General features: G+C 37.1%; 1 protein-coding gene across 1 annotated transcript; it reads right to left on the bottom strand.

Annotated features, from left to right (window-relative positions):
• Window positions 1–28,081: 28,081 nt before the first annotated feature.
• On the bottom strand, window positions 28,082–61,085 carry LOC140235903 (uncharacterized). The gene is made up of 13 exons (XM_072315894.1): window positions 60,981–61,085; window positions 59,295–60,379; window positions 57,003–57,149; window positions 55,506–55,701; window positions 54,187–54,372; window positions 42,011–42,177; window positions 37,811–37,973; window positions 36,495–36,643; window positions 35,299–35,437; window positions 32,055–32,282; window positions 30,189–30,349; window positions 29,282–29,564; window positions 28,082–28,558 (listed from the first exon to the last, which is right to left on the bottom strand). Exons 1-13 carry the CDS (start codon window positions 61,083–61,085, stop codon window positions 28,457–28,459), a joined length of 3,111 nt encoding a protein of 1,036 aa, XP_072171995.1. The 3' UTR covers window positions 28,082–28,456.
• Window positions 61,086–72,089: the final 11,004 nt, after the last annotated feature.

Here is a 72,089-nt window from a genome sequence, read left to right as displayed (position 1 = left end):
GAGGGAATTGATTTATTTTAGCGTCAAGCGCCTTATTAAAAGTCAATGAATTAAACGCATCTGCCGATTCAGAATGTGTTTGCCCGTCATCTTCAACGCCAGATCTCACCCGAGCCTGGCAAACAAAATCCCCGTTTCGTCTTGCCTTTTTTTTTCGCGCCATTTCGGTGTAAACAAAATGAGTGATGCAGATCTAGATGATGTAAAAGAAATCCTCGAAAGAACTGCCGAAGGCACACTCTGAACTGTAATCGGACCGAAGTCGCCAGTGTTAATTCTCTACATTTTTTTTTTTATCACGCGTGGGAAAATAAGAATGACATTTCGTGTAAATATGACAATACTCCATTTTATTTTCTTATCATATTTTTTTTTTTACAATACACAGATATCAGCTTTTCTTGTAAAAATGATTTTTTTTATTGGCCTTTAAGCGGGCCTTTCCTTTACTTCATAGCGAAATGATGCGTGTAAATTATGGTACTATAGTTAAGCAACAGATGCTGAAACGAGGAAGTTACTGTATTGTACGAGGTGAGTTGGAAATAAATAGATAACGTACATTGTGTTATGAAAATTAACTCAAGGCTTAACTATTGATGTTTATTTTGTTTTCAAGGCATAGTGGAGACAATCAGAATTCGTAATTTGTACATGGCAAGGATGTTAATGTTTGTGTCCTTGTCCGCATGTCATGGGCATCGTTTAATATTCATCTTTTTATCGCTACCATATATCATCAATCATATTTTCACGCGTTCAGAGAGGTGGAATGTTCTCCAGGGCTCTCTGTGCATGCTGCATGTCTGCATAGCCACGAACATAATGCTACACTGAAGATAAACACGACTTCTTTAAGGTAGATAATGATCCCTTTATAAGGCTACCCATATCATAGCTGGATAAGTGAATGTGTGTATGTGGGAAGGGTGGGGGTTGGGTGGGGGCGGGTAGGTTTGATGGGGTTGGGTAGGTTTGATGGGGTTGGACGACTGAAGAGCGATGCAATCATGCTAGACACGCATTCGATTCGACATCTCCGCGGCGCTCTGGGACAATCACAAGGACATACAGCATTGTGTCTATGATAATTTTCTCGTCATATTCATGAATCCTTCTGTTTACCACACCTTTTACTACATTTGTTTTGCCACAATAAGAAATAATCATGGTTTGAGGTTTGTTTTGTGTTTCATATCTGGACATCTTCAGTTTATTTCAAATTGACAAATTGACTGACCTCTATTATGTTCATATAGTAATCTTATATCATATGTCTATCAAATATCACTGTGTCCATATACAAACGCTCCGCATACACTTGAAATATGTTGGCGCAATATTCAGTGGGGTCCTTGATATTTGAACTACAAACGAATATTGTTCATACTGAAAACATTATTGTTGCAAGTTGATAAAAAGTATAGAGTCATTGTCATAAAGAACAGTAATGTTGCTTTATTCTCATTTTATTTCATTTATTCGTTTCCATATCCAAATAATACAAAATAATTGCAAAGTAGCATCATCGATTTGTACAAGAAGGTGAAATGTCATGAAGCAAATACAAATGCAAACAATGATATTACAAAAGTATAATGCATATTATAGAGCATAGCTTTCTCCGTAGACCTTGTGTAGGTGAAATCATTGCCTTCTCGTAATTTTAAAGACGAGAAAAGTTGAAATTCTGATGACAGACCATGCCAATTAGCATTGTAATTTAAGGATACTTCAAGACGACATTTCCATGCAAATAACGGAATCAGAAGTGACGAGCAATGAAATTATTTACAACAAAATTAAAGAGATTTGCTGCTCCAGAGGCGGCGAGGTCCGCTCTGACGGAAATCCCAGCTAAATTCGGTGCATTTTAAAACTTTCTTAAAACATGTCAAAGCATTTACTTCTCAAAGTTGATAAGCCTTGATTTGATTTACATCAGAGAGGTTCAAAACAAGACATAACTAGTGTCAACTGCCCACACACTGAATGGCTGAATCAAATTAAAAACAGAAATAATAATACTTTATACTTAATCATACTTCATAACCATGTGTAGATATCTGGTCAGATTGTCATCTTACACGGTTAGTTTGAATTGAAGAAAAATAAAATATACAATTTGACTGCGGTAAACCCTAAGAACCTGATTTTGTACGTTATTGGTTCAATATATTGTAAGATGTTGTTCCATAACAGATCTCTCTTTCTTTTTTTTTTTTTTTGGATATACATGTATGTCGTTAGAATACTTTAGAGATCTAAATGCATTTGTATAGAAATCACCAATAACGACACCCAACTTGCTTTTATTTATAATCCTGTATTGCATTCTTAGATATCAAACTTCAGTACACTTGGCTTTCTTTGTGTTTCGTACAAGTGCATATCATGCCGTTAGCAACACAAACAAAGAATGGACAAATATTACATAAAACAAGCCCAAATAAAGTATAAGCATTCTTCCCTTTGCAAAATCTGGTAAAATTTCTCTCTGTCATGTAATGATCTTTGCATTCGAGCTGCATCTTACACTAGATGTACTTAAAACATTTTTTTTCTTTTGAGATTTCTCCTTTGATACAAATTTGATAAACCGAAAAGGGGGAGTGGAGACGGAATGCTTTTTTTGTGATTTTTTTAATATGTTTAGTCTCGAAATATACAACTTCTTACTAGTGCGGAACGCCAGCCCAAAAGCCTTGTAAAGTAGAGAAAATCGACACCAGTCCTCGTCATTTCAAACTCCCCAGACACATCTTTGCAAACTGATACGTAACTTGTATTGTCCGATCCATTTCAAACAAATACTGGCGCTGGAACGCTAAGAATATTATAGAGGATAGAATAATATTTCTAGTGTCATGGGCGTTGATATTTTTCAAGTTACGTAAGTAGAGGATGAGGATGATTTAAACGAAATAAGTAAATACAAGGCAATATGGCATATTCAACAAAAGCAGAACAATGTCGGTTTTCCAAAACAGTTACAGACTATGAAATTCGGTCAAGAAGCACTTCATATTATTTAGATTTCGAATCTTGAACAACAGCACTTTCCCATCCTGATTATTTTCACCAACGTCATCTTGTTTGACATATTTCCTCCCCTCCTAAAGGGATGGCGATGTTATTGGAATAAGGTGTTGGCGGGTCGTATTATTCACAACGTGTTGTATAGAAGATGGATGACAAGAAAATACATGTACTTTGATCTGAATTCTATAATGCCCCTCAAGGGGTTGAAATTCATGGATTGATAGGTTTTTGCCAGCTGCAGTTGTATCTTCCTTACACATTCTTGTCCATTTCAGAATGTCCCCTGTCTATGACAATTTGGAAACACGACCAAAATTGAATACAAGATCTTCTTCAACGAACAGGAATGGTGATTGATTATAATCTGATTCATCCCTCTTTCTCTTTACATTCATTCTCTGTTTTTTTAATGATCTTTCGTGTTGTTTTGTGTTGTTTGCGTTTGGATTTCTACTGATTTTCTACCCTTCAGTCCAACGGCAATCTTGTGGACTTTGTGAACGTTTCTGACCCTCATGAAAACACAATTTATATCGCCTTTGCAATAAAAGGAGAAGGCATATGCAGGCGCTGTGGTCTATTCGTTTTCCCCTGAATTCGATCTGCATGCTCATCCCTCAACTCGCCTCGAGGTTGGGCGGGTCATGCCCGCGCTGTCGGGCAGTGGTCGGGCCCAAGCCTATACTTAACATCCGCTCGCAGGGGAAGAGGAGGTGTGATGCAAGAGGCATGACAAATGGTTTGATACTCCGTGAATCTCCTTTTGTATGACTACCCCACTACAACTATGCATTCACCACGGGGTGAAAAAAAAAGAAAGAAAAAAAAATAGAGCGAATACTATGTCTTGCAACCGCATTACATGGTCGATAGGTTGGTCTCACCCGCGTTCACTCACATTTCTAAAATAGGAAACGCAGTCACAGCCTAACACCGTTCCCTTTCTACCATTTCTGGGTCAGAAAACATACATGATCGAGATTTCTTTCTATAATATTATGTGTGTTTGTGAGTGTGTATAGGGGGGGGGGTGGGGATGGGGGTTCATTGGGTGTTTTGTTTGAATTTGAGGGAATAAGAAGTCCATACATGAAACTGGAAACCGTCTCGCGAGTAGGAAATACAAATATCCCGCACTAATAGGTGCAAACGTGACAAGTGGGAGCCATTGGTGTGCATTATAGGACGCATTTTGACTATTCATTGAAATGTCATTGCACTGTCTCGCAAATCTGTTTGTGGCAACATGCGCGGGAAACTAATATGACTGCTAGTGGAATTTCGCTGATTTGTTTTACTTCCTTCTTAACCCCCCTGAGCCAGTTAAAGGCAAAATATATTTCGGTTTCCTTTTTCATTTTAATTCAAGGCGGACTGAAACTACATTTTTGGATGTAACACATGTCTATAGTGGGTTGTATTGCATAACTGTAGTGCAAAGCTTAAATTTTGCAATCGCTTGGACATTTCAAAGGAAATTCCGTCCTGACACTACAATGCTTTGTATGAAAAAGTCAAATCAGACAAGTAAATTGGGGACATTTATGAAAACACCAGACTGTTATAAAATGCTAAATCTTATAATAGTTTAGAGAGTAAGGTTAAATTGGCAAGTCTGGCGTGATTTAGGTGTTGGGCTGCTCTTTATTTGTTCTGCATACACAATTTCACTAATGCCGTTTTATCTTAAAAATGGCTCAGAAAGAACATATCCATGTTACACTTATTAGAATAGGTCTAAAGAAATGATTTCTGAGGGATGAGGTGAAAGTTAGAAAATAATAATATTATTGTATACCAAAAAAAAAAAAAAAATCAATTTTTCTTGTAGCATACACTGCTGATCTTGTTGAATGTCTCGCTGGATAGCATTTTAACTTCATAAACTTTACAAATGACTTTTTAAAAACTTCTATATTATCGGATTACAAGGCATTTCTTGGTTCTTCCGTATATTGTTTGCCATAAAGTGGCACGTATCAAATTTCAGTAAAAAGCATACGGAGTAGAGTTCGCGAACAGAAATTTACTGACATTTACATTAACATTTACACACAGCGATAGAATGCATTTATTTGAGAATGATTAATCGAGCAAACCTATTTATGGTTGAATGAATACATCACAAGATTCATGGAACTGTATTTTTTGTTTCAATTCCCGTTAGGTACAGTGCATTTTTTATAAGAATTTTGTCCTACGAAAAGCTATTGCTGATGGCCGTTGTTCATTACAAGCATTTGCAACAGTGTTACAACAAATATAGCAATTGATATGCGCTTGGACGTTTACCTTAACTTCCATCGTTCATAAATATATTTATTTTTCATTTCACCTTGTCATCTTCACATTCGCATTCACACATCTTCATCAAAACAATCTGCATATGTAAAATTGGAACCACCTTTAAGATAATCTTGTTACAACAATAGCGAATCGTCGCATCGAATAGCCCTCTCTGGCAGTGTGTGATTCAGTTATAACGAAGGCCTTAAAAAGCTCTAAGCCGAGATGCGGAAGTGCAAGGTATATCAGGCGATGTCGCGTAATACTAATGATACATATAAGTAACCTCTACACCTGCGTCTTCAAGGACAACGGAAAGGCGGAAGAGCTTTATAACACGTCCGAATATGTAGGTTGCCCCAGGCAAGTCCCGTTTCCCCCTATTTGCCATGCAGTCGATGCAGTTTAATCCATTGCGAGCTTCAGATCCGTGACGCGAACGTGAATACTGCGCTAATTAGGCCAAAATGGTGTTCTGCACATGCGCGAGACAGCTGTTTCCATTGTGAAGAGGGAAACAACGTTGTCTTAGCGTTCGCTTTTATTCGACGGACATCTCCTACGATACAGATATAAGTCCTTATCTGACAAGACTTTTTATAATAATCAAGTACACACAATAATTAAAATTCATTTAAATTTAATTTCAGTCCAAGTATTCAAACAAAAGATAATATGATTATTTTCGATATTATCAATACTGTGACTGCCCTCAAAAGACAAAGGACGGAAAAAGAAAATTATGTTGTAAGAGCTTAAAGCCGCTTTTTTTTTTGGCATTAACATAAGCTTTCATTATGAACTTTCATGGATTATTTTTTTAAATCTTTAATCTCATCTTTCAATACTGAATCACTATTGTATACACCTCTTGCAAAATTTATGACACATAAAATTGTTCACATAATTATACACTATCATATCGCACTTTTTCCTCTAAAATTAGCAAGCTCTCCCCAAGACAATGGGAAAAATGCTTCTGATGCACCGTTATCATCAATCTGTCTTGTAAAATTATCCCCATGTAAAGAATGACGTCATCGATTCCAAAACAGCTGCAGTGTCCCAATGGACAAAAGGTAAATGACGTCATGACATATGTTCGCATTGTGACGTAACTTTAAAACGTCTGTGAAAACAAAAGATTCGAGTGGCGCGGAGGTGGCTTGCGTGAAGATGCATTCATTTTCACTGCCAACATTAGCGGAAGCAGATGTAACTCCTTGTAACTGTTCTTTTGTTGAACTAAATAAACGTATATCTATGCAATTCACTTCAGTTCTATTCAAATTAATCAAGCTTTTATTTCGATTCAACAGAAAAGAAATACAAACACGAAGTATACATTGATAAGTCATTGCTGACTGATATCATTTGTTAACATTCATAATTAATGATTAGTTCATACAATATATGGTAATCATCAGCGTTACCTTTAAACGAGTCACCTTTGTTTCCTACAAATTAAAAAAACACCAACGATAGCATCAGGAACGATTCGTGTCTGCATTTCTTGCACTCTTTCTTTTACATAAGAAAAATATAATCCTCATAGAAAGAAAGAAAGAAGTGGAAATCACAATAAGTTGAACAACCCCACATCAACCGTAATGAGAGCTTTTGTTTGCGTGTTTAAATTCTGAAGTGACTATACTCTGATTCTGATCTTTGGATCATTCTGAATCCGAAATGATAAATTCCCGTGTGTAAAAATCAAAGATTACATTTTATATATTGCTAAAACAGTCAAGAAAAAAAAAACAACAACAACAAAGAAGTGACTGATAGTACCCTTTTTTTTTCTTTTTTTTATAGATGGAATTGAATAATCAAATGGTTCCCGAGTGCCTTCTTTTGGATTTTCTTCGGAGCCTCGAATCGTTTTTTTTTTTTTTTCTTCTAATTAATGACCTCTCTCCAAAGCTTGCTGCTGTACAATGAAATTGTCACATCCTGGAAATAATATGTAAGGAATTCCGAAATATGCATTGAGAAAATGATTCATCCACAGCAGAGAAAGAGAAAATGTTGTCATAACATAAATTGAAATGATGACATAATACAATGATAATTAAAAGCAAAAATTGATAGATAGAGCACAGACCGGCATTAGCAATGTGCATGTAAGTTGTTATTCTATTCTTTTATATGCTGTCTGTAATTAAAGGTTTTGATGATGGCATCCTATCTTGAAATAGTTCAATTCAATCAATTTGATATCTTACATTTTGTCAGAATTCAAAGGGTGTATCAATATATTTATGTGTTGTGTAATGTAAGATTATATAGATTGTCTGGAATGTCACTTTAAGTCCGGATAGTCAATCTTATCAATGGTGTGCTTTGTTTTTGTTTTCTATCTGTTCACCTAGAAAGGTAACATACTTATCTAATAACAACATTCACATACATATAGTTAATTTTCTGAGTCCGAATTGAATACAGATATCATTTTCATAAAATGAGACAGCTATCTGATTGACGGGGAAAATCCAATTGTTATAAATCGTGCATAAAATGGTTGCATAGAATTCGAAATGTTATAAGCCAGTCTCAAATTCACTATTCAAATTCTCCAACTGCATGCATCCAGAATGCTTTAAAGGGATCGTACAGTTTTGGTTGAGACCTAATTTTGGGTTTCTAACATTTTTTTGGCGAAATAATGAGAAACCTCTTATGAAATATGAAAGAGAATGTAATTCTATGAGGAGTTCAACGTTTATTTGATGAAAATTGGTTTTGAGATGGCTGAGATATCCAGGAAAGAGCGATTCTAATAAAGTGTGGGACCCACACTTTATTACGATCACTTTGTTTTACTTTGTTTTTGGATGTCTTGGTCATTCCAAACCCGATTTTAATAAAATAAACTTTGAATTCCTCTTAAAATGGTGTGATCTGTACTATATCACAAGTGGTTTTTTTTTTTGTATCTCACAAAAAGTTAAAAGCCCAATTCTCATCTCCACCAATACTGTACCATCCCTTTAAATCATTCGTGAAAGACAGTGCAAGGATTTGGTGACTGATTAAACGTGTCAAACGGACTGTCTTGCGCCTCACTGAAGTAATTTACAAAACAACTGGTGAATATTTGGATGAATATTTATAGAGAGCTACGGGCTTTGCTGTAAGATATTATGAAAATCTTTCATTCCCATGCACGTTGTTGGGTAAGAGTTTGACTATTGTAATCTCAGGAGATCAAAAACATATGAATAAATCACCTTCGGGTATGCAGAGTAGTATTAAAATTTCAATACTTTTTCTAGCAAGCATTGATATGTTTAGCATTCAGTAAACCGGTGAATCCGAGATGTTTTAAATACCTGTAAAGCAAAGTCCCCCAGCTCCGAAAAATGTAGTGCAAGAACATTCGCTAGAATTATATGCGAATCTATATAGAAAAGTCCAAACTGTGTTTAATATCCTGTAATGTCAACAGCTGAAGTAAATATTCCCTTAGTACCATAATGAAATGCTTGGCGGGCTTTTTTTATACTCAGTTTTTGATCGATATATTTTCCCCTTATTTCTCTACAGCCTCAAGTGTTTGCATTATAAAGTATTTCAAACAAACAATATAATGAAAGATTCATGGCTCCCACCCTTTGGAAGTCTTTACCAATCTCTGGTCGTAGCGCACCTTGCCCTCCAGAATTCTTCAAGACAAGACTAAAAGCTTGTCTAAATTATCTGAACAATAATCATAATTTTGATAAGTTAATATAATCGTTTCATGGCGCCGGTCATGTGCATAGTGTTAGTTATAATCTTTCATTTTATGTGGTACATTCATTTTGTAACTATACATGCATGTATTGTTGTAGTTCTACATAACTATGTATGTGTGTGCGTGTGTTTGTGTGTGTGTGTGTGTGTGTGCGTGGTGTGCGCGTGTGTATGTGTATTAATGGTGTGGAACTGCGGTATAATATATTTAATGTCGTAAACTAAGGGTGGAATCTTCTCGGGCAAAAGTGAAATATAGGAAGGGAACATATAGAATTGGTGTCAAGGTATCAGCCGAAAATACCTGAGTGAATGGCTCCCATGATAAGCGCCTGGATTTCGGACTTGTCTATTTTTCCTGTTCTTTTTCCGCGGAATGCCTTTTGACAAGACACCTGTACAGGTTGGGAGAAGTAATCTAATATGCGACAAACAACTCCTTATCTTAGAGGGTATTTAGCTCCTACCCGTGCACTGCTTTCTATATTCCATCCTCTCTCGACACTCTATTTCATCTGGTTACGCGGGTCTCTACTAGCGAGTTATAACATCCATTTGTACCGTATATAATGGCAACTTTTGACTGTTTGAAGAGTTTGATTGCAGAACGACTTAACTCAATTCTCATCAATAATTGAGATATTTGCAATTAAACATGAAATAAACAAACGAACAAGTGATAAGAAATATGATTTTTTTAATCACAAAATGAAGAATGATTCTCGCTGTTGGAAAAGTGAGCCATCATTTCAGAACTTTTATTTTGCGATCTTATAATGACTTTATTGAAAATGTTTAAAACTTATGCTTAAGCTGCTTTGCAATCAATCTCTTCATTTTTTGTTTTTACTTAAAAAATATCCGGTGTTATATGAAAGAATTTGTAATTGATGCATTATGCATTTCTATACATGTTTTATTACGATAATCAGGCTAGCTTAGAATACAGTATATCATGTAGATGTAGCAATATTAAAATTAAATGTTCAGGGGGTATAACTAATGGAAAACGAGAAAGATTATTTAGAATTAACGTCCAGAGAATATAATACGTACCTTACAATGAGTCCCGCCGGTTAACGTATGTAGCTGCAGTTCCTCATGTTAACAAAGAAGGCATCTACTAGGAAGCGTGTGATCTTACATTTCAGGACTTAGAAAAGACACTAAACATACAAGATAGAAAATGATTAAAAAGAGAGGGGATAGAAGAATTTAGGGAAAAAAATGTGGATTTGAATCACATGCTTGTACACGTAACCCTAAAAAAATAAAGATCTGTTGTTTTAACTAATGCTGCACTCCAGTGATAAGAGCAACTTCTAAAAATATCATCACAGAAAACACAATTATTTGTAACATAAATTCAAAGAAAAGGAAATAGTGGGGAAAAATCAGTGTTACTTAAGTGTTGAGGTCCTCAGTTTGAGTCAACTGCCAGAATCTGTGGCGCCAATTGGAGAGGCCACTCACTTCGTTTCTTAGTTACACCGCAAAATAAATGCAAACGTTCGTAGATCCGTGATATCATTACGGGATAGTTAGCGAAGCATGGAATTATGTGTAACCCCCAAAGATAGAACCCTTCGGAAAAACACAACTATAATTCCTTAAAATTCAAAGAAATAAAGGAAATAAAAACAATTAAAGGATAGGCTTTTACGAAGGGGGGGGGGGGGATTTGACCGGACAATCTTTCTTCGAAACTTCCCACAAAATTCAATAACAACTTCGTAACTAGATTTGGCACGTTCGTAGAGATCTCTTTCGGATGGTACACGAAGGCAAAATGTTTATAATCTTTTTTTCTTTTTGCCGAGTAGTGCCTAAAAGATTTTAATATTGTTTGTCAAAGTCTATCTTCTTCTTCTTCTTCTTTTTTTCTTTTTTTGCAGTCATTTCGGAAATTACTTCCAAACTGTCCTTGATGATACGTAGACAATCACTACTGGTAGCGTTCTTGACGAATTCATCACAAAATTGGGGGATATTCCTTTATTTTCTTTCCATCACGCCAGGGCGATGGAATTTCCCCAAGTTGGATTATACTCGCAATCCTCGCGTGGATTAGACGAGCGGGTTGGGTTGCGTTCGATTCAATTCGGTTACGACGTCACGCGATCCGTACGCCGTGACCTTTCTCCGCACGACGAAATCCGCGTCGGGTTCGGATAGGTGGAGTGAATGGCGTGATATTCCTTGATGTGAGCAAACCAGATGGCGGGGTGTGTAAGAGCTTCGGTCCTTAAGATGAATTCTGGTGGAGAACGACAGATCAGCAAAAACATGAACAGAAGGAGAATAAAACGGCTTAATAAGTGACAAGTTCGTGCGGAACGGGAGACCGAAAACGGTTTGGGTAACCGGTACCGCAGCACGTCCTTGCACCAGGTAGACGACAATCTTGATCTGTGGATCACCCCTGTACGCTCGCACCATCAAGACAATTGTCATATCACATGGATACACGACGTCACGTAGAGCATTACGAAAAATAAAAGAGGGAAATATCCTGTCTTGACTCGGTTCTGCCAAGACCAACACGCTCCTTGCAGCTCATGTTGCACTTGACAAACCTTTTCGGTATACCGAGGCGGGGTATCCCAAAGTTAGTAGGTCTACTCCTCTTGGGGTAACGATGAACGTACGTAACGAACATTACTAGGTTGAATCAACACTGTTTCAAAGGCGGAAAATTTGAATTGAATTGATTTGATTTGACTTGCTTTCATTTCAATAGATTTTATCTTTATTTGTTCCTGCATTATCATTCTGCGTGTATACAATTTGTTGATAGCATAGACATCAATTGCGTACAAAATACGGTGTCTCAAACAATGTGTATGAAAAGTATATAAGCAATGCAATGAATAATGCTACATAAATGCAATCCGTTTTTTATTCACATACGGTATGATACATCTTCACTATTATATAACAGGTGCAATTCAAAATCTTCCTAAAAGCAAAATTCAATATTGATCCATTTTCAACTGCTTTTCTTGCGCGCATGTTTTTGACCTGAAAAAATTACGTATTATTTTTCTTCCTGTATAATCTATGTTTCTTTTGCTTCATGTCCCCATATCATGTTACATACATTTTTTTTTTCGTGTTTGCTATACCTGATATTAGGATATACCTACGTTCTAAAGTTCCAGGCAAGAAGAAAGATACAGGTTTTTCCTCAGCCCCGTATATATTTATCATGTCCCTGATAAGCGCGGTGCAGACTACTGGTTTTGCCGATTGAAAGAAGATAGATCATAAATAAACGTCTGTATAAAAAGGTCTTGAATAAATGTAAAACGATCAATCATTTCATTCGCATTGCTATCAATGCATTCACAATGTTTCACGGCTTAACTCAATCAGTATTCCGACAAGAGTAATACCAATTGACATCGTGCGCTCAAAGATTGGTTCTTGCTATCTCCCTTATAGGCAAATGAGCTGAAGTATGATTTTGGTAATTTTGGTAATTTACTAACATGAAGCAAGGGGTCATCCCACGAGCTAAGCACTGAAAAAAAGGTCCACGAGTCATACAGCCCACGAGCTAGATATAAAGTAAAACAGGCCCATGAACCAGACTTTAGGTAAATAAGACCCATGAGCTCTACACCATGTAAATAAAGCCCCGTGATGTAATGTCGAGCTTTTTTTTTTTTTTTTTTTTTTTGCTTAAGCCCCTTTTACACTTTCACGGATCGCATCACGGATGACCACGGATCGTCGATCCGGGGTCATCCGTACTGTTTCCGGCATGACCGTGGTAACTCCGTGAAGTCATCCGGCATTATTCTTGATCACCCGTCATGTCCGCGAGAAAAATTAAGCTTACTTAATTTTTCATCCCGGACATCACGGATGAAAATCAATATGAACTCTTCCTTGTTGGCACCGTCTACTTCGTGTTGCCGCCGTATTCCTTCCTTGTAGGCACCGGCTATTCCGTGTTGCCTCCGTACTCATTTCGGGACAATCCGTGAAGACATCGGGACGTCCGTATTAGCATCGGCTCCATCCGGGATGAATTTGTAGTATTTTGCCAATACATACTAATAAAGTCCATGAAATTTGATCACATCTTCCCCCATCAGTACAGCCAGCAACCCCTCAAACTGCTCGAATAATGGTAGCCTGAGAAGCTTTAGTAACTCACACACATTTCCTTGATATTTGTGTGTATGTGTGTATGTGTGTATGTGTGTGTGTCTTGATTTGTTTTGTTTTGTTTTGCTTTGTTTATGTCTGATGTTGCCACAAAATGAGAGTTTGCAACGAGAGATTTGCCTGATGTCGACAAGCCCATGAGTATGTACGCTGCTGTAGACTTTCTGGTGTGCTTGTTATTTGTTCGGTTATATGGAGGCATGTTGCCCGAGAATGATAAAGTATCAAAAGCAAAGGTTAATGTCATCTATCAACATTTTAGGGACATCCGTGTAAAGACCGCGAAGGGACCCAGTTCAAGCATCCGTGCTCTTCCTTGATATCCGTGTTAGCCCCGTATCGTTTCCGCTGTGGTCCGCGTTCGTGCCTAGTCTGTCCGTGCAGGCACCGTACTTGTCCTTGTAGCCTCCGTACTTGTCCGTGTAGACACCCAGTTGGGATCGTATTCACACCGGCATTGAGAGGAAAATCGATATTTTGCATGCCGGAACACCACGGATGACGATCCGTGGTCATCCGTGAAGCAATCCGTGAAAGTGTAAAAGGGGCTTAAGTGTCGAACTCATGAGCCTTATTTGCCTCGTGCCCAGCTCGTGTGCCTTTTTTTTTTTTTTTTTTGCTCAGTGTCTAGCTCGTGGGTCGTAAAGCTCGTGAGCCCATTCTACTTGATCTTGAGCTCGTGGATCTTCTTTGTCTAATGTCCATCTCGCTTACGGTATAGCTCGTGGCCCTATTTTGCTTATTGTCGAGTTCATGGGCGTTGTTTACATAGTGTCCAGCTCTTGGGATTAATGGCTCATGAGTTGTATAACTCGTGGGTGGTATGTCTCGTGGATAGTATGACTCCTGGGCTCTGTGATCCGTTGGTTGTATACTTCGTGGGTGTCGAGCTTGATATGTGTACCAACCAAATTCCTGAGTAGTACGAAGAATTGTACCACAGGGCAGGTCATTGCGAAGCATGTGACAGCCTAAAATTGGGTTGAAGCGTTCCACCGTTTCTCTAGGCGTGATGTTCATTGTCAATATTATTGCTTGCTTTACAATATTCCCACTACACTATATATTCTGGGACTCCACAATTCATAATCATTATCATAAGCATCAGGACAGCTTCGCTGACTGTCATTGATCACTGTAATTATTTTAACCGCGGGGTCTCAACCCTGAGGGTAAATGCTGGAGCAACCCGGACTTGCATCAGCGAAAAATAAACGCCGACAACGAGCGTTTGACACATGCACATCTTCATAATATCATCATTAATTTGCACAACTTGGCCCCCTGGGAGCAATAGAACGTAGACGAAATGTCCCTCGTTTCCAATCTGCCGAAATGTGGTGAAATGCGGTGAAATGCCAAATGTGGACTCCCCTCTGGTACTCCTCAAGGGACACGAGATATTTCCAAACTCTACCCTGTTCAAACGAGGAGTCATCTCTTTCGTTAATTATGCATTCTACAGTTCGACGTTGCCGAACATTATTCAGCCATCAAACTGCCTTTTCTCTCTGCATCTCTTTATTTTGAAAATCTACTAATTTACAACTGCATGAATCAGACTATCTTCTTATTCAAAGGAGGGTTGTATTTGATGCTAAGCTAGCAGATGAAATAGTGTGTGTTCGTGCTTGTGCTCGTGTGTGTGTGCATGTGCGTGCGGGAGAGTGGGTGGAGAGCAGGTGGCTGTAAGTTGTTGTGGGTGTATACCTGACAGGTGGTTGCATGGGTTTTAGGACGATTATTCTTTCTTCTCGCCTTTCCATTAAATAGAACGGCTTTTCACGAAGAAAACAACCACAACACTATTTCCGTTCTTTGGCACAATAAACTTGCTCCTCAACTCTAATGTTCCTGGTTCGGGAACTGACACTTCTCTAGAAACTGATAATTATTGAAATCATGTCAGTCAAAATTTCATACGTGTTGAGAGACAGTTTTGGTGAAATTAACGATTGACTATCAAAGTGATTGTCGATCACACTGCAGTCTAACCACTATGCACATAAGACATTTTCGAAATGAAAACATAATCATTTTAAACAGACGAATAAAACATTTGTATTGATACTGCGGCTGTGTCTCAACATGCTCAGTTCAGATTACAAACCTAATTTCAATTTCTGATGCAGGAATCTTCGGAATAACCAACCTTATTTCATTTTCTGATTATTGAACCTTCGGAATAACGAACCTTAACCACAATAGCATCGGGATATTAGTTGGTCTCAGTTTTGATAAGACGTTCAAGAGGCTCTGCAAAATATCGTGTCTTGAGGTTTTGATGCCATTCTTGTTTCCATGATATCTGTGTTGTTCAGGATGCCCATGTCGCGGGAGTTCCAACGGAGCACCGCGGCGGAGATGCCTACTGGTTTGCGGGTCGGTACCGACGAGCAACGGCCGTGTCCTGACTCTTCCGGTCAAACGGTTACCCGGTCAGGTAGGTACAAAATGTGACCCTGCATCATAAAATCAACAAAACGTCGCCGAATATACATTTGTTTGTTAAGAACAGATTCTGAAAGAGCAGACTCTAAGCTTTAATATGAAGTATAACTCAATTCACATTGACTCTCCTAACCTATCTCAGTGTTGGAAAGAAAGCACACACTCTGGAAATGGTTGAACCCAGAAACGAGGCTCTGAAATATACCGGATGTATTCAAGTGCTTAATCTTTACCAAACCGTGTAAGCTGTGCGATAAATGGGACAAAAAGCAGGATGTAAACCACCGGAGCAACAGCAATGAAGGAATTACCAGATTAAGCTTAGACTGATCATGTTCTATCAACACATTCTGTCCAAAATTAATTAATGTCAACTTTCAAAGAAGTAGCATTGTCCCTTCAAATATGATTACAGTTGAAAGTGAAGTGTGCAAGGATCTTGAAATGAAAAAGGACATCTAAGACGTACTTGATCTTACTACTCTACAAAGAAAAAAAGGTCGTAGACAAAAAAAAAAAAAACCTACTGAAAACATACTTTTACATTCCTTTTATGATTCCTAACTTCGGAATGATATAGAAGAAGAATAGTTCTTTCAGAAATTTTAATATGAAAAACCCAAGACTGACTTGGTTGACCCATTTCACTTTCTTGGGTCCTCATGAAAAATCAGGCATCAAAGGGTGCGACTTTTTGTTGGTTTTGTGATGCACAGTCACAAGTATTATTCACTCGACTCCCCGAGACCCGTCTCACTCCGCCCCCGCCTTACTTTCTGCCAATTCCATCTCCCCTAAAGTCAACAACAACAACAACAACAGCACATAAATCTTCCCTTTTTAAGCAGGTGATTTTATAATCTAATACCCCTCTGTCACTCTACGCCCACTCGGATTACGTTAGTTTTACGCTAATATTGATATTCTGATTTTTTTCTCTCTCTCTTGCAATTTACAATGAGAATAAGTCAAAGTTGGAAATAGAGTTGGAGAAGTTGATACTGTAGGAACCAATAACAATCAACGCAAAATGCAAAAACATAAAAATAGCAAAGTTCTACCAGCTCTATAAATATCCCCTCAGTCGTCTGGTTTCTGTGCGATTTTACTTGAGAACAAGTGAAATCACTATTTTCGCATTTTTTAGTCGTTTAGGGACCACTTTCAGAATTTTTCCTCCAAGTAGAATTGCATCATTTTATGCACATATGTGAGTTGACAGTGTTTAAAACATGACTATGAAAAACATGGTCATATTTGCCCGTAAGTATACACGACTGTCCGCATATTTTGTGCCGAAATATACACTCGGCATACTCTACGGAGACAATGAATCAATGACCTCATTGTCTATGATAGGGAACCTTGTGTATTGTGTGCATAGTCGAGAAAGCTATAGCGTGTCAAAGGTAATCTGAAGGGTTTGATTGCAAAACGACTTAAGTCCATTCTTGTAAACTTGAGATGTTTGTGATGACAGCTTTTAAAAAGCAAAAAAAAAAATACTAAGAAGATGGGATATCTTTAAAGGGATGGTACAGTATTGGTGGAGATGAAAATTGGGCTTTTAACTTTTTGTGAGATACCAAGAAAACACATGGTATAGTACAAAGCATAAGATTTTAAGAGGAATTCAAAGTTTATTAGATGAAAATCGGGTTTGGAATGACTGAATCATCAAAAAACAATTAACTGTACCTCCAGGAATATTCCTTGCAATGGTACAGACAAGGTATAACTGGAAAGGTTTTGCCTTGCTCTGTCAGCTGATGGATTTACTTTAGAATGTCTAAACATAGTGCTTAGTATTTTGCGATCACACGTTTTACTTGTTTATAAATACGTCAACAACAAAAAATTTAAATAAACCATTTAATAAGCAAAATGTTTATGCTTAACACTTCCGTGCGTATACGTGAAGCGATAATATAATCATGATTGTTTTCTATGTTTTAATATCCAGGAACAAATCAGCGAGGACTTATTAAATTCAGACAGAAACGACTTTGACATTTTGAGATATGTTCTCGATGCCGCTCTACACAGAAGAGGATCGACGAACACAGGTAGGTTATATTCATTGAATCCTTTTGAGCAGGATACAAACATCAAATAAAAAAAAAAAACAACTGTCAAGGGTCGTTTCCCTCATATCTTGACGTTTCCATTTCAAATAGATATTACAAAGATGCATTTATCACTACCAAGTTGACATATTTTAGTGTCAACACGTTTGCCAAAAAAGATGTCAGACATCAACATTGCAAGAATCGCGTTCAAGGTAATTTGATGGCAGATAAAGTTCTTATATTTATAATCAAAATTTCTACTCGTTAATAACTTCCTTCAAAATGTGACTCTGCAATATAACAATTTAAATATTCCGCAGGGGTTAAATTGCATCAACCTATATTCATTTTGGTGTAGGCAAGTCTAATTACTTTATTGATTGGAGCTTTGAATTCCCTGTTTGTTCAACACACGTTCACTAATGGGTAATGGATTGTAACAGACTCTTAATTACAAAATTCATTTCGAAAAAGTAGAGTTTTTCCGGACCTAAATTCCACTTTCTTACCTCTTCCGTGATAGATTTCAGTAGCAAAAATAAACAGATAAAAAATGGGACATTATCATACACACTTGTACATCATTCGAAGATTAGAGTCTAGGCAACTAATAGCCCCACTTTCAAAAGAGTAAAAAATAATACATTCGGGGATTGCGAAGAAGGACTTTTACTTTTTGTATCCGAAAGTGGAAAGGAATTAAGTTTAAAGACATTTCAGGGAGTTTCATTTTGAGCACTATTGAGATCAGCAAAGGATTTACAGGAGGATGAACAGCTGCCGACAAATACCGCTATTTTTTTTTTCCCCGGAGTGAATTCTGGTGACATAATGCCCAGATTGGTTACCGTTCAATTATAATACTGACTGAGAACTGAGAAGCATGTCGAGTCAAAATATCGAATCTCAAGAAGGTCATTAAGAAAGTTCACAGAAGGAGGGGAATGACTTAAAAAAAAAATCGATTAAAATCAAATCGTATTCTCCCTCTCGCACTTCATCTTGGCAGCGAGAGAATAAAAATGAAAATGACATATCTAAATCCCCTCATCTCACTTTTAAGAAACTAAAAAAAAACAACCCAGCAATTCAATTCTTTCAGTCATCAATTATTGTAGCTATACTTTCTCTTTTGTTTGGTCTAGACTCATGTGACTGAGGGTATCAATAATTTTGAAAATGTCTTTTGATGTGTTTTTATAAAGCTCTTACCAAACTTTTATTTTCTGAATTGCCAGTTCTTACGATTATGGTTACGGGAAACTACAACAACAGGAGATAAGTAACGTTAGGTGAATCACAAAAAAAAAAGTAAAGGGACCCTGCGACATAGTTTTAGTGAACCGATTTGGCCTCGAAACCACAGTTAATGTAGACGGATACTTTTGTCCCAATTCAGCTTTTAACTGTATTCATGTTTCAAATAATTTGGGCTTGAGTCATTTTGGCGAGAATGTATTTGCATGTAATTCCAAAGGTAGACATGGGCTTTAGGTTTGACTTGAAATCGACCACATCTATTGTTGCCAGTTTGAGAACCTGTTGAGTAAAAAACAAATCATCGATATGTGCTCGTAATTAATTCTAACAACATAAAATAACCTTCAAATACACCGACTGGTACACAATATTACATTTGGGGGATATTCAATGAAATAAGTGCTGAGAATATTGAATATTAAATCCCTCCCCCCCCCCCCCCCCGCGAAAAGAGAAAAGAGAAAAAAAGATATAATGAAATAGCATTTTATTGGGTTTAATCATAGGATATTGATGGAAATGAACGATTTTCACTCTCCGAGAGAAAAAAAAAATGGTCCAGGATAATCCAACATCCCTACATACTCTAAAGGTTTTACTTCGATCATAACATAAAAAAGAAAGAAAAAATCCACACGTTTGCATCTTCTATAATTCGCGAGTTAACACTGTTAATGTTTTCATTTCTTTTTGTAATATACAATCAAGTCGTAATTAACTTTTAACGATTTTAAATCAATACACAGCATGTTATATCTGTTCTCATCTTTTTCTCTCTCCATATCACAATACATTATAATGTTTTTAAAGCGCCATTACTGATGAAAACGAAATGGTGCCTTTCATCTTCTTTACTCTCTACTAACAGATCGGATGTCGGGCATGGATGTCCAGCCTAATGACATCGACGAGCGATTTTTCATCGACCAGTACTCCGCGTGATCGACAAAGGCGGGGTCCCGCCATCGCTATGGAGCTCAGTGATGTCGGACGTGTCATTTTTGTTAAAACTCATCAATGTCAGATACTAATGATCTTAATTATACAAACCCTTGTCTCACGTCGAGAAATTTGATAACTTTTTTCCAACCCATTTTTGTTTTGGTCATAAAATGTTTCAGATTTAATTCAAATCGAGCGATGCTTGAAGAAGGCGGTTGTTGTAATCCACAGTTAAGCTGAAGAACGACTTCACTTTGGAATCGTTACCGATACAAATGTCAACACTTACCACTTGTGTTACACCATCAGTGTAGCGTTCTGATTTAAGATATTGCGACATATTGTTAAAAAAAGATGGACAATTAATTTGTCAGGCTTTTAGTTGTGAGCTTTAAGTAACATGCCAAGTATACTTTTCGAGTTGTTGGGAAAAGCCGCTAACAGCCCTTTCGTACTTTTTTTTTTATTTGTTGTTTGTTTTTCTTTTGATTAGTATCTTTTAATGCCCACCTCGTCACCAGGGCAACTGCGAGACGTTCTATTAAAACGTGAACCCGTACCTCCTTGATAGGTTTGCAGGGTCACTTGGCGGATGACTCGGTGTCAATAAAGTCTTAAACCCCACCTCACCCGACCGTGATATGGTGACATGTGTGTCGTATTATTTTGCCCCCTTGGCGTTTTCGGAGACTAATGAATGTATTGTTTCCAAACTTTGAAGATGACTACACATCGCTCTGTCTTGTATACTGTTGGGTTGGTGCCTTTATTTTTGTTTTCCAAGAAAATGATGATATCCTTTAATAGACAGCAATTTCATAGAACAACAACTGAAAGATTTTCCCCATGGGTAATCAGTGAAGATCAATAAGGAGAATTTTAAGCAGTACAGAGAAGGCTACCTATGGGGGGGGGGGGTGGTCTTTCGGAGTAGGTGGCCGCTTGGGAGGTATAATGAAATCACACATATCGCATATTATCGACGTGCAACTACACCAGTCCTGCACACAAACACAATCAAAGGAAATAAAAGAAACATCAGAGCATCAGACATCTCTCCTCACTGAATCTTTTTTTAAGCCCATCCCAACGGGAATCTGGTTACCTGTGTATTAAGTTTATGGGGATTTAAGAGTTCAGTATGGAACGGGTTAAATTAATTTTATTACACTCATAATGAACGACCTCTCCCATGTATAGGTTTCACACTTTCACTCACGATCTTGTGAAGATGTTTGAGAGAGTAGCAGAGTTAGGAATGATTATATTATAAATATTTGAACAAAAATACCACAGACCTATTCAAAAAGTAATGACACCATTCAAATACTTACAAGTAAAGCATTAAAAGGAAATATAAATAAGAAATGTAATTAAATCATGTTTACATTAACGTCAGACTAACTCGCTGTTTTTTTAGCATTTCCCTCCTCAAGTTATAGCCAATGAATTTAGAAAAAAAAAAGAGATGCAAACGTATTGGAGTAGAAGGTTGAAATTACACAGTTATAAAAAAGCGAATGAATATTCGAAAAAAATTGCTGTCAAGAGTCACGAATTTGGTCTTGGTTGTCATGAATTATTCATTTGTTGTTTAGTCCATACACTATCAGGGATATTGAGGATATTTCATCAGCTATATACTTTCACGTATTTTGATGATTTCTGATGCCCGTTCCATTAAAGTGTCAATTTCTATCAAAATTGGGTATAATTTCAGGCTGTGGTCTCAGAGAAGTCTGTATTTATGCAAAAAAGTGTTTTTGAGATGATTCTATTGAAGAATAAACGGTGACATAATTCGATAAAATATATATTTGGTTGGAAATAAATCTGCTTCTGTGTCGAGTACTACCAATTCACTTGGCATTTGATGGTGATACTATGCATTTGATAAGGAGTGGGTGGTGTGTTTGTCTGTGTTGTATGCCTGCGTTTATCTAAACATTTTTTCCAAAGAAAAGGAGATTTTTATAGAATGAGCTGTATAAAGTTATTTGATTAAAGAACTAAATCATTATGTAATCTACCTTTGAAACAACATACATGAAATTGTCACATATTCATAAGACATTTATTCCGCTCCATTGGTTTATATCTCCCTTTTGAAGGAGCTTTCGACATTAATGTCTTCTCTTACATTTCTCTTTAATTTCTTTAGAAACTGATAAAAGAGCTAAAAAATAAGCGGAGATGGAGTTATGCAGGATCGAAATAAGAAAACTTGAGACAAAATAATCATTAAGGCAATACATATCATTTAAATACGTATAATAATTGGGGTGGATATTATCTTAACATAATATATTTCAATTGTGACATGGTCAACAAATACATCGCATATAAAAGGATGGAGGCATATATTAGCAGAATGAACTAGTAAACATATTCAAAGACTGATATACTAGACCGATTCATAAACACACAGAATACAGTTACCCTGCATCACATTGCCACAAAAAGTCTCTAAATATGGTTTTCAAGTTATGGACAGATTCTGAAATAGCAGCCTATACTCTCTAAAACGTTTTGAGTAACTCAGAGACCTTCTTTACCTGTTTACATTAATATTTAAAAGAAAGTACACACTCTGGAAAAGTTTTTACTGGATATTGAGGCTTTGAAGTTTAGCGTGTATTCGATGACAGCTGTGTTCTGTGCAATGTATGTCACAAAAAATACGTAAATCTCTATGATCAACATAATGGATTATCACATTATAGCTGAAAGTTTCCCACACTCATTCAACAAATTCTATTCATTATTTGTACTAACTTTAAATGCAGTAGCGCTATCTTTTCAAAAGCTATCAGAGTTGAAAGTGAAAAAGGTATACAGGAAATGAAAAGATATACCTAATTACACTATTCCAAAAATGCTGTTCAATAAAAACTGCTGAAAAATCGATTTATGAATCCGAACTTTATAATGATAATAATAATAATAGTGATAATAATAATAATAATAATAATAATAATAATAATAATAATAATAAATATAATTAAACACAGAATATTAACTACGTTCACCCATTTTACTATTTCATCAGGTAAAGTCAGGGTGTGCAATTTTTTGTTGGTTTTGTAATGCATGGTCACAATACATTGGATGAAATCAGAAATTAATAAACACAAATATGGTGGAGCGTGTTTGTGATGACCTGCTCGAAAGATGTTTGTATCGCATTGGGTGGTGTGAGTGACTGCGCCATCACCAGATACTACAAGTGTATCACACTTACAATACAAACAAATTTCTGTAAAGGCAAACGATGAATATCTAACTAGAATGTTGCATGTTGAATATCATAATACATTGAATTAATTAAGCCAGCAGATAAGACAGCAGTATTTCACTGGTCCAGAGCTAGCTCTTGCTCTCTCTTTCCTTTATTTTATAGCTCACTAGCTTTCGGCCTTATAGGCCTTCATCGGGATATAAAACAAAGACACATAATGACATATGTGCAATTGCCATCAGTATTGTAAGTAATGACATGGGTTCAGAAAAACACACATTCGAGAATGATAACGATAATGCAGTATAAAAGTATACGTACATCTTGCGACGAGCAGCAGCTGTATGTTTAGTAACACCTGGCGTTCGGTGGCGTGTGTTTTGTTTTGTTTTTTTTCAAGTGTGTTGTTTGTGTCTTGTCGGCATGTAGAGAGCGTGTTTGTGTGTGTTTTTTGGTTTGGGTGTGTGGGGAATGTATATAATATGTATATATATATATATATATATATATATATATATATATATGAAGAGTTTGTTTGCAAAAACCGATAAGTCCATATTTGCCAAATGGAGATATTTGCGATTAAAGGTCATGAAAAATAAAGAGAATAATAAGAAATTTTTGCTTCTTTTGACCATAACTCAAAAAATATACTTTTATATGTAGTGACCAATATATCATTTAAAAGGTATTATTTTGTACTTTATGACAGAGGTCGTACTTCAAAATCTTCAAAAATGGACTTATCGGTTTTTGCAAACAAACCCTTCATATATACATATATATGCATAGTGACAGCAATGGACTTTTGTTGCCAATATATATATATATATATATATATATATATATATATATATGAATATAGATTATGGACATGCTTATTAGGTGTCTTCCTTATCATTTTACAGCTGCAGCTTACAAGAGTAAGTATTTAACGTTGCAACGTATTTACTATGTAACACTCCTATCGTGAGATGAGCTTTGTATCCAAATGAAAGCTAATCATTATTGAAGGTCGAGGGCATATCGTCTTGAAAGACGTCATCGGGTAATACCATTGGACATCGCCCGAGGCCATTTCCCCCTATCATCCTATCTTCCTATCTTTTTCTCCTCCTCTCTCACAGCGTCTGTCCCTCTTTTATCTGATACTCCGGCGTAAGATGCAGTGATGCGGATACTCAACTCAAATTACTCAATGGGTGGTGGAATGAAGTCAATTACTCAAAGCAATATAGGTGATGATCAACACATCTATATAAAAAAAGAAAAACAAAAAGAAGAAAACAATCCTGTGAGAGGAGCATTTCTGTTTTGCTTTGTTTTTTATTTTGGTTTTGTCATTGCAATAACTTATATGGTCACATCTTGAATAACCTAACGATAAGGGTGTCGAATATTTATTTGTTTAGTTACAGGCCTTTGTTAGACATCTAAACATAAAAATAACTACATGTCCTTTCATTCTTTTTCTTCCAATTACTTAATTCTGAAGTATTGTATCCAAGTGCTAAACCTGGAGAACAATTTTATTATCATGCGCAAAATACAGTGCGCGCAAGATAGTTAAACATGTGCATGTTAACTCTTTATGAGGTAGGCCTATTGATGGTCCTTTTTCAGTCCGGGGTTATAAATACAGTAAAAAGGAGATTTGAAGAAAAGTTTAAAGTAATTGTTTCGTTCAAGATTACCTTCAAGGTCTATACAGGATTTCAACGTTTCCTCTTCATGGTTAAAATCAGGAACATCTTCTCAGGTCTCCATATCCAAACTCTATGCAAGAGAGACTTTGAGAATGGAATATCAAAGCCAGTGTGTTGCTAGGCATTCAATTGTCATGCTACAATATAGAACCTACCCATAGATTTCCATAAATTGGAAAGAGATTGGACTTCTTGTATCCCTGGTTAAATATACAAGAAATGTGAAATAAATGTGAAATGAAACTCGTAGCCTGTACGCCTACAAGCAGAGAAACCCAAGGAAAGCAATGATCCGCCCCCATCATGATATAGTATAATTTAGATTTTATATTCATATACTTATATATATTTTATATCATTTAATATAGTATGTCAGAAAATTATCAACTAATAATTGCATGGTCATCGAACGTAAATGTATTTTAGATCGACTCCGCTGACTTGTAATTTTCGGTGTTTCTTGAGAGTTTTGTTATGCATATCAACGTATATATGCGTATGTATATACCCCAAAAATGAATGTATGTTGTTATGTTGAGAGTTGATTATAGTCTCCTTTCTGTTTCGATTTTTAGCAAATATAACATTATTAACCAGTTCTGCTGAACTCCCTTTAGTTTTGTCTCAAGTTAGTTTTTTTTTTTTCCAGCTGCCCACGCGTGCTTTCATGCAAGTGTAGTTACTATGATGTGAGCAATTGTAACATTCAGTTTTAGGTGGAGATAAAAGCGTAATGATATGAATTCCATTGGCATAGCCCTGGATATTGTTTTTGTCATTAATATGTAAACGTCGGAGCAGGGAAGGATTTATCCTTCCATATTTAAGTGTAATTTCTCATTTGCACACTTAAAATGTTCATTTCCGTTTACTTTCAACACTGACTTTGTTCTTAATGGAAAGGAATTACCTATAACACTTAGAGCAAATAAGACATTATGGTTAAAGGGGATGGCTAGTAACCGATCAGTGGGAATCAGTGGGAATGCTGAGGGATAATTGTTCCAATCCTTGTGGGATTCATTTAAGAGTACATTACATATCTACTGTTGTGTGAAAATTATTTGCTTCAGAACGGTCTCATATTCAAGTAATGTGCAGATTAATGCCCCATCACTGTCAAGGCACGCTAACCTGGAAACATTAAACTGCACTTGAATATGAGACCATTCTGAAGCAAATAATTTTCACACAACAATAGATATATAATGTACTCTTAAATGAATCACGCAAGAATTGGAACAATCATCCTCCAGCATTCCCAATGATTCCCACTGATCAGTTACTAGCCATCCCCTTTAACGCCTTATTTTATCTTAAATGGAGGTCTACCAGCTATCATCATTTCTCCTTCGTGTAATGTTGTCGTCTGGAGCCTTGTATACCCGATTTGGCAAAACTGCAGTATAAATCTGTGATATTACTTCCAATCTGGTTTGATCTCAATGATAGTTTATGTAATATGATACTAAACCAACAAACGAAAAGGTTGTGAATTTGAAAGATGCGAATGCGTATAGGTCCTATTAACTATTAGAGAAGAGCGAACAATGAATACTGAATAAATGAAGAGCTTGCTTCCAAAAGGCGCTAAATTCGTCATTTTTCAATGGATTTAGCGCCTTTCGGAAGCAAGCTCTCAAATAAATAAATGAAAAAATAAAAGAAGACATGTGTTATATGAAATGAGTTTGATCGAAAACTGGTTAAGCGATATCTTTAAACATTATAAAGTAAAACCCTCATAAGATGGGAAAACATAAAAGTTCTCCAAAGACATCTCACATGTTGTATAACAAGAAATGTTCTTGAAGTTATATTAAAAAAAAATCACAAATTTTTGACAATGATGGAGGTAAATTGTTTTGTGATCAAAACCCTTCATATCTCCCTCCTCTCATTTTGAGAAGCTTGTAATGAACGCATTATGCACTTGGAAGTAGCATTATGCTATTTGTTTGATATTAAAGGGGATGTCTAGTAACTGATCAGTGGGAATCAGTGGGAATGCTGGTGGATAATTGTTCCAATCATTGTGGGATTCATTAAGAGTACATTATATATCTATTGTTGTGTGAAAATTGTTTGCTTCAGAATGGTCCCATATTCAAGTAATGTGCAGTCTAATGTTTCTAGGTTAGCATGCCTGTACAGTGACGAGGCATTAAACTGCACATTACTTGAATATGAGACTGTCCTGAAGCAAATAATTTTCACACAATAGATGTACTCTTAAATGAATCCCACAAGAATTGGAACAATCATCCCCCAGCATTCCACTGATTCACACTGATCAGTTACTAGCCATCCCCTTTAAACCTTAGTATATATACCCTGTTTCCTGCTATTCTGAAACAATTGTTTTTGTTTTTTTTTTTCATGAGGTTCGCCTGCCTATAAGACTCGTTGGACGTGAACATACGTCATTAGGTGTCGAGATGTTGATTAGAACTAGCAACAGAAAAAAACAAGTTTTTCAGCTCCTTCCTGTGGTTTTTTTTTTTTATAAACTGAAACATGCAAATACACAGCCCACACATACACACAGACACAGACACACACACGCTCCCTTCTGCAGAAAAAAAAAATAGCTTATATAATATACAGTAATCTGTTTTATTTCCTCGGATACACAACATTTGACATTAAAATTTGAGCAAATATAATGGAACATGCAACACATAAAATACGTCACAGTGGTTTAACAATACAGACGTAGCCTACATCACAAAGAACATGGGGCCCATTCTACAATGCGCTACCACTCATTGTTAATCACCCGATGAAGACTGTAATTATATCCAACAACTTGGACGGGTGTCTACATTTAAGGAGTATGTGTTATAGGAAAAATCTACTTATTCTCAACGGGTTAACACAATTTGAATAGCTTAGAAGAGCAGAATTCACACGCTCGATTCCCGAGGTTTCAAAATTAGCAAGGAGAAGAAAAATACTTTGATTTCATACAAGCGCGGACCGTGGTAACAATTTGAATATACAGATTACTAAATCTAAATGTTGCAAAAATTCGGCCACATTTAAATGACGCCACTGGGCCCTATGTAATAGCTACAGAAGTCAGAAAAAATATATGTTTTAATTCCTTTCATACAAAAGAAACATGCTAAAGATGTGGCATACTTGTGGCTGCTAACGTTTATTCAGAGGGAAAACGAAGATATACTGAGATATATTCTTTCATTACTGGTTGCATTTTCTTGGAGTTCGACGCAGTTCATGCATTGATAATGGAATAGTTAATGCTCTTTCTACGTAAAGGGGAAATTCTTTGTTGCATTGATTTGCTGACATCCAGCTCCCACGAGAGGGAAGAATCAATCGCAAGGCACATTATCTGCCTGCACCTCTTCCGAGATTTCTCGCGCAGGACCATCCGAGGTTGTCACACCATCCCGCTGATGCATATTCATGAGTACTGTTCAACCATACAAGGTGTCATGTGACAAGCCAGTAGGTCGACGTAATAATACTAATAATAATGTGAATGATGACGTAATTTTGTCCCGCCCACAAAAACCAAGACTCGGCTAGAGCACGAACGTGTCCTCAATTCGACTGAAAGATGACGGGAGCGTGCCCTTCTTGAGTTTCGTCAGATAGATTTTCCTGTGCTGGTCTTGTTCTGACTCCTAAAGAAAAGAACATGAGGGAAAATAACAACAATTACAACACTGGTATGACAGACAAATAGACAGACATACAAATCGATCAATATTTGACGTGTGTGCCCACATCAAACACAACGTTTCAGTTTAATAAAATAAAACCAAACAAAACAGAAAACAAACAAGGGAATACAATCTCGCTAAATATATGTCGATATTCTGCAGATATCATAGTGTCACAGAATAAGTGGCAAGTGAAAAGTGACATACCTCCCTAAAAAAAAAATAAAAAAAATATATATATATATAATCAGCTGATAAAGAGAAGGATGAAATTGCGTTCTAAGATATGAGATACAAATGAAAATAATAAAAAATTGACGCCATAATGTGGAGGACATTGAGCACAACAACATAATATCAGTAACTCAATACTTCCCCCTTGAAAAAAAAAAACACACACCAAAAAAACACACAAACAAACAATAGATTGCGATAACCCCCTACTTGTTCTCAGCCGACAGTGTTTCGGTTTCCTTTCTTTGACGAATTAATCTTTCAAATAGCCCCTGATCCATCATGTTGGTCCCAATAGTTCCAAATGGAATCTCAATAGATCTTGTACAATGTCTACGTCGGTACGCGAATCGCGTAGCAAACAGTACTCATATCCACCATCTTTTTAATCAAACAAGATGGACCTTCACTAACAAAGCAGTGATAAATGACGTTATCTTTAGTACATACTTCTTCTTCTTCATCGTCATCATGATCCTCCTCCTCGTGGACCTGGGTCCTCTTCCGGTGTTTTTCCATGATTTCTCGCATCCTTTCCTTCTCTGCCAAACTTCGCCTCTTTTCTTTCAGCAGCGACGAAGTCGCGAGGTATCTGGAGAGTCCGGCTGATTCCCCGGCCGGTGATTGGTCAACCAGCCTGGTCACGTGACTGAGTCGGTTGGCGTAGGAGCGAAAGTGGCGCCACGCGGTGTCCGCGAGGAAGCGTTCAAAGAGTTCCTCGTTTGACGGGATCCTGAAGAGTGCGGGGTGAATCATTCACGTTATACTCCAAGTGGGAAATACAAAGATCAATTTCGCCTCAAAGCAGTCATTATCTTGTTTATTCCATATCCATTCGGATTTTTTTTTTTGTTCTATATGAGGTGATACAGAAAAAAAAAAACATTTGTATTGCAGTGTACATACGAGAGTAGATATTGGTTCGCCTTTCGAAAACATTCTCAGCACATATTTACCCGTTGAAGACAGGGATAATAACTCCGTCTAGGAACAGCAGACGTATCAGTTTGAGCCTTGAATTTGGCTATGCTAATAATCAGCGCCGACTATCAGAGAGAATAAGAAAAGAAAGAAAACCCTTCCAGAGTTGAACAGGAACCTTCTCCTAGTTTACAGGCACAAACCCTTGTCGGTCGCAAAGGAGCCTTTGCCCAAGCATCTCCTTCACATTCCTTACACTGAAGTTGTCCCAACAATCATGGCAAAAGAGCAGCTACAGTTCACGACCTATGGGACAGCGCCAGTGTTTTTGTTTTGTTTTGTTTTGTTTTGTTTTCTTGGCGCAGACTCTTTTAAGACCGACAAGGGTTTGTGCTTGCAAACTATAGCCCTGTCCGGTCGCTTGTGTTGTACTCACGGCATGGTGGTGTCATGTTTGAGTCTAAACTGTTCCAGGACTTCCCTTGGGGCGAGTTTTTCCACCCTCATCTTTGAAACCCTCATGAGACGACATCCCCGACTGACCAGTGTCAGGTTCTTCAACTGTTCTCGGTCTCGGAACTTGATGGGCAGGATGTCCTATAGGGAGGAAAGAGGCAAGTCCGTGGATTCAAATTGACAATACTTTGGTTTTAAACGACAGGACTATTGAATTACTATAAGTGACCAATATGGATTAATACCAGCTTTTTGTTTTACTGTTCCACACAATATACTCAAGAGTATTAAAAATACTTTAATGTTTTTGGCAATGTACTTTTTTTTCACATTTTAGCAACGTAGCCTCTGAACTTAAAATGATTTTGAAAGTAGTTTCCATTTTTAAACGTCATATTATGTTATAACATAATAATATATTCTCTTTTAGAACGTATCATTTGCACATTATTAAGACATGACAGCTCGGTATATATCTGGTGAAGAGTTTTTCATGAAATGGAAGGTTTGAACAGAAGTGACAATTTTGGAATATGAATTGGAACCTTAAAACGTTATTTAACGATCTTTAATCAAGGCAAATGAGGAAAACAACAATGTGAAACTGTCTTAGTATCTGAAAAGAAAATTATAGAATTCTGAAGTTTCAATTTTTTTGTGTGTCAGGAACATTGATTTCGTTGATAATAACGCAATACACAAATTGCATGAAGGGATGAAGGGATGTCAACTCATGAAACTGATTATCCCTTAAATAAACTGAATTATTTATAGTTCCCACAAAAGAAGTTGGAATGAATTCAGAGTCATTAATTTGAAATGGATCCCACATATATTGAAAAAGGCAACCTGATTCAAGAATATTGTAGTTGGTATACGAGCTAAACATGTTACCAGCATGGCCGGCGCAGCCGTGGGGGCTCGGGCCCCCACATTTTATGTGCACCATACAAAGGAATTCATAAGGTGTCATCACTTTGGGCCCCCAAACTTTGTTTAACCCGGAAGTACGTAAGTGGCACTAAAATAGAAATAGATAGGGATCTTGAAGTATGGCGGCGGTAAGGTTATGTTTTTTTCTCTGAAGACCTTTTGTTTTGTTTTGTTTTTTTGCTTGTGAGCTGTAGAAACCCGGAAGTGGCCGGATAGAGATGAGGTGAGGACCATTTTTTTTTTTTTTTTTTTTTTTTGCTTGTCAGCTGAATAAACCCGGAAGTGGACGGGTAGAGATGAGGGTGAGGACCTTTTTTTTATTTTTTAACTTGTCAACTGAAGAAACCCGGAAGTGGACGGGGAGATTTGAAGAGAAGAGCATTTTTTTTTTTTTTTTTTTTTTTTTGCTTGTTAGCTCATGAAACCCGGAAGTGGGCCCCCACACTTTTGAAAACACTGCGCCGGCCCTGACCAGAAACATTCTGTTAAATCATGTAAAAAAGAAAAAGAACAACTACACTATAAGTTGCAATTTCTATGCTTAGCTAATGTAGCTAAAGACGAAATACATACACATCAAGCTGGGAGGAAGTAAAATTTCTGTCTCGTTCCTTTATCCTGTCTGATGAAATGTATTTTGGCACATATTCGCACAATCGACACAAGTAGGCCCTACAGTGCGAAGTTATGAATGATGGTATGTTACTGAGTAATCGAAGGAAGGTATGCCGTCGCTGCCGTCGCTGCCGCGCCCCCTTCCCCATCACCACCATAGGAAAAAAAAAAAAAAGACATATGTGCAGCCACATTGCAGATATTGCGTTTTTCGGGCCGGGGGGGGGGGGTATACAGTGGTGTTCAATTCATGAATGAATTCGGAATTCAGGAATCGTGTGAACAGGGTCTCACATACCGTGGCATGGCCGATAGACATGAGGCCGATTCTCATGAAACATCGCCCGTTGCGAGTCCATTCGGGTACCATGAGATTTCTCAGTTCATCCGCTAATCTGGATTCGTCGAGACCGGTCAATGACAAGGTCTTGTTCTCTCCATCCCCCGCACTCCGCCGGGTCACATCCCGCCTGTGTTCCACTAAGGCTGCTGCGATGTCGCATTCCTTGAGCACGGTCACTTTACCCTGCGAAGCGGAAATATGGAAACAATCCACGTTTACCCTTAATTCATCGTTAGTCCCTTTCCTCCGGGAAATAATGAAGGTAAATGCATTCAATACGCAAGAGAACCGTTTCCCGTGGGCAGCGGGTTATAAGTAAAGCATGTTACCAAACTCTAAATACATTTTCTTCTGTTTTTTGTCGAGTGGCATATTAAAGGGAAAGTATAGTTTTGGTTGAGACCTAATTTCAGGTTTCTAAAATTTATTGGTGAGATACTGAGAAACCTCTTATGAAATATGAAAGAGCATGTCATTCTCTGAGGAATTCAACATTGTTATTTGATGAAAATTGGTTTTGAAATGGCTGAGATATCCTAAAAAGAGCGATTTTAATAAAGTGTGGGACCCACATTTTATTACGATCGCTTTGTTTTAGTTTGTTTTTGGATGTTTCAGTGATTCCAAACCAGATTTTCATCAAATATACTTTGAATTCCTCTTAAAATGGTATGCTCTGTACTATATCATAAGTGATTTCTTGGTTTCTCGCAAAAAGTTGAAAGCCCAATTCTCATCTCCCCCAATACTGTACCATCCCTTTAACTGCTTTGATATTCTTTCCGACCACCATAGATGTGTTAAAGTTTATTGTTTGAGAACAAGGTTTGATATCTCCGTAATCCACATTTACATCACGGCGGACTGTGGTAAATATCACGTCTATTTGGAGTATCCTACTCCTTGTCATATCCTTCATGTTATCTTTCATGAATTTGCTAAAAAATACTCGATTTATTTCCGTAAGATACCAATTCACTTACCTTCTGGTTCATTCCACACATTAATTCAATTGATCAATAGTAATAATTGATGAAGTACCGAATGTGAACGATATTTCTGTCGAATTAAAATAATAATGATCATAATTATCATAATATTAATAATATGTAACTCTACATCACAAAACCAACAAGAAGTCTCACACATTATTTCTATGTGAGCCCAGAAAATAGAAAGGGTGAAATGGGTCAGCCCATAAAGTCACTTGAGATTTCCTATATTCTGAAAGAGCATTTATTCTTCCTCTACATTAATCCGAAGTTCGGATCATCAAACATGTTGGAAATTACGGAACGTTAATGGCAGCATTCGATTCCCGTGTTTTTGTGCCCCCTGCCCCCCCCCCCCCCCCCAAAAAAAAAAGGGGGGGGGGAAATAGATATAGAACTAATTCGGATTTGATTTTAAGAAGGTGTAAACGTTGCTTCCTTTGTATCGGAACTGATGATAGAATCGTACTATGTATTTTGATGGGTGCGCGTTTTTGTACATGGTTGCATGTGTTTGGGTGTAGATGTTACGAATTCTGGATTGTCATCTGAAGTTAATTTCATTCGCTGGTTGCATTAATCAGGAAAGGAATTAACTTGTTGTGGCTTTAGGATCCTAATCCAACTCCATTAAGGTGATGACAAAAGAAGCACGGTTTTCTGCAGCTTTTAAACACAGCAGAGTCTAATCTGAACTTCCAGTATCTGATGATACGCGTATCTTTCCTACCTTAACTATCACCTGCGGGCATTTTGCTGAGAAGTGATACGTAACTAACACGCGCCGTCGTAGGCTTTCGAGAGAATTTGTAATTACGTTATTATCTCGTTGAGTTTCAAGGAGTAGAGTGGGTGGAGGATGGAAATTGTTGCACAGAGTTAAGGGGGTACCGCGGGTGGGAGATAACAAGCGGAATTAGCGGCTATTTTGCAGCTTACATATACATTAGATCTGTGGAGATCCATTTCCTTAAATCACATCGCAGAAAGTGAATGTTTTTCTGTTTTTTTAATGGTTTTGTTAGCATATGCTAACAAAACCATTCATGTGCTTGCATACACTCCATTTCAGGATGAATAAAGACTATCTGTAATAGTGGAATTTCTCGTGAATATGTAACAGAGCATTAAAACCCTGGCCATTGTTCAAGACGATTGTCTGGGTGTTAACCATACACTCCCACGCACACCAACTAACCCCTGTGCAAAGTTAAGGCTTGTACAGAGGGTTGAAAATAAATCAAAATCTGAACCCGAACTTAAGAATTAATTCTGAATTTAATGAAACTGAATTAATGCTTTCATTTTAAATTACCTCCACCAAAATGGTACACTATTCAGCTATTTCAGGATCAAAAGTGGCAAAGTTTTTCTTTTTTTGTAGCACCTAGTAGATACAATGTAATGTTCTCGAGTTATTGCCTAATCATTTGATTTTACGATTGTTTTGTTATTGTCTATATTTACAGGAAACACGTTAAGATTTTGGCAAAAAAAGGCATTTTACTGTATAGAACGTGATGAACTTAAGACCCTTTCATTTCATAAATTGATGAAGTGATCCCAATAGTTTGCTTGCTCTGTTTGTTGAGGTAACCAAAATTAGGAATCCCCCTCTTAATATGCATATTATCTGATTTTTTAAGTGGTTTCACGGATAATGTATAGGATATCAAATTTGGGCTATATTATCGAATTGAAGAATTCTAGCATTATAAAACATCGGGAATAGGCGTGAAGTACATTTAACGAGACTCTCATAACAGCACTTAGCAATGAAAGTGCGTCACATACACATTTCAGTGACAATTGTTTTCGCAGAATACAAGAAGGGTCAAGTGAGGATGGAAGCAAGACAAAGGAATCAATGCGGATTTATGTAACGATTGTTCTTATCAAAACGTGTTACCCGAATACAAGTGTCAGTTACTTTAAGTGCACACGTAATCTTCCACAAAGAACAGGGATTTGAAGAACAGCGATCATGTGCTGAGTTTAGTTGCCCCGTAGAACAATACGAGCTTTGGCTACATGCATCACCTTAAGTATATGCCTACTAAAAGATGAAATATAATATAAAGTATAGGAAGTATTTGAAAACCTTCTTCCAGCTACAGTATCAAAACTCAGAACTCATCAAAATAAAACTAGAATCGAACACGTATCTCTATATCGACATGCCAGCATTAACTCGAGGAAAAAAATACCTTGAGAACGACGTAACAGTATTCGGAAGATCCCGGATCAGTTTCGACGACTTTCCCAAAGTCGATCTCCTGGATCGGAGACTCGAAGCAGAGTCGGCGGAGATCGGATTCCGGCCATTGTCGGAAGAATTGCAGATCTCTGGTTAGGTTGAATATTCAGAGAATTGTGAAAACAGCGAGGACATTTTCAAACGTGAATAACTGTTATCTAACTTAATACATCGCAAGTGCATAGGAAGATACGGTGTTCAAAGAACTTCTGCAAGATGGATGGTTTTTGAGCCTCAACAATAACGAGATTATTAACATGACTCCAACTAACATTCATCATAAAGTGAAATGGTTTATGTTTCATATTGTTTTCGAAAATAGTTGAAAGTGCTTTGTGTATTCAAGTGCAAGACATGATTTGACTTTTCTGCAAATATCAATTGGGAATCATATCATTTATTTGCCATTTGGCAGAGATCAGTTAAACTTTGAAGAATATATTATTTGAGCGTATGTTTGTGTTGTTTGTTTGTTTTTTTTGGTTATATTTTGGCGAAGCCATAACTTAACATCGATCTACCTAATTGCAATCAACAAATTCATTCCTTGCGCATTCTATATCGGTAAAGCAGTATGGACTAAAACCCTTTGCATAACGAATGAGTTTAACCTGCAGCCATCTATATATCACAATTGTGTGATCTCAAGTACTGCGTGTTTACGCATGTTCGATTTTTCTAGATGAAATATATATGTTGACCTTTTTTTCACAATTTCATCTTTTATAATCTCAGTTTATAAATGCTGCTACCAATCGAGAAATGTTAGGTGGTACGAAGCTCTAATCTGATTCAAAAATATGAAAAGCGAGGTAATGTCTTTTGATTTAATTCTTTATTTTGCCATGGTGTAAGAGAAAAAAAAACTCGAGTTATTCCTGAGTACGCATTATCCGCTCAAAATCAAAGCGATTCCAACTTATTCCCCACCCCCTTATTTCTGTTAACACGTTCGGATAGATATTATGTGTCGTATTATTGTAAGTTCGGTAAATACACGTACATGGTATTATCAAACATCTTAAACCAATCTACATTTATATTGACATAATTACCTTCATCTTGTAGCTTCTTAGTTAAAAGAAGAAAAATGATATCAGCAATAAGGTGAACGCATGAAATAGGAATAATATAGTCAATACTCACGAAGCCACCTGGATCTTCTCGGCGAGTTCGTTGTCGAAGATATCGGGGCAGACTTCGAGGAATGTCTCCTTCTCGATCTCGAAGAACTCCGTGGTCTCTCGACAGATAATGGACGCGGTGCGCTTCCCGCTCCCAAGCAGAGCCAGCTCCTGGGGAGGGTGTGGAAACAATGACTTTCAAACTTTTTTGTAGAACTTTTGTAAACCTTTTTGAACATTTTTCTTCTTCCTGTTTCATCATCAGTCTAAGAAATATTGTGGTAGACAGACACATCAACACCCCATGCAGGAATATGCATGTAAGCTTCAAGAAAACAAAAACAACAAGGTCCAAACGGATATTATATCACTACCTACCCCTACCTGCCCATATTGGCAACTTTGCCTTTACACCAACAGGTACAACGAATTTGAATTAAATATATGAATTAGCAACGATTAATTTTCTCTCCGTCAAGATCGTATATAATTATTTTGAAAATGGACATAAACTCCCTTGTTGCGACGTTACGCCAATTATCAATATTGACTTCTATATAAGGGCCGTTTCATCGGGTGCTGTTCGTTATTCCGAAGGTTCGCTATTCCGAAGGTTCGTTGTTCCGAAGGGTCGTTAATCCGAAACACGCAAATTCCCTATGCCTAGAGGTTCGTTAATCCGAAAATGAAAAGGGGTTCGTTAATCCGAAAATTTGTGGCGTTATTCCGAAGGTTCGTTATTCCGAAGATCGGTTAATCCGAAAATGAAATTCGGAACAATGAACCTTCGGAATAACGAACCTTCGGAATAACGAGCTGTAACCGTTTCATCAACGGCAGCTTCATTCGCCCGAAGAAACCAATTGATAATTGGCACATTGTTAAAATAAGTGAGTTCTTACCCAACCCTCGACATCAACAAAAAGTAAAAATACATGGCAGATTATGAAACTTGATGTCCTTGTTTGTGTTTTCGGAGATGTTTACGTGCGAAGACTAGGAAACAGCAGCGAAAGAGTGTGGCATTTGGAAGGCTGCCTTAGAAGAAAGCACCCTGCTGTCAGTATATAAGGGCCGTTTCATCAACGGCAGCTTCATTCGCCCGAAGAAACCAATTGATAATTGGCACATTGTTACAATAAGTGAGTTCTTACCCCACCCTCGACATCAACAAAAAGAGAAATACATGGTAGATTATGAAACTTTATGTCTATTTTTGTATTTTCGGAGATGTCTACGTGCGAAGACTAAGAAACAGCAGCGAAAGAGTGTGGCATTTGGAAGGCTGCCTTAGAAGAAAGCACCCTGCTGTCAGTATAACTCCCTGGTGACTCTTACCCCGAAGCAGGCACCCCTTCCCAAAGTGTTGACGTTGGTCGTGGTCGTCACACCCGACGACTCGTCGATGACGTCGAGCTGGACGAACACGGAGCCGGAGAAGATGAAGTAGAAGTTGTAACCGATGTGCCCCTGCCGCACGATTACCCTTCCTTTGCCACACCTGATCAAAAACAGAAAAAAATATTAATCGTAGATATTTTTGTTTTCTAACATGAATTATCAAATCTTTCTCCTGCTGTCGCCAGAATAATTATATTGGTAAATAGCTTGCTTTGTTTCACTATGACACATTTTCTTGATGTACAGATAACGTTTTTACTTCTTTTTGTTTCACTGTTTGCACATTTTTTTTCCCGTATGTGTGTGTGTTTGTGTGTGTTGTTTGTGTGTCTTCATAGTCAGGAAACTAAAGATGAAAGGGAAAGTTCTTAAAGGGCATCTCAAGACAGAAAGATGACTAGTAAAAAGATTGAGGGATATGATTTTTCCCTCTACCTATCATAAAAAGGATATATTTTTGGGGGATAATTCTTTATTCAAATTTCGTACCATTTCATATCATAGAAACAGAAATATTCACAGAAACAAACAAAACATCATACAAAGAAAAACTGCTTTTTACACAAACATTGTATACAATAACGTCAATCTTAGACTACATAAAGACAAAATGCAGTATCACCAACCTTGTGCAAACTAATATAAAATTTACATTGTAACTCTCTAAACCAAGGAAACGAAATCCGCTTTTTTTTTTAAACACATATTCTCGCACAAGCCCGCGAAACGGGAACATAATATATAGATCATTTGCTTAAAACACATGACGGGGCATATTTCACTGTTTCCCTAAGAAAAAACAAACAAAAACAAAACAAACGTATATGATATGACGGCGATTAAAACACGTGATGTAATTGTTGATGCTGTTGTTGTTGTTGTTGTTTTTGTTTTTGCACATATGGTAAGATAAAAGGAATCTTGCATTCAGTGCCATATTCAGGGCATGCATGCAAACATTAGAACCAGAACAACAGACTGACGGCAGCTTTTACGCGACGTATCAAAATACCGGTGGCCTGGTGTCGCGAGGCTCGGTCCGTCAAATTTCTGAAAGGGCTATCTATTGGTGGCTCGATCGGGCAGCTTCAACTTGAATAATTTTCTATATTTCATTTTTTTTTTCTTATTCCGGGCCACTACATATTTTTCGGGACACCGAAATGTCAAGTTTGTGAATTTTAATGGCCCAAACAAGAAACCAGAAAAGGGAATTAGTGTCTCACTGCAAAGTAAAATATGAAAATGAATTTACTGGAACTGTCAAATTGGACCTCGATCAGACTGGGAGATAAATTTACCGGTAACAACATGTTAATCGGTATATTTCTTTTATCAATGGATAAAGTGTCTACTTAACATTTACGTCACTGTAGAGTTTCAATAATATCAAATTCATAGGGGTTTGATATGGGATACTAACATACACTCCTATACACTATAGGATCAAAGGAAAATACTACAGCAATTAAAAATGTGTAAAAATATATGTGATTAAAAACGTGTACTACAATATAATTTACGTCATGACGAGGGTGTGTGAGGCCTTTTCAGTACTCTGAGATGTTGAGAATAGGCACTCAAGGTATGACAGAGCGATGATGAGTTTTGCACATGTTAAAGATTTTTTAAGTACACAGAGCGCAGGTTTGAGTAATCATAAGGCCAGCTGGGACAAGCGGTCGACCTTAAGGAGAATAATATACTCTTGCTTGATGACATGACTTTAAGAAAAAATAAAAAAGAATCGCCGCGTTTGAACGTAGGCAGACTTAATTCCATGACAACCTCGGATGAGAGTCTCTTCAACCTATAAGATTCGGTACACTCACTAACACTCTCTCTGTTCATGATGATGGTAAAGTATCGAAGCTGCTTTTCGTCTGACTCTAGTATCTGTCTTGTTTTCCACATTCCTCATAAGGGAAGAGAGGAGGCAATCTATCCTGAGACAGAAAAAAAAAAAACCGACGGTTGAGAAAACACTTTCAAAAATAACACTTATACTGATTTTAATGGTTTCATAACCAGTCAAAATGTCGACGATAGAATGTGGGTTACCCTGTAAGAAAATGCAAAATAGTTGAAGTAAGTTGTACAGAATGATGCTATTTTCAGGCCTACCAGTTAGTAAATTAAGCCAGGAGACTCTTTGTTTGTTTATTTGTTTGCATGTTTGTGTGTGTGTGTGTGTGTGTGTGTGTGTTTAAAGATATGGATTTAAGGATCAACTCTTACTACGTGTTCAACATTCGACATTCTGTATGTAAATGACTTCCCACACTTGCAGGAATTGTTTAGATTCTTTTTTTTTTCTTTTTTTTTTCTTTTTTTTTTTTACCACAGGCTTGTCATCAGAGCAGACTTTTTAAAGAAGCTCCTAAGTACGTAATTTGAGATTCTTCACTCAAGGCTGACTATTTGTTTTGGTTTCCTTGAACAAACTTTCATCTGTATAGACAACACTTGCTCCAAACAGCTGAGTATTCTATCAAAACGATGTTTTATCTTCTTCTATTTTTCTTTTTTCTTGTTGAAAGCACCGGTCGCTGGCAGCACGTTTGATCCTTTAATTGTTTCTGCTAATCGTTTTTGATAGTCACATCACCCCCTCAAAGGCTTTCCCAGAGTACTCTTGGAAAACATTCGCGAACCCTACCCACGCTTTGGTCCGCATCCTTTATAGAACACAGCCCGACAAATTTAGACAAATTCCCTTCCGCATACAGTAGGCACGATCACTACACGACAGTCAATATGGCACCAAGGGACGACTCTGAACCGTATGAAATCGGCAGATTCATGAACCTATAAGATGATTGTTCGTAAGATGGAGCTACAAGGAGGTTTAAGAGATGGAGTCACAACAGTCTCATTGCCTTTGAAACTGCTTTGATGCCACCATTCAAAATATTTGAAGTATGTGCCAAACTGGATCTGCCTCGTCGATAGGAAGACAATTGATTCATGTCTCATTGGATAACGACGAGCCACTCTCTAAAGAAGATACGTCTTTACGATGGTAACTATTTTTCGCCATCATTATGCTTATAAAAGATGAGCGCCATAATGGTCAAGACATTGGACCTGATGGATTGATGAAATAGATAGAAAAAAAAATAGTCGATTGGACATGTCCGGATACCAATCTGGGCATTCAGCTATAAAGAACTTTACTCGATGAAAATACCACATCAGGTTCTTTTGCCGAAAAACAATCGGAGAAGTGATAAAATCCGCTTTCCATGAGGGTACAGTTTCAAACACTTTCAAAACATACAGCTCAGTTTTCCACTTTTGAATGCAAATCTGTAGAGGAAGGACTTTCGTTTTGTATACGTGCTTAACCATTGGGAGGAATCTCATTTCATGTCATGAATGAACAAGCGAAATATATCAGACATTATGTTAGAGTTCAAAATGTATCTTCATATTGCTCAGAACGATGGCGGTATCTAACTCTGCTCATCGAAGGCACAAATACACCTGTGGATGTTTCGTGCATCCTTGGAAACCTGACTTCCGTTGGAAGTCATTAGAATAAAAATCCAGCTCTTAATTCAACCTCCTTGTTCGTACCAGTATCATGTTGAGATGATAACAGAAACAACAACAAAAATAACAACAAACAAACAAACCACACCCCACGTTTTGATCTAGTGCACCAAACTCCGCCAGGGTGAGAACACACAATACTCAAGTTCACATTGATATTGAATGAGAAAAGAAGGCATAAATCAACAAAAGGTGGGGCGTTTGTTTGTCGAAAGACTGTTAAAGATCATTGAAAGAGAAGGTGAGTTGGTCGAGGATTCGCTGGTAGTTTGCAGAGGTTTCATTAAAAACCAACTTCCCTCAATAAACCACGGCAAAATTGAACTACACCACTTCAAACTTTTATTCAAGCAATGCCTACTTGAATATTTATATAATATGGGGGGGGGGGGGCGTATAAAAACCAAGTTGATCGTTGCGACCCGTGTTCTGTGAAAGACCTATGGAAATTATGTCAAATGTTTTGGACACTCAGCGGTCTCTAAGCAATCTTGTCTACGTAAATAAACACACACACACACACAAAAAGAAGAAAAATTCAGTAAAATTAAGACTTATTTAAGAATGGTAAAATTCACTTACTGGTTGTATCTGGCAGAACGACAGATCTCCATGCGCATCCTCCGCGTAAACTTTTCAAAACTGCGCATGTTCCTCATGACCCCGTAGAGGCGTACGATTTCTTCCGGGGTACGTTCCCATGGATCTTTGCACACGACACGTTTTGCCCATAGTGGGACGTGAAGGTTCTGTTAAAAAACGATAATAATGAAATAAAATAAATAAATGAAAAAATCAGAAAAAAATATAAGAAAATAATGGAATGATTCGTTAAATAGATAATCATAACATTAATATAAAGAGAAAGAATATTGATAATAAGAAAGTAAAGAACCCCCCCCAAAAAGGTTATAATATAATTGTTTTATGCGTTTCTAATCCTTGATGTTATTACTGACTCTCTCTATCTCTCCCTCTGTCTGCCTGTCTGTTTGTCTCTCTCGAGAACGGCCGTAATAAGGCAAAACAACGTAACTCAGAATATCATGTTCTGAGAAAAACGAGTTTGAAAATTCAATTGGTTCCCATTTTTCCGTCATAGGAGTAAAACACTTTTGAAGCAGCGAAGTTTCTTAGGCATTAATAAAGAATATCTCGATAAAATTTCAGTAAAATAGGACTTCCCGTTTTAGAGTAATTGCCATGTTTAGAATAGATACAGCATTTTAGCGAATCACAGCACTGTGCTGATGAGTAATTCTAGTTTATCAAAAGAGCGTATCCTTACTTACGTTGTGCGAGAATCCTCACGCGGCAACATACCAATTAGGCAAAAGAACGTATCCTGACTTACGGCGCGTAAGCATTCTCCCGCGAAGCCACTTCAGTATGCCAAAAGAACGTATCTTGACTTACAAATATCTGCGCCTAAACCCTTTCATCAATGTAATTAGGCAGAATGACGTATTCCGACTCAATGGCAACAATCTCTATCATTTATTTATTTGACAATTTTGTTAACTGGATAATAAAAGTCCCGTTATATGTGTTTGAATATATATTAAGAATAGTAAAACACAGTAGCTTGCAAAATTATCGATGCAAGAGAACATTTTCATGTTTTTTTTTTCCTGAAAACTTACCGAGTATGTGTTAAAATGTAATTAGTTGTTATCTACCGATTAACCTAAATTTTTGTTTTACTTCATTTGCATATACAGTTTATAGTTTATTGAGATGTCCATTCTTTTTTATTATCTTTAAGTGTATGTTTTTTATCCCTTGATGTAAGATTTTTCATTGGGAACATAATTATATTTGGTTTATCATTCATGTTGTTTTAACAAAAACATGGATTTGGATTGATGTCGACAACTAAAGTACGAGTTTGGGTAAAGTCTGTAAAATGGACTGTTTGAGAACTGGCAAAAAAATGAAATAAAATGGGTATTAAAAAAATTGTATAGACACCTGTATAGACACATACACTTCGTTTCAAAGACACATACACGCATTTAATGTGTTTATATTGAGACTCCTATTTTAATTTCTATCTTTTCTTTGATTTATTTAACGATTTCCATTGAGATGAAAGGATTTGAGCAGAAAGAATGATATTGTGTACTTTGTTTATCGTTATAAGTTGTTAATGTTTGGTTGATTGCATGAATTGTATCCGTAAGGTTAAAACTTCTAATGATAATATGGCTCAATTCTTTGAACAACAACAATAATAACAATGCTTTATCAGGTAATCATGAATCCAGGTTTTTATGTTTTTAGGTGTAATTGACCACTCTCACACACACACACACGCGCGCGCGCGCACACACACAACCAAGCAAGTACAAAAACACACACACAAACACACCTCAGACTTGTCAGAGTTGCAAACATTCTCTCAGTAGAATAACTTTGAGAAAGACATGACAGAAATGTAGATGCAGAGACTGATTTACATCTTCTGAAAGGTTTATAGGGAGAAATGTGTGTACATCTGTTTCTCAAAGATAACAGCATTACAAAATCATTCGATTATTTGCAAGTTTTGAGAATATGACATAGGTATCTACGCTTTCTTCTTAAAATTTAAGAGAGAGATTGATATGCCATTATGCTTTTATCACATTGAAAGCAAATCAGTAGTAACTAAACATTATCAGGATGGTTAATTAGAAATAGAAAAAAAAATGTCATTTACTTCCCGAGTAAAGTAGCTTACATACGTACCACAGTTGAGCAAAACCCTGGGAACAAAATTTTCAACAGAACATAATTGTTTTTTTTTTTTGTTTTTTTTTCTGGAGATTAGTTATACTATTACCATATCAGACCTTCGCATCAATTTTTACCGTGGAAGATCAGAACATCTACAAATTACAAATTGTAAATAGCACACATACAATTTTTAATCATTACTGTTGTTGAAGATCAAGTGTAGTAAGAAGTAAATATTTGGGTAAAGAACAATTATTAGGCAGCTTAAACGAAGGGAAAATTTGCAACAGTATTCACTTTAAACACATTTCAATGAACGTCTTATCACAACAGCGATTTGCTGTGCTGCAATTTACATCTGCGTTGTCTGAGAGCTCCCGGAGGGATTAGGCTCAAAATAAAATATGAAAATTTTGCAGGAAATAAGGTTACTGTTTCCCTGGTTTTCTGAAATAAGTTGACATGTTTCAATCGACATGATATTGATTCTGAGGGCAAGCATTTACAACAATATTTGATATGAACAAGTGATAGTTTTACCTAAAGTTGATAGTCATCATTTCAAAGGGCAATAAGCCCTCATCATATTTTTTTTTTCTCGAAATAGAACCTTTAGTTTCATATCAATATAAAAAAAAAATCTTTCTTGTGCCTTCATAACGTGAGAATAGTCATGAACACTTCACAGTTGAGTTTTACGAGTTCTTAATTCAACTGTGAAAGATTTACCTGATCCTATATAAACAATCCGAGTGTTATTATTTTTCTTCTACAGTTGACTGATCTAGTGCACAATCCACTCCATCTTTCATGAGATTCTGACGGGCGTGCACAGCTGTTCTGAAATCTGTATAGTTGATCTTTTCTCTGCTTTCGAACTGCTCGGTACACCACTGCAGGAAAATGTAAAAGAAACGGAAGAGAATAATTAACACAAAATAAGGCACTCTTTCCATAAAATACAGCTAGTGAATTTCAACTCTGCTTTAGTTATATCATGTGATTAAATTCTTCATTAGACATGGTTGTGTGTAACAAATCCTCTCTCACAGACCCCCTTCCCCTCAAAAAAAAAGCAAAGGAAATGAGAATGAGTATTTAATATCGAAATACACTCACAATATATATTATTCAACATCATACAAATACCCCTTGAGGATATACAAGGCTGTGTGTTTATTTTTGAGAGAGAGTGGTAACTATTTCGTCAGTTTTCATTTAATATTATTATTTTTTTCATTGCTAAGGAATGAACTGTGAAATGTGGTATTCTCAAATTATCAGAGAGTCATCATCATGGATTCTGCCTTCTTTAATTTTTTTCTTTTATAATTTTTCCAAAAGCCGGCTTGTGTCGCCAGTGATAATGACAAAGGTGGGATTCATTTCTTCCCCCTTCTTCTACTTTTGTTGTATAAATTAATAGGTGATTATTCAACTTGTACCTTTTATTGTACTTGATACACTGCATTCCTTTTCTGTGCTGGTCTAGGCTTGCGGTTGATGTGGACACTGAAAGGAGAGACATGCAAATATGTATTTCAACACGAATGTTAATATCATCTAAAGTAGACGATTGGGTCTGAATATTTGAACTTTCCATAGTATTTAAAACCACCTAACTTAAGAATAGATATTTGAATTCCATGAGCTTTTGCCCTCAACATTGATATGGGGAGGAGTGGAACGAATAACATGTATAGGATCTACCATGGCTACAATGCATTTTTTTTTTTTATCGAAATGAAAAAAAAAAAAAACATGTTTTAAAGAATATGTAAAGCTGACTAAAATTGCACCAAGAATACCCCCCCCCCCCAAAAAAAAAAAGAAGATAAATCAGGCTTCCATAGTTAGCAGGTACAGAGTACCATTTAATATGACTTTATTTTTTAGGCTTATTTTAAGTGGATAAATTCCTGTATGTATGAAAACACCACAATCACATTCTTCATCCTTTCAAGAAATAACAAACAAGATCTAAGACTACTTCAGTACTTGTGTTTAACCAAAGATGTAGACCAAACATTATTTGTTGTCCTTACTTTTCTTGCCAAAGTAATGATGTTAATGTCATTATTAGAACATATCGTCTTCCATCAGTTCATGTTGCCACTGAAGACTAAATGGAATTCATCAGTATCAAGCTTTATTGTCATTAGCTTGAAGTCGAGTCTACTGTTTACTATAAAGCTGTTACTTTTTTAGGCTTTTAAACGAAAACTGAATTTGAGGTAGAAGACGTCAAGTCGATGATCATAACAGTATATTAGGGTCCACTCAATTTATTTGCGCATAGGTAAATTTCTTTTGAGAGTCACTACTTCTACTAGACCACTAGTAGTACTACTACTACAAGTATCCTACATTTACATAGTCATTATTACATTAGTAGAACCACAACCACAACCACACCAATGAGCCACGTTTTGGCAAGCCCACCGAAAGGAAAGGCTGTCATACTCATAGCTCTAAGTTTGCTCTTTATTTTCATAGCTTGCTGTGTTTTTTGTTTATTTTTTTTTTACTCATCGAGTTCTTAAATCTTAGTGAAAACTATCATCGAAAGTACTGGACCCTAGTACTAGCAAAGCGTACTGTCGTCCAGTCTGTACAGCCCAATCGCCGTATTTCGCACGGCGTCTGGTCGGGCTAGATCAAACTTAGACCTGACAAAAAACCCATAAAACTTACCGGTGTTACCGCTGATTTTCTTTGTGGTAGCATTAGCTGGTCAGGAGAATATCCATTCCATGACTGCAAACAGAACAATGGGCATGACTTCATGGTTCACACTGCAGCAAAGCTTGCCTGCCAGTCAACCAGTCGGTGAAACTCTGCTTAAGCTGTTGTCGCAAGCGAGAAAGCGGCGGCACTACAATACACTCACTGCCGCGGCTGAAATGGATCTGCAGCACGTAGCCGTAGGTCCTACATATTATAGAGTTATGCAGTGTAGCGTGTGTTGTGATGGCCACGATGTTGATACGTTGTTTTGCCGTGCTGACTGTAGCGCGCATGGCCCTGATTTTACACAGCAAAGCGCTGTATGATGACATACGTTCTTTTGGCGTCGCAATTTCCTTCTTTTTTCTTGAGAAACCACCATGAAAAAACAGTGTATGTAAAGATACGTTCATTTGCCGTAACAGCGAAAATGTTTTCTTTGTCATTTCTATACGTATCTCCGGTTACGTTGTTTTGCCTAGCTGCAAACGGCAAAGTTGTGAAAAAGGTGTGTAAGATACGCTTTTTATCTCTGAAATGGTAAACATTTGAGAATTGAGACATTCACCATTAAAAAGAGCGCATTTTATTTAGGAGCCATATGCTCATAACTCAAAATGCCCAAATTTTGAGTTACGTTCCTTTGCCTTATCACGGCCGTCTCTACACACAATATATATATATATATACATATGATATCATATATATACAATATACATATAATATATATATATATATGATATCATATATATACAATATACATATATATATATATATATATATATATATATATATATATATATATGGGTGAAAACGTTGAACGATGTACAATTGGGCAAATCAGGGGTCAAAATTAAAAAAAACGTCACTCACTGATATGAATATATCTCAGTCCAATGTCATTGATATCAGCTTTCTTGGAAACCCGATTATACTGGGATATCTCCAAGAGTGTTGTTTTTATTCAAGATTAGATAGAACTGTGACATTTTGGCGAACGTCTCTGACTAAAATAAACATTGTTTTAGTGAAAATTCAAATGAAGGTAGAAAAACATTCAAATGAATATATTTTCATCTTGTTCATGCTTTTGAAGACTGTGTTAATTTGTTCCTAAAATATTGTTTACCTCCTGTGAAGTTTACAAAAGCTAATACACACGGAAGTTAAAGTAAAAGTGGAGTTTTTGTCATTTACGCAGAGATTTCTATATTCTTATCTTCACTTTCATCTCATTTGAACAAAACATATAGCAGGGGTCTCATTTGTTTAAATGTTAATATTCACTAGATACTAATAATGAATTTAGTGCATTTCGTTTGGTCAAATCCCCTTAAAAGCCCTTTACAGATGCTGAAAGTAAGCCATGTTTTGATCAGAGACGTTCAGGTTTCACTCATAGACGTTCCTCAGACATAGACAATAAAAACGATGTCTTTTGATCCATAATTACGAGGTTTGTGAATAAACAACATTATTCTTTTATTAAACACATGTTTATCTTTTGTGAACAATTCAGAATGGTAATTTCAATTTGAATTATTTTTCATAATAACCGATTGTAACTACAAACCTCCAAATTGTAAGAGGAATTTCGATTTCTACACCAAAAATCAACAACAAACCTGTCCTTGTTATATCATTCATATCTTACAACACTTTTGAATGACACATAAATAGAAATTACATGAAATACTTGCAATTTTGACTACCTTACCTAAATTATTTGTTTATATCAGAGACATTTGCTTTTCCATCAGGGACGTTTCGGCTGTAAGTTATCACTAGAATTAAACACTAAACTCCCTATTTCAAAAGATGCTCGTAACTCAACATTCCACATTCATTGAAAATCATTTACCGAGGCATATGTCAAGAATTGTTTTTGTTTATGATGACCACTACTTTGTATTTCACCTTCCGGTGTATGCGAAGGTGTGTCCACATGCTATCAGTATTGTATAATGTTTTCTTTCAAATGTAGTCCAAATCTATAACAAAGGTAAACACGAATTTACTAATACTATTTTAATTTGACCACTATACCTCAAATATGATTGTATGTGTATGTCAGGCCAGTTCGGATTTTTATTAGGGACCGTACCTGGGCCACTGTTATGATGTCGTCTCAGAAAGCTGTAATTAACCTATACTCATCCTAGAGGCATCAAATTCCGCTCTGCTTTTTTGTATTCTATGGCAGATATAAATTGTAAACGCCAAACTCAAAAGAATATCAACGGTGTGGTACAGCAAACGTTTGACCGAAAATGAACTGAAAACCTCTTTCAAGAGGTTGACAATGATAACATTACAATATCACATTTTACCTGTAACATCGGTAGGGGATTACCAATCCTTCTTTCTACTCGAAGGCGATACATAAGTATAGTGTTGTAGAGGAAACTAAGTAAAGGGACATTCTTAATAGACATTTTCTTGTTTCATCATAGATTTTAGTATTTTTCCTTTTCTCATGTATTTGGCTTACAAACCTCAAAAATAATACCACTAGAACATCTCACCTTACTTCTAAGAGAAAAGGAGTCATTACAGGGGAAATTCAGCTCAAATATGAGCTAGCTGCTGATAAGAAAGAATAAAATCTTACGGGCTCAAGAAAAAAAAAATAATGAAGTTATGACGTTTTGAAGTTTCGCTAATTTTTCAGGAAACAGTTTTTGAACGCTCATTATGAATATGCTAATGGCAAATTGAGCTTGTCATTCCCTCACAACTTGCCATAATGTTTGCACATAAACATTTTGAAATTTTCAGTTTTTCATTCAAACATAATTATGCCCGAGGCTTTAATCCGGGTACTATTCTGAAGGTAATCAACCAGGAATAGCATCATGTTTCAGATTTCAAAGACAGAAAAATTGAATGTTCGTTATTTTTTTGTACACGATCAATGGAAAATTGTGAGGGTATGACATGGTTAGCTCACTCACTTGCATATTCTTATCAACTGTACGAGAACTTGTTTGCAGAAATTAGCAAAACTTCAAAAAGGCAGTTAATTAAGGGTGCAATTAAGCACAATTAAGGGTGGAAGTATGCACCGCAGGTGTGCTGCTATTGTTACAAATTAGGTGCAAATTTTAACATTTATTTCTTAGCGTGTAAGCCTCAGATTTTACAGCCTCAAAAGCAAACGTAGTGATGTGCATTAAAAACAGAGTCCGCATTATAACATTGAATTGTATTTCCCCTCCACTTGGTATTCCATGTCCTCAATCAGTGCATGGTACCGACTGCGTCGCTTGCTATACCTGAAACAGGGGTTGGGATAGTCATTATTTTGTAAACAGATGGCACCTCCAAAATGTCCGTCCGGTCTTGCCAGTACCACGGCCGTTGTCCTGTTGTCTGGAACTTGTAGGCTCCATGAACATGACTGAGCCTAAAGATCCTGAGCAGGACGAAATTCTAATATTCGGAGCATTTAAAATCCATCCGGTCTTCCCATCTTGCTGGAAGAAAAAAAGATAGAGTTGAAATGATATTAAAATAAATTTATCATGCACTGGAAGAACAATGTGCGCACAAATGAACGTCTCTGATCAAAATTATAAAATCAACATTGTTTATAGATTGCGTAAATTACCAAGAACGATGTATGTAAACGAGGGCCATATACTGTGGAATAATGAAAGATCTACTCCTTATTGTAGTAGTTGAAAATGTGTAAAACGTTCAATGTCACGTCTCTGACGTAAACATCTTTGCTTATCAGTACTTAATGGGTTTGATTTTTACAAGATATTGGCATTATATTTGGATTGAGGAACCAATGTGCTACAAACATAGGCACCAATTCGGCGTGATGGGTCATTGATATTGGTTTGAGAGCAGATCCTATTTGTTCAGAGAACGTCTCTGACCTAAACCTATTTTTCTTACATTTCTGCCTCTCTCACAAAAAATACGTAAACTAAAGTGACTACTACATATTAATCATAGACTATTGACCTATTACTAGTCATAAAACATACTTTCTGTCCTGGCAATGTGTTTACACTTGCTTAATCAACAGAAAATTTTAAATTTGAAACTCTTTTACATATTTTCAACATCTTTCAGGAAGCTTCATTTTTCTTAATATTACAACACGCCCGTGTGGTTCTACTTGTTCCTATTATACTAACTGAGCCCATCCAGACATAAATGTACATTAATGTTCTCATAATTTGTATACTGGATGTCTTTATTTCATGAAACAGTAATTTTCAGAGACGTTTTTCATTTTGCTCAGAGACGTGCGGTCTTTGATTTTCGTGCAGATTCTTACATATTTACTGTCTATCCTTTTTTAATTTACCTCTAATCCAAAGATTACAATACATAATTTCACAAATGATACTGATTGGCAAATCTACGGAATAATAATTCTAATAAATCGGCACAAACACCAGGAAAGTTTTTGTTATTACTTACATTTTCAAGATTTGTGGGCATATCTGTCGTTGAACTGTGCTGACTCGATTCCAGGATGGCTCGTCAGTGCGTAAAATAAGCTCGCAAATAAAGTATCATGCAGTGCGAAAGTGTCAGATGAGGGAATATCCCTTCAGAGACTTTCAATCAGGGACATTCGTTTTGATCAGAGACATTCACCAATTCGGGTTTTCAACCAGAACTCACTTTTGTGGACAGTATGCTACTACAGTTGCCAATCATCATAGTCGCCTGGCTCACACTGACATACTGATAACCACTTTTTATCTCAAGCATAATCCACATCTCTGATGGTTATTCAGTATAATTTTCTTTAATGAGCCCCCACACGATTATTTCACACAGCTCACTCACAAATTTTGATGGAATGGTAGTACGGATAAGACGCTAAATAAATATGACCTTACATGTTTTCATAGTCATCCTGAATTTTTGGCGTCAAGGAAAAGGTAATTCATTCAGAGACGTTCTTTTTCAGACATAAGTGAATTCCACGTTTCCTGATAAGATAAATAATACACACGTTCATGGCAGAAGTACTTGATTAAATAGTTGAAGTGTGTGGGCTTCCTCACAAGGAAAAACAAAGCTGTAGATTTGCATTAGAACAAAAATTAAGACGTGTGATTCTGGGATTTTTTCCCAAAATATGCATTTTTGTCATTTTTCAGCTTCAAGGCATTATTTTTTAAAGAAAATGCAGTAAGAACATTACAAAGTATATATTTTCTGAAAGGTACAACCCTCCCTTACCAAATGATACCTAAAACCATGAAAAAACACCCCCAGGTGACAATTTTACAAGAGTTTGAATATCGAAAAGCCCGAAAATGGCCAATTGTACATCGTTCAACGTTTTCACCCATATACATATATAATTTTTATAAGATAAAGACAAAATATGTATAATCGTTAAGTAACAGCTTTAACAGAAGTTGGTGAGCATTCATTTCATTTCATTTCATTTATTTCATTCGTTCTCTTTTTTTCGGCAAATATAACGCGAAATGAATCAGAAGATATAAGAATCAGAAGATATCAGAAGATATTCAAAATCAGAGTTGCGTCAATTAAATGTCAAATAATTCTATCGCAAAAATGATTCATCACTTCGAATAATATCACAACAAGCGTTGAATAGTCAAATACTACAATTTGATAAACATAAAATGTTATTATGTTCTCCAAATGGTTTCGATGTGCGAACGTTTTTATGCATGAGCGCATGTAAATTCCAAACAAACTCGAGATGAACATCCGTAGACTGTCGGCTATGTGTAGCTTGTAGTGGGTTTGCTCTCGCCTCAGCAAATACAATCGCAATCGCAGGAAATTTGTCTTTGGATGTATACCTTGGTCTTAAAGTACTGTCAATATGCCATAGACAACAAATATTATTGCAATTTTGTTGTCCTGAACACACACCATGTTATTTCCCCCAGTGATTGGTATGATTGTTATTTCGGGAAGGTTAGGGACCGTTCCCAAAAGCATTTCCAACCTTCTTGGCTAGATTATTATGCGCGTTTCCTCCCTTACCAGTCATCATCTATATAATGTTATGCCTTAATACAGAACGTGACCTAACCACTCGCATAAAGAACGCACTCGGAGCAGTGAGAAGTAACGACGCTCAGCCACGTTTCTTTCCTATCAATGACGGATCATGAGACTCTATGAGCAACTAACCAACTGCCACCGCTGATGGCGCACTTCACTAGAACATTTCAGGAAAAATGAGACAGGAATATCATTATTCCTCCTTAAGTCTTAAGATGTAATAGAAAGAAACTAAGTTTGTTTGTTTATTTGTGTTTCTTTTTTTTTTTTTGAAGTATGTAGGTTTAATTTTGTAAGCAAGATGCTATTGATTCTTTTTATGCATGTTAGCTCTCTTCTTTCGCGGCATTCCACATCACATCCCATACGTATTTTATTGCGAATTTGTATACTTTTATACGTGCCTTCACAGAAAAGATAATACGTTCCGCTTTCAGCAATTCCATATGTCAGTTGCTCGGTCGCTTTCAACGCTCTATACACATCTACTATGGCTAATAGTCTCTGTGGGCTTGATCTTGAATGTATCGATTGATATAGGCTTTTTGTTTTTAGTTGTCTCGTCTCTTTACTTCTATTTCTGTTTCCTCTTTCTCCCTTTTTTCCCTTCTTTTCTCATTTCCCGCACATCTTGTAGTTAAGCTATTTTTCCCCTGTGAGATGCCCACATAGTACAAGCGCAGTCTTTTGAGCGGGTACCTTCACTTTTTTTTCGCAGAATGTATAAATATGTTTGTATGAAAAATGCCTCACTTTGTAATGACTACTGACAAAATGATACATGTTATTCTTTGCTACCTATGTATCATTCCTTCAAATGCATGACGAGTTTATACTTTTTGTACATTCTGTTGAAAGAATTGAAAATGAAACCTTTGAATTGAATTGAATTGAATTGAAGACAAAGAATATAAGAAAAGAAGAGGAAGAAGAAGAGGAAGAAGAAGAAGAAGAAGAAGAAGAAGAAGAAGAAGAAGAAGAAGAAGAAACAGAAGCAAGAGAATAAGATTTGTTTTTTTTTCGCAGTTTGCGTAGCATTATTTCATTTTCACCACGTCAGTTTTCATGACAATGTATAATTATTATTTAAGGTTCCACAATATCATTAATGCATACTCTTCTCAGTTTCTTTGTTTTGCTTATGAAATTTTATTCACTGCTACCAAAGGAAAGTGAAATGCCTACGTTGTCGTCGCTAGAATGACATAAAATTTAATTTGAACTGAATCGAATTGGATTGAAAAGAAGATAAGAAGAAGAAGAAGAAAGAGAGAATTTATTTTGAGACTTACCGCAAACTTCCTCGAATACTGCTCCTTGTTGAAGTTCTTCGGGTCGTCGGAGCCGTCGACGGCGGAGAAGTGGAGCGAGGCCATCAAGCCCGAGTACGTGCTCGCCTTCGACTGTTCGATCATCCGCAGCATGACGCGGGTGATTCGGACAACCTTTACGATCGTCTCGCGGAACAGCTGCCGGAGCTGACGTCGATTAATTTGTTTGCGAGAGTGAGAGTATCGTTTTCAATAATGGTTAGGACAGATCATGTGACCATGCATCACAAAACCAACAAAGTGTCACGAGCCCGGTTTTTTCATTGAGGACTCAAGATAGGACGGGGTAACAAGTGTTAACCTAGTCAATCTTGAGTTTTTCATATTTTCTGTAAGGGAGTATGCTCTTTCAGATTCTGCTCTTAACTAAAAATCCATGTCTGGGGACATTACGTTGGCATAGTGATGTAGGGGCACAGAAACTTCAGAGGAAAGCAGTGATATGGACAACACATTATAAATTGAAACGATAAAATCAATTATAATGCTGCAGCAGATCAAACGATTTTTTTTTTCAAGTTCAATTTTAAGATGAAGTTATAGATTTCATCTCTTACAAAATGTGAATACAATGAACCGTTTGAATGTACATAATGGACAGAAATTAGTTCAACAATATAATGGAAAAAAGAGAACCTGTGAACTTAAATACAAATACAATTATATTGTATTAATTGCAGAGATTCCGAAACAAGTTGTTGGACATGGAGAAAACTGCTAAAAAGCAGGGCTTATAGTATGCAACCCCCTCAGGGGCTTGTACTCACCTATTCAGTCCCCTTTTGACACCACAATATCAATGATGATGGTGATGATGATGATGATGATGATGATGATGGTGATAATAATAACAATAATGATAATAATAATAATAATAGTAATAATAATAATAAAAATAATAATAACAATTATAATACTAATGATAATAATGATAGTAGTAGTAGTAGTAGTAGTAATAATAATAATAATAATAATAATAATAATAATAATAATAATAATAATAATAATGGTGAGAATGGTGAACGATGCATGTATTCGCTGACCGGTGCTATTCTTGGCTATTGAATGCACCCCGGTGGTCAGCGAATGAATCGGGCCACCAGACTATGAATCCCCACCCTACCAAGTCTTCAACTGGATTACGAATGGGGTTGTTAATTCTCAACATGTTATGCATAAAGTATGAGTGGAATAATAATTCGCTATAAGCATGCTTTATACATATATTTATCAATATGCATCGTCAATGAGACAAGTCTATGTAGAATTCGCAATCTCACCCTATTTCTCCTCGTTATAGAATCTTCCTGAACGTCAAGCCTTATCGGCTGCCCATCGTAATCCATCGAATAGCTGCGATCTTTCGGCTGCGACGGCCGACCCGAAGAGCGCCGCCTAGAGTTGAAAGCCCGTATCGACTGCTCCAAATCCATATTGGACGTGTCCGGGTCCGTAGCATCCGTTGTAGGAACAAAACTGCAGGAGTTACAGTGTAAGAGAGATAGAGAGACCAAAAGAAAATCGAAGGCTTGAATGGAATAGAATAAAATGACCCTTACGATCGATAAAGTCGAAATCAGAGAATGATGTTGTAATGGCTCGCGACAGTATAATGAATGCACTCAGGCAATCGAGACGTGCGTGCAATTAGTTCAAATTGAAGGGACGTAATCTGGGAAGAAACCTAAACCCTAGGTCACCTTGTGGTGAATTAAGGCATTGTTTGAATGGCAGAGGAATGTGACAGAGTTGATTTGTGTGTGTGTGTGTGTGTGTGTGTGTGTGTGTGTGTGTGTGTGTGTGTGTGTGTTCTCTTGGGAAGGAGGTATAAAAAAGTATAAAGGTAGATGATAAAATCATGGTAAATGTAAAGTTAAGATCATTGTGAGTTAGATACACGTAATTACGACAGAAGAATGCGAACCTTGAATTACAAAATAACAGCCTCCATATTTCCGTACCTATGATACCGTATAGCTCCATAGAGCAAAAGAATGGAAGTAAGAAAAAAAAAAACGAAAAGAAGTTGATCAAGTCATAGGCAAAAAGGTCAAAGGGAGTGAGGGGGGGGGGGGATTCATTTGCACAATTTTGAATCTTCACCTGTTGAGGACGAGCTGATTTTGCTTTGACACACATTTCCAAAAGATACTTGTCCGAAAATACTCGGAAAGTAAGCAAACAATAACCCCAAAAAGAGAGAAACAAATACAAATACAAAAAAAAAAAACATAGCAAAACAATATATCCCGAAGGAGGGGAGGGGGGATAAATGAAAAAAAAAAGCCGTAACTTGTCGCGGGGTCCGCCTTGAGATTTCGAGATTCTTCCCATCAAAAAGGGAGGAGGTGACATTACCCCGTGACCAAACCATAAGCGCGAACCCTCCCCTCCCCCCAAAACCCACATAAACACGCACACACACACCCCCACACACACTCACTCAAACAAAGTCCCGCCCCTCTACTGAGTATAGACATGCTGTCAAGACTGATTTTAAAATACCTTGTCACTTTTCTAAAAATAAAGGTTTTCCATGACAAATCGGTAGCAGAATAATGATGCATCAATTATTCTAACGTCACGGCTGTTCTTATATTGATTAACATCATTGTATTTGGTAAACAAGGATAGGACTAGTTTACAAGTTGTACATGTATATATTTCTAATTTATGACAAGGGCAGCTGCAGTGAGTGGAGTTTCCCCTTCGATTTCTCTGTACAAAAAGATGTCTGGGTATGAATAGACAGTTTGCACTTTGGACTAACCCCTTACCTCATAGTTGCCATGGTGAGGGGTGATCGACGATCTCTCTCGACGGAGATCGCCTGTCGCCGAGCGCGAAGTCGTCGGGGCTCCTCGCCGGCGTCCGTGGAAGAACGTCGGAACTCCTGCGATTCGTTTCCCTTCCACGTACTGCGCCTGGGGATCGAAACGAGATTTAATCACGACTGGGCACCCTCATTATTGCGTCGGAAGTGCACGAACATATTATAACCCAGTTGTTGGGTTGGCGCTCAAACTCTCTACCGTCTGATAAGTTTGTCTTTCTTACTTTCTTTTCAACAAACTGCAATTTTTTTTTCTCCATATGAAGCTCGGGTCCTTCTTCATTCATTCGTTCATCGCAAAGAGCAGGTTGCATAAACCGACACAGAGGCCCACTCGAATTACTCACAGCTGAACCCTATAGACGACCAGCTATAAAAGTGCAACCGAATATGAGTTATCCAGCCATCTTGTCAGACTGAAAAAGAAAATAAACAAGGATATTACCATTTAACGCATCGTTCATTTCTTGCTTTTTTTTTTCATTCTCTTGCCACTAAAATCTTTCCCGATGCGTCCTTATAAAAGCGTGATCAATTCGTGTCATGGATTGGCTATTAGAAAAAAAAAAGAGAGATTTAGAGAAGTCATACATTATGATCGAACAACTTGAACATGTAAAATAAATCAATGGAAGAGATCAAATGAGACTTTTCTAGGAAGAATGTTTGGCTTAGATTTACAATATATTTTTCTTCCTTTTCTTTTTTAAGCTGGAGAGTTGGTGTATAACCTAACGACTTTAATCTAAGTTTTGTTCTTTTACTACGCTGTAAATGCATTCAACGTAGCAGGGGCGGATCCAGGAATTCTGTAAGGGGGGGGGGGGCGTGACTAATATTTCTGGTACCACTTCCGGGTTTTATTTCCCTTTTTCCTTTTTATTTCTTTTGTTTTTAATGAAAAATAAAGGGGGTCGTGCGCCGGTTGCGCCCCCCTCTGGATCCGCCACTGCGTAGTGTAAGCATAGTTGAGCAGACTTATTTATATCATGGCATCACCACGTAGCTCCAGAAATTGTGATAGTCGACATCCTTTCGTAAAACTAGTGGCCATTTTTTTTTTCAATGAAAGCTGGGGAATAACTAATATAGAGGTAAATGCAAAGAAAAGATATCAATGTTCCATCAAAGAATAACGCAGAATTCGATCTATACAACGAGTCATTTTGACATCAGTGTTTAATATTCGTCGTATCCGCTTCTCATTTCCATGCTCCGCAGCTTTGACTAGATAGCAATGATACTGATAATTGTTTACATCCTCTTGAACTTTCTTTAAAGGGGATGGCTAGTAACTGATCAGTGGGAATCATGGGAATGTTGGGGGATGATTGTTCCAATCCTTGTGGGATTCATTTAAGAGTACAGTATATATCTGTTGTTGTGTGAAAATTATTTGCTTCAGAATGATCTCATATTCAAGTAATGTGCAGTTTAATGTTTCCAGGTTAGCATGCCTGTACAGCAACGGGGCATTAAACTGCACATTACTTGAATATGAGACCGTTCTGAAGCAAATAATTTTCACACAACAATATATATATAATGTACTCTTAAATGAATCCCACAAGAATTGGAACAGCATCCCTCAGCATTCCCACTGATTCCCACTGATCAGTTACTAGTCATCCCTTAAAGTGCTATGTTTGTTTGTTTTTTTCTAGTCACAAGTAACGTATAGTTAATGAGTCATAGGATGTGTTTGATTTTTTTTTCTGAAGTGTAAAGTTGCCACAAATCCCTTTATCCCAAGAAACGCTGCAAGCATGATGACGCACCATAATAATATTCTAAGGGCCTTGAGTTCACATGTACCTGTTTGAAATCTGAACTGACGACATCGTCGTTCGAACAGACAGCAAGACATGGTAGCTGCAAATCTCAGATGAAACCGAGTTGACCCGATTTTCTTTGAATAAAATTGTTACATTGCAATCGACAATGATTAGATTTTGACGTAGGCCCAATTATTGACATACAGCTGAGCTGTAATTCCAAGTAGCTCAAAGTACAAAATCTACGGTGAAAGCAATTGATTATTTCGTTTTCTGTGTTAAAACAACAATAACACCAAAAAGTACCAAGGAAATTATGACATACAGAAATCCGGTAGCATGAAACTCAGTAGTTTGCACACCCATTTCCTATTGCTTGTAGACAAAATAATCCTACAAATAAAGCATTGATTTTGTTTACATCGTTCTGTTCGTTTCTGTGTTCTATCTCTAAGACTCACATTTTGAGGATACTATTCCCCCATTGGTGATAGAGCACCTCCGAGGTCCAGAACCCACTTTTGAGTTGCCGCTGAAAGATGTCGTCCCCGATCACGGATTTCTCCCTCCTCTGCCGGACCCGCCGGTGAAGATGCACCCGCATGTCCTCCAAGGCCGCTTCCTTTCGCTCCCGATGTTGCCGCTCGACCGCCGCTCTCGCAGAGTGCGGACGAGACATGTTCATCTCGACTTGACCGTCGGAATCGTGCCGCGACGAGGTCGACGCTCCATCGGAATCATCGATGGAACTTTCACTTCTCTCTGGTAAGTTTTTAGTTCTGAAAGTGTTTTTGTGAGGAGCGGTATACTTTGCAGGTGCTGATATTGATTGGACACGAGAACCTGCTTTTGATTGCACCATGTCCGAGTCTTGTATCCCATTGTTCTCCGTCGCAGCTGAAACAGGGCTAGCCGTCAAGTGTTTTCCGATACCATAGAGTTGTTCATTTCGGTTGGGATCTTGTTTGGTGGTGTCTGAAGCATCATCGTATGCAAACTCATCGTCTTCATCAATGATATATTCAGTAATCAAGGAATTTCTCTGTTGGCAGATTCCTTGTTTACCCGTGGGTATCCATCCGCTTCTAACGCCTCGTTCCCCTTCTCCAGCACCACGAGTACCTTGCCTACCACCACGACTGTCATCTAAACCCACTCCCTCTTCTCTTCCTACCCCACCCGGCCTCCTTGTCCCTTGCCCTTTCCTCGAAGCAGGGACCATCCCATCGCGTGTCCTCTGCAGATGCTGTCTCGAAGACGTAGGTCTTCCGCCTGCATCCTTACACACCACTGAAGAATCTCTATCGGTCACCCCCAGTTCATCCTCACTACAACTCTCCCACCAATCTTCGTTACCATAGAGACCACTACCAAGAGCGTGGTAGAAACCGTCCCTCTTGCGTTGCTCTTCCGCCATAGCCGATATTTCCGCTGTGACAGGATCCTCCTCCCTGGTCTCCGATACATTCCTGTTTTTCTTCTTTCCCTGACCGAGTCCCTTTTTCCTCATCTGGGACCGTTTCCTTTGGTCGCTTGACATCCGATCCTTGACAGCAGAAACAGAGAGACAATTAATGACCTAATTTCTTTTCCCCCTGTATTAGAGTTAAAAATTCGTAAGAAGAAGGGACGGTTTCAATATATTTCTTTTAAAAAAAATCCCATGATTTTTGTAACTTCTTCGCACGCTTGTTGATTTCAAACAAAAGAAAGCAAGGATATCTTGCTGGGACCATCGACCCACACATAAATCGCGTTTCTCTGCAAGACAATTCCAACTTTCTTCTCTCTCTCTCTCTTTCTGTCTTTTCCTGTCTCTATTTATTAATCGATCTATTTATCTTTTATTTGTTTATATATTTATCCATATTTATTTATATATTTATTCATTTATTCTTTCATTCATTCATTCATTCATTCATCTTTTTAATTATCCATCTATTTATCTCCTTTTTTTGGTACATATCAATCTCTCTCAAGAGGACACAACACATATAATGGCGAAGTCTGAAATCAAGGAAAGACATTAACAATTGAAAATAGAGAAGAAAGTATCATTGACACATTTTTGTTCAATAATGGAGAGGAAGAAGTAAATATTATATCTTATAATACCACAAAATTAGTTACAAACACACAAAAAATACTTTTGATTTGGCTGTGGTGGTCTTATTGTTTCCCTTCCTCCATAAGTACACGGGATGCCCGTCTCCGACCGGGCGGATGAGATGGTGACCCGCTCTTGTATCCATGGTAACGTCAGGGCGTTACCCTCGGATCGCATCACTTAGAGACTGCGGGCTTCTTTCTTGTTCCTGAAGCAGTACAAGAAGGAGAGATGACTTCCTAAGGTTTCCTTACCTGTGTGTGATCGAATTTAAAGTGCGTTTATAAAGCCCTATATACAGACATTTTTTTTTAAGTAATTCACTGTAACCTGTGGACAGGCTCGGAATTCGTGGTTACCATTCTTTCTCTTATTCTGTAATTATGAATATGCCTGAGTAACATTTATCTTCGTCCTCCTGTACGTTCAATAATCACAACTCTCTGCTTTCTTCAGTTAGCTAGATCAAAAGAGCAGCAATCCGCAGCCACAATACGACCGGTTGTGGTAACATTATTTTATGACAACATAAGTCAATGATGATATGTGACCGTGCACCTCAAAACGAACATAAAGTCGCACACACTGATTTTGCGTGAGGACTGAAAATAAGTGAAATGGGTCAACCTAGCCAAACTTGACTTTTTCATATTTTCTGAAAGAGCGGGTCTTCTTTTACATTATGCTAAAATTTGGTATCTTAAATTTGGCAGGAAAATGTGTTTTTTAGCAGTTTATCCCGAACATTTTTGGCAGAATAGTGTGATTATGTGTGTCTTTAGAATCCTTTTTTCATTTCTGAAAAACCTTGTCCACACTCTTCACTTTCAACTCTAATAACTTTTGAAAGGATAGTGCTACTGCTTTGAAAGTTGGTATTGATTATGGACAGAATGTGTTAATGAGGCATGCTTAATTTCAGTTTAATCCAATAATCCCTTCATTGTTGTTACTCTGGTGGTTTACTTCCTGTTTTTTGTCCCATTTATCGCACAGCCAGCACGGTTTGGTAAAGATTAAGCGCTTGCATAGACACTGTACTTCAGAGCCTCTTTTCTCAGTTCACACTTTTCCTGAGTTTGTGATTTCTTTCCAATATTTAGATAGGTTAGGAGAGTCCATTTGATTTGAGTTACATCATTTTAAAGCTTAAAGTCTGCTCTTTCAGAATATGGTCTTAACTAAAAATTCATGTCTGGCGACTTTTTGTTTGTTTTGAGGTGCAGAGTCACTTATTATCATCGACCATTTTTTAAACTGATTTTTTTTTTTTAAGAATATACAGCATCGTAGAAATCATATTTCGAGTGTTTTATCTACCTTCATCATTCAACGTGAATGGTATCTGTTAAGATAGAATTTCCGAATATAAAAGTTTTCTACTTTTTCAATGTTTACTAAATAAAAGGAGACTTTGAGTGCTAAAACATCAATTGTCGTCACTACGCACAGCTATACTATACTCATAACGGACGAAGTATCAAGACGCCACTACTACTTCCACCATCACCATCATCACTACCATCATGACCACATCCAGGCTGCATCCACACTAACAGTTATCATCACTATCACCACCATCACCACCGCTACAACCACCACCACCACCACAACACCAAAGACGACAGCAGCAGCAACAACAATAACAAAAACAACAGCAACAAAACTTAACACTTGAGTTCATGAAAAGTATAAAATGTCTTGAGGTAGGACTATGTCGCACTTACACACAGAAAACCATGTCGTTTGGTCCCTCGCAAGATTTTTCCTGTGGATGAGCTTGGCCTCGCTTGGAAGAGATGATCCGGCGAATTCTCTGAAGATATTTTCTGACTCCGATGGGTGACCGTTTATCATGTTGCCTTATGTTTCTCAAGTGGACAGCTAGCGACGGTTACATTTTTAGAAATAAGGACCGTTGGATGAGGACCATCTTCTATTTCCAACGGTTCCGGACGTGATGTGTTGTATGGCTTGAAGGATTTGCCCCCAAGGCGTTTACCGACTACAGACCTAAGAGCACTTTATAATCCGCTTAAAGAAAGGGCTTCAGGCCGTCACCACTTACGGACGCACCTTGGTTTGTAACATGCAGTTCGTGCGTCCCGTCACTGTGTTATCGTGCGAATCGCTAGCGCGCCCTCCAATGGTAGAGGGGCGATAAAAAAGGTCTTTGGTGTTTATTTTCTCGCCGCTAATGCGGCTATTTACAAGTAGTTTGCCCACTTCAGCGCGATCGATCGTACGGCCGGGCGATCGATCGCGAGCACAATCAAATCTTGGGTTGATAATTGCGCGTTGAATTGTCCTGAATCGGCCCTGACATGAGGGTGGATCATTAGGCATTGAGACAACCACAGAGGAAAACAATGAACACATGTTTTCGAGTGGAAAGAGGGCCAGCAGGGGGCCTCAGCAACACAGAGAAGACCGGTTTCCGAGATAAATTGAAGATGATTAGACAATCGTGCAGAAGCAGTGCTTTTAATCAGTGCATGTTGCGCCAATAATGTCTCATAGGTTTAATTGGAAGCACAAAGCGGTCTACGGCAGTATACCACATCAATATCGGTAGTATATTGATGACCATCCCTTGTTTATAACTTGGATCAAACATTGGACTAGCCTATTCAGACAACAATAAGCACGATGAACCTTCTCTCCCTCATAAACAGAAAAAAAAAAACTGTAGCCGCACATTCGATATCAATAAAACCATATAAGTCTTATCGCAGGGTGTGTAAACGTAAGGGACGAGTACGGGGAGGGGGAGGGGGAGTAAGTTGATATAACCTCCTCCACTTTAGTGGGTCTTGCGAATGACGTAGCAAGAGATTTGGTTATTCCAGGTATGTCCCCTTTTTCGATGTTGCCTGTTTGCTATCATTATTCTTTGTTTCTAGTACAACGTGTACCTTGACCATTATCAAATTCTGCCGCATGATATATAGAAACAGTGCCTCTACTCTTACTCTGTTCAAAGAATGAATTGAACAAATGCACCAATAAATCTGCCCATGTCTCCCTCTACGGGCAATACCACATGATAGCAGAGAAGTTGTTGTTTTATTTTACTATCAACCATAAATAATTTTACGCAAAGGATAAAAATACTTCAAACATAAATCTGTCCATGTCTCCCTTTATAGAATTAAGGATAAAAATACTCCAAACATCAGCATTCTTTGAGCAATAATAGACGTTGAAGAAGAATAGAAGATTTTTGACTCACGGTGACAAAGTGCAACGAAAATCGAAAAACGTCTGGGCTGCCCAGAACGGGTCGATATGATCAATGCGAAAATAGAGCTCTCCAATATTTTCGCAAAAAGAAGGGAAGAAAAAATGCAAGGAATCTAAGCAATTAGAGTAATGATACTATCAGATATAATTGTATGGTTTAAGCAATAAATGTTATTGGCAAACAATGATAAAATTCGCTGAGAATAAAATAAGTGTTGTAGTTGATCATTTTCACCGATCTACCATTCATATCATAACAATTATATCATTACTAGAGTTATTGATGTCATTGTATTTTATCATTTCCGGAATAATATTCAAGAATATTCATACCGTCCCCCTACCCAAAAAAGAATAAGAAAAAATGTTTAAAAGATCAGCAATAAAAGAGACAGAGAGGGAGAGAGAGAGAGAGAAAGGGGGGGGGGGGAGGGGAGGGAAATAAAGAGGACGTTAACGAGCTCAATCGATATAAAAGACAAAGGTTACATTTAAAATGACAGCGCGTTTTGTGGACGATGCATTTTCTTTGGAAATAACAGTATAGGATAACTTTAGATTCAGCAAGACAAAACAGTATGGTGTGCATTGATAAGGTTGTTTATTTCCAAACGTCTGGCCAGATTAAAAGAGCTACCCTGTCGAATAACGCCACATAAAGTAATCTGTGAACCTGATTCACCTGAGCTGGTGTTGACAACTACGAAATACGGTTACGAGTTGTTTAAAAAAAAAAGGGGAAGAAACGCGAAAAAAAGAAAACGAGGATAATAAGCAAACAAACGACATGGCAAAGAAAAGCAGCGTAGGGCCGACTACACTGTAGATGGATTAAAAAAAAAAAAAAAAAGGTCGCGGAAATCCCATCTATGTGGACTAAATCAATGAGGGAAAATCGAATCTGCCCCTCAATTTGACGTCTCTCCAAAAATATCGATTCCCCGATCGGGATGCTCGATTTCCGGAGATCGCGACCCAAGCCATCCGAGCCACTCCCGCCTCTCATTTCAAAGTAGCGCCCCCTACCATGATGGTGCGGTAAGTCGACACCATTCTTGCCTGGGAGGAAGAGACGGTGGGACGTGCGCCCGCGATTGACGCACAGGGCTTCACACACGGAGAGTGCTTGTCGAGTTTGTTTTTATTTGGCGGCAGCCTACTATGATTCGATTCCGGTCTATGTAATCCTAACTTTCATTAACCTCGGTTTAGGTGGGAAAGTAGGTGTGTATGAAATCAACCTTCCTTGGTCTCGTTAATCTTTTTTCTTTTCTCCACAGTGTCTGGTGAACTATTTCTACAGTGCCTAATTGAACGAGTGACATAATTTGAATCAGTCGTAAGGGATTTACAACAAAACAAACGTATGTCAGTATTAACAACATTGAGGATTGAACAGGAGAAATTCGTCCAAGTAAGCCCTATCAATATATTAACCCTGTCTCCATCATATCCCCATACACTCTTTACAGTAACTAATGGGTTCATGTAAATAAAGTGTTAGAGGGAAATGAAACCCCATTATATGGATCGAGTAAATGCATCACTATTAATAAAACTCATAATCATATAATGATACTTCAGGAAAATCAGATTATCTGTTCAAAAATCTAAACGAATTTTCAAATTTTGGTCCCACCACCGCTGGATCAGAAGACTACAACTTTACAGTTCGTGATGTCACGCATGGAAAACTGCATTAAGAATATAAGGAAAATTCCACAAATAATATCATGTTTGTTTGTTTTTCAAATTAAAGTACACATTCTACCGGTTGATACTGACATGATGTGAAAGGTAATATTTTAAATACGCATGTGTTCTCAAGCTACTCCTCAAACTTATTAAGAGTAATGTTCGCTCTTCCGAAGGTTCGTTAGTCCGAAGATGAAGGTTAATTATTCCGAAGATCCGTTTGTCCGAAAATGGAAAAAAAAGTAAATAAATAATAAATAAATAAATAAATAAATAAATAAATAAATGAATAAATAAATAAATACATACATACATAAATAAATAAAATAAATAAATAAATAGATAAATAAATAAATAAATAAATAAATAAATAAATAAATAAATAAATAAATAAATAAATAAATAAATAAATAAATACGTAAATAAATAAGTAGATAAAGAAAGAAAGAAAGACAGGTACGTAGGGCCTACTGCCCTACCTTTCTAAATACGAACCTTACTTTGTTATCGGATTAACGAAACTTCGGAATAACGAAACTTATTTCATTTTCGAATTATCGAACCTTGGGAATAACGAACAGCAACCACTGATAATGTTGCATTCACTCATCACGTTCAATAAACATCATTCAAATAGATTCGTGTTTCATTCTTCTTTAACATTTGAGATTGCAGAAAACCGATTTCTAAAGCATTAGCTTGGTTACAATGAAAGATCATGCGATAATGCAGGCAATTTTATGGGAAAATGTAGGAAAGGAAACTAATTCAGTTCGCTGGAAAAAAGACAAAATTCCCGGATGAAGTGTTTTTTTTTTTTTTTTAACTGAATTTGATCAATTGAATCGATTTATGGCTTCCATGTATGGATGTAGAATTGTACTACCCATTCTAGATTTTTTTCTTTTGCTTAAGCAAATCATAAACCCATGTCTGGTTGCCATGGTGACAATCATTACTACCTAATCTCGGAATTTCATCACAAACAGAAAGAACAGAGTTTTCCCTCTGAATTTTTCAAAAAAAAGTTTTGTTGCTTGTGCTTGAGTAAGATCTTTGTTGATGTTAGAAACAACAACAACAACAACAACAACAACAACAACAACAACAACAACAACAACAACAAGAACAACAACAACAAGAACAAGAACAACAACAACAACAACAACAACAACAACAACAACAACAACAACGAAACAAAAGTCCCGATCTGGTCTGGAAGATTTGAACGATTTTCATCCTCCAAACAGTACGAGAGGATCTTAAAACATCACCAGCAGTAACAACAACAGCACAAATTCTTACACTAGAGACACAAGAATGATGGCAGAAAATCAAATGCTAATTCATTTCATCAGTCATGTTATATTAATTACCAATGTCACCATGGTGACAGAAGAATTTCAGTTTTGAACAACGATGAATTCATGCTTCGTATTTTTCCCATTTCCATGAATATCCCATCTCATAATCGCTTTCTCTCCATTTCCCTATCACTAGCTGCAGCTGTCTCTTCTCGACAAATAATTTCTCTTTCTCCATAAATTATGTCTGTCTGTTCCTTCCAATATTTCTTATCCTTTTTCTTCCATCCTCCTCCTCTCTCTCTCTCTCTCTCTCTCTCTGTCGGCCTGTCTCTCCTAATCTCTTCCTCACTCTCCCCCTCTCTGTTAATCATTCTCTCTGTTTTTCTCCATCCCTTCCTTCCTCTCTCTTTCTGTTTCTCTGTTTGTCTGTCTGTCTGTTTGTCTGTCTGTCTGTCTGTGTCTGTCTCTTTCTCTCTTTCTTTCTTACTCTGCATCGGTCGTTCCGTCACCGACTCCCGGAACCTTCTCTCTGCTAGGCCAGCGGCCTGGGGGCGTCACCCCGTCAGTCAAGCCTTTCGATTGAATCAACACGGGGTGTCAGTGATAGCGTTCCGCAGCCCCCAAACACACACGTTCTTGGATTTCCCTCTCGTATTCGTGTATTTTGTTTGTTTGATTGTACGTATGTCCTGTCGTACATTTTCTGTTTTCCAGGTGTTTTGTTCAAACAATTATTGTCTTTATTGCCCTGAAAATTGCATTGAACATTTACTATACTTTACATCATCATGCATATATATACGTGCATTGAGAGAACGCTCTGGATCATAATCTAGCATCTTTATAATAAACACCCTCCTTATCGCCAAAGGGGGAAAAAACTACACGTTTGTGGGAGATGACACATTTCAATTGAAATCGAAGAACTTTGGGCATAAGACAGACGAAAAAAAGCAGAAGACAAAAAAAAAAAAAAAATCAGCAAAATGAGATGACGAAAGTGCAATACGTGAGGAACAACATGAGGATCAAATGTGCATCGCTTTCCATGAACTTCAAATTGATAACCCAAACCTCGCGAGAACTCTTTGAGTATATCTTTTCTCTCCCCCTCAGGCTGAGGGGAGAAATCTTCAGGGAACAACGCATAGAGCCCTTGTATTACGTTACAATCCTCCCTGCTTATCGCTCACAATATTTCTCTTCTTCCTATGGGTTTAACTATTTTCCTTTAAGAGGAAAAAAAAAACACAGGAGAAAAGGAAAAATGTCTTCATGAGGAGAGAGAGAGAGAGAGAGAGTGGGAAAAAAGTGACATGTGGGTACATGAATATGTGGTTGTACAAGACTATAGATTGTTAATCCTAATGTCCTTCGTTCGGGTCATCTATAGCAGTGCCGGATGTGAACGCGAAAACATGTTATCCTCATTGTCCACATGATGGGTTTTGGTACCCTGGGGTACCACATAAGAACCCGCCATTTCGTTTTCAACACACCTACAATGGGTTGTAAAAAAAAAAAATGTTGACAATGACTTTTAGTGCTTTATGGGAGGACATTACCCGTTGCAGCAAAGAACTCATAAGTGTAGAAGCAGTATCTAGGGCAGATTAACCACACAGCACAAGTGATCTCAGTGTCACCGTCACATTATGCATTACTAATCCACGAAGACGATTTTAATCAGGCTAATAATGGGAAGAAATCTAAATGATTTTCTTCCAAAATATAATTCAAAATTGTAGTAACATGTTTTGAAGAAAACAAAAACACCATGGAATTAAGATTATCTTATTATATTTCTTATTGTAATTACGATTAAGTCATGACATGACAATGAGATTAATATTTTCCACTGTTAAAATTTGGCCAGAGTGACGGCAGTGTGTAACTCTACATCTTACCAACACGAGGAGGCGCTACACAACCACGTGACCAGGCGTGTGACAGTACCCCGGGATACTGCGTGGTTTATCATAGTCCTTGCTTGTGTGGTTGATGTACAGCCGTCAATCACGTTGTTGTTTCGTAGCAACCGTTTCATTACTTTCTGAGCGACCGCGTAAAACATCATAACATCTTAAGTATCATAATTTACGCGAGATGAAATCAATATTTCTGTTGCACCTCACAAACATGATTAATTGGTATTTCTAAGAGAGAAAGAGAGAGAGAGAGAGAGAGAGAGAGAGAGAGAGAAAGAGAGAGAGAGATAACGTTTATAGCTTCAGTAGTAATCGTATTTCTATACTGAAGCAGTAGGTGTGGAAATTATTAATGAATTAGCTATAGTCGTAGTTGGCTAGAATATTAATGAATCAATTTCCACCGGTGCGCTTAGACATAAAAGGCCGTGCTTAAATTCAAGTTCGAATACTTCTATTGTCACATTCCCATGTAATTTCCCGATGTTGTAGAATTGGTTTCTTTCTTTTTCATCTTCTTTTTTGGTTAGGGATACATATCCACGGGCGAAATACAAACAGCACTAAAAGCAACACTAATTGAACGAAAACAGAAGATTGTGTGTATACTCACCGACATGATTTATTTCTCCAAGACAACTTGCATTCATGTTACCTTTCCTATCACATGCAACGCAACGGATTTCACTGTTTTTCAATGGAAATATACCCAATGCACTTCTCACCTACCATCCCTCCTACACCCTAAGTTGGAAGTATCTCAGATAGGATGCACCTGCGTATATCGATCGCAATTCGATACATTGCACAATCTCTGGACGCAGACCTTACAGCACAGCTACGCACCCGCGTCGTTATTACACCACGCGGCTTCGTTAGATATTCGCCTGCAGAGCTGGACGTGACGTCACCCACACTTACCTTGTTAATGATTAATGTTCATGTGGTGAGGAGACTGTCTCAGGACACGTTTCTAGTTAGTTCCAGAGACAAAAACGAAATTAAAATCCCAAAACAAAGCAAAAAACCAAAAAAAGAAACAAAAACAAAAAACAACAACAACAACATACACACACACACACACAATGTCTAAGGACATAATTTTTGGCTTCAGAGGCAAGTAAAAAAGAAAACAAAGCAAAAAATAAAAAAACAAAAGATAAGACAACAGAACACAGAAACAGAAAAAAAAAATGAATAAGTGCTTGGTATTGGGCATGGAATGATTGAGAAAAAAATATGATGATGATGACGATGATGATGATGATGATGATGATGATGATACTACTACTACTACTACTACTAATAATAATAATAATAGTAATAAAGATAACGCTAACGATAATGCTACTACTACTACTACTACTACTACTAGTAATGATAATAACAACAACAGCAATAACAATGATTAACAATTTCGATCTTTTTCAGTTCTAGTTCAATGAAATCCATGAAATAATACAAAATGATATCACTGACAACTACTTCACTTTAGTTTATTGTGATAACTGATTATAGGTAAAAATCACAAAACACTGGCAAGAGACAATGATATGACACGTTAGAACACACTCTCACATTTAAGAAAAATTTTAAAACGAAAGAATTTTAAACTCTGACTTGCTTTTGAGAAATGGTGAGATACAAAGTAGATCACAATAACATGAGCGGATGAAGGAATGATTCCGTTGCTTAATAAATCTAGACTGTGCCGAAGGCAAATCGCTTGACATAGAAGAGACTCTGTTTCCTGGACTATACTTCCAATTGCCAACTCGAGTTTCCATTTTGTCTTGACAATATTGTTCAGGGCGAAGTATCATTTTTGCGCTGAACGGAGTAAAGAAAAACAGTGTCTAAGATGAACAACAACGTGGCGATTTACGTCCTTTGACAGAGTCAAAGAGAGAGAAAGAAATAGAAAATATTGCTATTATCACTCCCAAAAGGATAGATACGACCATTAAACGCAAATGCATTGGAGGTAAGTCATTTGGAGTAAGTTATTTTCATTCCTTTGAGCTTGTTAAAATTAACTACAAGAGTTTGATGATACAATTCATCACAAAATCAAATAAGCTATAGAACATTGACTACGCTGAAACAAACATAAAAAAAAAAATCAGAATAACTTACTTCAAATAAATTAAAGAGGAGAAAAAATAATCGATCAAAGGAGTACATTAACAAGGAAACGCTCGCAGAAGGATTTCAAGAATTCAAGAGCTGAGGAATTTCGAAGACAAAAATTGTCAAACTGTTAAAGTACATAATCATGTACTTGCAGTTATACTTATATATCCTTGCCAAAGGTCATTCGATGAAGCAATATTGTAATGTATTTTGTAATTGTAAGTCAGTGTCCAACGAGATAGAAACAAACAGACAAACAAAGAAAAACAAAACAAACAAATATATATTCCAAAGATCCGGAATTCATTATCCTGATCTTGATGATGTCAGTAACAACATTGGAAACCTAACAGTATCCTAGTGATGGCATTATCTTTTCATCTTGCAAATCCTGCAAACATGTGATGCATGCTTGACATTTGACAATGACATTCCGTCTGAAGCTAATGATCAATTTACTTTAACAAATAATTCCGCACGTCCCCCTCTTAAAACTTAATGGGAGAACTCAAAACGATTGATTATCATGCTTACTTTCCTGGCCGAGCGAAACTGGAAATGTTTTGAAGACTTTTTTTTAAGGATTGTTTATCAAAATAAAACCATGAAGATATATTAAGAGAAGGGAGGAAGAAGTATCAATTAAGTCTGGAATGTTAGAGAAAATGTGAAGCGATATAGGCGACAAAAAATAGAAATTGACTGATTGCCTCTACATATGACGAAGACATGATGTTGATTCATTTAGAACTTGATGGGATCTATTCTATTGGAATATAAAATACTATAACATTGTAAAATATATATATATATATATATATATATATATATATATATATATAT

The sequence above is a fragment of the Diadema setosum genome, chromosome 12 (genome assembly GCF_964275005.1).
Source record: "Diadema setosum chromosome 12, eeDiaSeto1, whole genome shotgun sequence".
NCBI lineage: Eukaryota > Metazoa > Echinodermata > Echinoidea > Diadematoida > Diadematidae > Diadema > Diadema setosum.
The sequence above is the reverse complement of the archived record's forward strand: the minus strand, read 5'-3'. Positions and strand labels throughout refer to the sequence as shown.

What these genes read in the sequence shown, in the direction of transcription:
- LOC140235903 (XM_072315894.1), bottom strand. Translation starts at nt 61,085, where the DNA reads ATGGATACAAGAGCGGGTCACCATCTCATCCGCCCGGTCGGAGACGGG. An exon ending in ACTGTTACGTCGTTCTCAAG is followed by an intron (nt 32,283 to 35,298) that starts GTATTTTTTTCC and finishes TCCGCTTCGCAG; the next exon opens with GGTAAAGTGACCGTGCTCAA. An exon ending in TGTCTATCGGCCATGCCACG is followed by an intron (nt 30,350 to 32,054) that starts GTATGTGAGACC and finishes TCCTCCCTATAG; the next exon opens with GACATCCTGCCCATCAAGTT.